Below are 65472 nucleotides of genomic sequence, written 5' to 3' on the forward strand. Positions count from 1 at the left end.
TTACGGTAGCTAAGACTACTGCTGGGCTTTTCTTGTGGTTGAAGAGATGAGTGAACAGTGACACCACACTTAAAAAAAAAAAAAAAAACACAGGAAACAGAGAAGCTTCCCAATATTGGAGCATTGGATTTGGTAAAGTCTTAAGCCAATGTGTTGACTCACCACACAGCCCTGCACTCAGCATGTGTCTCGTATGACTGTCTATATGATCACTCACCACACAGCCCTGCACCCGGCATGTGTCTCGTATGACTGTCTATAAGTAAGCTTTAGTTTAGCAGGAATGGTTGCATGGCCACATAGCTTTTCATCCTTCCCACCCTTGCCCTGGAATCTTCCAGACTTCAAAGTGCTGTCCTTTGCTCTGTGTGTGGTTTTAGGTATAGGTGTGAGCATAGCTGCCCTCCAAGCAGTGGACCTGGGTTCGACTCCTGGCCAAGGTATGGGAGCTTGCTTTTCACATACTACAAATCCCTGCAAGACGAGTGAGAGTGTCCTTTTTGCTATTGAACTTGTAATCCGGATTCGGATATCTGGAAGAAATCCGCAGATATCCGGGTCGGTGGGGAAACTATCCGCAGATAGCTATCCGGATATCTGCCCAACTATCCGGAATCCGGCCCGATATGGTAAAAATGGTCAGATATCCGAGATACCCGAAATCCGGAGGAGCATCCCCGATTAGAAGCCGAATGCAATCCTCACCCTTGGCAAGTGGAAAGTAGACAATTTTCAATGCTAACAATATCTCTTCCAATAAAGTTTGAGATTGATTGCGAAGGCTGGGTCTTATTAGAAGATCTGGAACATCTTTATCAATATGTGAAACATAGTCCTCTAGATATTAATTGAGAGCACATAGATGGACCCATTCCCCTCTCCCCACTACTTCCGCCCTTTTACTTTCTCTCATTTTTTTCCCCTACCTATCCACTGTTGGGTTTAAGCTTCTTGCTGTCACCTCTTCCATCTAGTTCCTTCTTTTTTTACATTTTTTTTTGTATGATTGTGGCTGTCCAGTAAAAAGAAGATGGGAGTAATCAAATGTCTCGCTGATAGCCCTGTATATTGTACAGGAATCTGAACATACTTCTGAGCAGTTAGGGCGTTATCAGTTTTGACCATATCACCGACTCAATTTGCCAGAAACCTGCAGTGAATCTTCACCATGCTTCACTGTTGTCTTCATATAATCATCCAGATAGGATTCTCCAGTCCTTTGCAAACAAATTGCCTCCTGTTAGAGTTAAATATCTCCAATGTCAATGCATAGATTCAGAACACCAGCTACCCTTTTTCTTCACCCTCAGCCTTGAGTTTTCATGGACAGGCAAGACTTTTTTTTTCTTTACCCTGTAATAATGGATTTTAGCTCTCAAATCTTCCATAAAGGTTGTCTCTGATAAGATTTCTGATCGTAGGTCGATGGAATCAGGATCTGAATGTATTTGGTCGGTTCACAGCTAGTAGGGGTGCAGAAGGTACAAACTATCAATGGGATTTTACCTTTCGAACTTGCATGCAAATTAATGCAGCTTGGAACTGGCCCAATCAAAATTAGCTGGACAAGCATTTGATTGGCTAAATTCCAAACAGCACACTTTTCTCATTTTGTGTATACAGGCTGGAAAAAAGAATAGCATCTCATTGACCATCTCTGACAAATAACTTGTGTGTGTCAAGGAGAAACAAGCTTGATGTGTCACTTGTATAATGTAATCAGTTTCCATGCCTGACCAGCGCAGGATCCAGATATTGCTACTCTGCTTGTGTTTCTGCAGAGCAGCTTTAGTAGAACATCTAGATGCCTCCTGTATGACCAGTTACATCTGTTCCAGGATAATTCCATTTCCACTAAGGTGTGCCGCTCAGGCTTTGTCAATTTATTTCTCCTAAATATATTACAATTAAATGTGTTTATCTTTTAATACTTTCTCCATCTTTTACTGTAGGCTTGTAGCTGTAAAAAAAATGTCATGTGTATATACTCACAATCAATATTGCCTTTATTTGTCCAAACTTGAAGAACTTGTAAATAATAACTTATGACTTTTAGGCTGCTTCCACAGTGGGACGTTAAAGTCCCACATTAGAGCAGCCTGTAACGCAGAGTAACGCACAGTAATGAAAAATCAATGGGCTGTTCACAGTGCCCACATTTCGTTACATTGTAACTCTGCTCGTTATTGGAAAGTGCAGCAAGCAGTGCATTATACGCAGCTTTAGCCACGGTAGACTGTGTGGACATGCTTAGTAATGGGCTTCTTTTTAATCTTTTGCTGCTGGAGGGGAGGTGGGGAGAGTTCACTAATGTAGACAGCCACATGGCTACTTAATATTCACTGCACTTGCAGTGTTGACTTCCTGGAGCGGCATGAGATTGGCTAGCAGGACCACGTGATGCAGAGTGGAACACTCCGCATCACATAGTCCCCACCAGCCAATCTGTGTGCACTGTGGAGACCACGTGATTGTTCTGATCACGTGGTCTCCGTGGCACTAAGAGCTGCATAACGCAACTCACTCTGGCATCCTCCGCCAACACCAGGCGTTGCGTTAGAAGCACGTTATGCAACCCTATAACGTCCCCTAAAACACAACATCCTGGTGGGAAAGAGGCCTTAATCCTCTAAAGCAGAAAACTCCAGTTCTCCAAAGCTAAGCTTTTTAACTCAGCTCAATTTAAATTGACTGAATTAGGAAAGGTGTGGTTAATCAAGTAGACAACGTTTGTCCACTTTTCAATACACCCCAAACACCAGCATGGATATAGCCCTCTAAGACTGGAGCTCCGACACTTATGCTCTAAAGTGTGTATCAGGCGTTAACCACATAACGACGCCAATAGGTGGTGGCAGGTGGTATGTGGATTTACATGGAACCGGCCGCTCAAATCTGTCAGTTCACGGAGGGTGTCTCCGTGAACAGCCTGCGAGCCTCCGATCGCGGCTCGCTGGCGAAATGTAAACACGGGGAAGAAATCCCTGGTGCTTACGACACACTGCGCTACTGCGCCAATCCCCGGCTTCTGATTGCCCGGCTGAAGCCTATCACAGGTGGCGCAGGACGGATAACCGTCCTGTGCCACCCATAGGAAGGAGGGGAGGGAAGGACAGGGAGGCTGGGAATCGCTGCAGAGGGGGGCTTTGAAGAGCCCCCCCCAGGTCATCCCCCTAGTGTGGGGTGGAAAAAAAAAAGGGGGGGTGTCAGATCAACCTGCCTTATTCCTGATTTGTGCTGTGGGCTGGAGAGCCCACGCAGCACAAATCCTGCAAAACAACCCCATGGTGGTTGGTGCATACACACCCACAATGCTCATCACCAAAAGGTATCAAGATTCAAATCTTTGGGCAACAGATCACGAGCCGAGTGCTGTGAAGATACCTCAGCGACACACAACTCGTGTTGCTTTGGGGAGGGAAGGAGGGCCAACTCCTGGTGGAACATGGAGTGGCTGCCAACAGTAAGCACAAGGAGGGGACCAATGGTCTTGGCCAATTGTCACATAAAGATTGAGCATGACTGTTTAAGTGAGCCAGAAAGACCTTTGGGTAAACTTGTAAATATACACACACACACTTCTTCGCCTGAGGGCGCTAATTGGTCACCACAGCAGAGTACAGTAACATGTGTACAAGGTTTAAATCAATTACTTAATTAAGCACCTGGCTATATACCTAAAGAGTTCCATAAAGGGTTCCTAATTTGTTACTGCAAAATTGCCATGTGCTGTTAGCTTTCTTCTCTAAGACCAGACAAATTGCTTATTCCATTACGTCATTTTTGTTTTTGCAATTGGAATGTTTGGCATACACCCTTCTACATTAAATGGATGTGGAAGACTTTAAATAATCATCTGTACCAAATCTCTGCCACTCACTTTTACAGTCTTTTATATAAAGATATTAAAAAAATTTCGAGCAACAAAGACCTTAGTTTTCTACAGTTTTAGGTATGAGATTTACTTTTTACTGCTTTAGAGACTTGCCAATGAAGATTGGCAATTGATTGGTTGGAGTATACATATCTCCCTGTTTATGAGAGAGGTATGGAATAGATTATGCTGTGTCCACAAAACACACCTTTCACCCTTCTGGCCCACCCTTGTACCCCATTTACCTCCTTCTCTGCGCCTCAGCTCTTGCACATATGTACCTGCACCTCTTCGCTACAGCCCTCAGCAGCGAGATCTGAGAGGTGGTAATGGGATAGGGCAGTGATGGCTAACTTTGACAGCTCTAAGCCTAACTCAGGGAGACAGAGCCATGATGGGATTTGTAGTTGTCACAGCTGTGCCAGATTATTGTAATGCATCATGGAACTTGTAGTTCCACCACAGCTGGAGTGTCAAGATTAGCCATCACCAGGATGGCACACATCACACGGCATCAATGACACCTGGCCTATAAGAACACTTTACTTTTTAACCCTTGAAAATCTTCTGAAAAGTCATCTTATACAATATGTTTCTCATAAACATGATCATGCTGTGGTGTATATTTTTAGAGCACAGAGAAAGTTTTGCGTTTACTTCCACTTCAAGGCTACATGTCCACTAGAGTGGTGCAATTCCATTGTGGAAAATGCATAAACTCATGCATTTTTGCAAGTATGATTTTAGTTTACACAAACCATATGCAAATTTGCATCGCAAAAATGCATGCAATTTTCCTATTACATGCAAATCACACACTATGCTTGTAGTGTGCGAATTCTGATGACTGCTGTGTAGACTTTTCTGCACAGCCCAGCAAGCAGATTTTTTGCTAGTGAAAAAAGACCCATTGACTTGCATTTTCAGCATGCAGTTTCGCATAACCAATACATGCGACTTCGAGCTAGTGGAAACGGGCCCTTAGGGCCCATTCACACTTGCGTTTGCAAAATGCCAGCGATTTTTGCAGGAGTAATTTATCCATGATTTCACACGGAAAAAAAATCACTGTACACTGCAGCAATTTTTCCACGATCGCATTTATCGCTTCTGTAGCACTGAAACGCAATCGCCAGGAAATCGCCTGAAAGTGGTGCAGGCGACGCATTTGCGTTTCACTTTTGGGGCAATTTGTGCAAATCGCCCATGTAAGACAAGGCCCATACACTTTTATTACACTAGCGCTTTAAGTGCTAGCATTTTGCTGAAATCGCAGCATAACGCTCTAGTCTGAATGGGCCCTAACTGTTTCTGTTGAGCACAAAGTGTACCCAAGTGACTTTAACCACTTCCCCAGCACAGGTCATTTCCCCTTAAAAAAAACAAGCAATTTTCACACATCGTGCTCCTCCCATTAATTCACCAATAACTTTATAGCTATCACATTAAAATTATCACTATATATTTTGTTATACTACAAATTAGGCTCTTTGGGCGGTACTTTGCTAAAAATGGTTTTATAAGATATTTAACCAGTTAATACAATCCCTATAGTAAATCTACACCCCCAGAGACTTCATCTTAGCTCCAGGGGCATAGATGCACGCATTTCCACTGCAACTGCCCCGCATGCTCCTACATGCGTTGTCACCACCCATTGGCCCAGAGATCATTGATCTGACTGCCCGTGATCAATGAAACCGGCATCAATGAGATGTCATGTTCATTGTCCAAACAGAAAGTGACAGCCATACATTCGTTACTTCCTGTAATACATGTATGCAATAGGGTCTCAACTGTTTTTGTGCAAAACAGTAATATTCCCTCATGACAAATATTAAAAAGCTCATTAGTGGTGAGCATACAACTGGAAAAAAAAAGCTACACTTATTTCCAAATAAAATGTTGTCACCATACATTATGATAGGAACATTTAAATGGTGTAAAGAGTGTAATAACCGGTTACAAGTAGGCAAATAAAATACGTGGTTTTAAATTATGGTAGCACGCATTTTAAAACTATAATGGCCGAAAATTGAGACATAGGAGTGTGTTCCCAGCTGTCGGCTTTCGGAGGGAGGTGGAAACTACCCTATGTAGTGTGAATCTTTTTCAGCAATTGGTTTAGGTACACTTTAAAGGATACTGAAGGTGAAAGGTCTATGGAAGCTGCTATATTTCCTTTTTATGCCAGAAAATTAACTGGCATTGTTTAAGTGTGAATCAAAACCATGGAACAAGCATATGGCTAAACCAGTGAAACCTTAGTCAGCTGAGTCAGAGACCCTGAACAAGCATGCAGCAGATCAGGTACTATGGCTAAAAAGTATTAGAGACACAGGGTCAGGAGGACTGCCAGGCATTGGTATTGTTTAAAAGGAAATAAATATGGCATATATATATATATATATATATATATATATATATATATATATATATATATATATATATATATATATATATATATATATATATATATATATATATATATATATATATATATATATATATATATATATATATATATATATATATATATATATATATATATATATATATATATATATATATATATATATATATATATATATATATATATATATATATATATATATATATATATATATATATATATATATATATATATATATATATATATATATCTTTCACCTTGGGTATCCTTTAAAAAGTAAACATGATTCATGAGACCAGGCCACCCTCCTCCAAGGTACAGTGCCTACACAAACTAGTTGTGCTATCAGCAACAGTGACTGACTGCTTTGTAGCTACAAGGGAGGATTACAGATATGCAAATTGCTCTGAGTGGATGCAAATATATGGTCCATTTTCAAGCTGCAGTTTAAACCTGGGTTTAAATTGATTGTCCATTTTTCTAACTGCATGAAAATGCATAAATTTCAGAAGAATTTGCATCTCATTGATCATCCATAGTAGCTACACACAGTGAGGCCTTGTTCACATTACGTTCCGTCCGCATTTTTTTTTTTTGAGGACTCTTTTCCCCGATTCCCAGGGGCTTGGGCAAGTGATTTTTTTTGTGCTTAGCGGTTTTCTAAACTTTTTTTCCCAAGCGGTTTTGTAATTTACTCCCAGACGCAAGTTAGGAAGTAAACTCTGACCCAGAAAATAATAAACGCAATCGCCTTAATGCGCATTTTTGTACGCAGTCACCAATTTTCCTAAACCTTCCATTGAGTTGGAATCTCCCCAAAAATGGAACACGCACCACTTTCCTCGCAACCTCACGCTGATATGAACTTTCTCATAGACATTCATTGGCCACAGTCGTAGGGGGGGGGGGGGGGGGCACCATAGATAGTGGGGGAATGATATAGTTCAGCTTCCAGCGATTGCCGGAGGCTGAATTATTGTGTTTTTAAGCAACTGTTTCTGAGGGCACCATGTGATAAATGTCAGAATGTAAATCAGAGATTTAAAATATTTTACAATGGGCAAACACGGACTAAATAGTTTATACATAATGCAAAAATTAAGCACTTTTTATTAATTATTTTCACTGGAGATCCTCTTTAAGTACAGTATGGTCAAAAACTCTCAACATTGGTGCTTACTCTTTCCCTCTGCCCCTTGGAAGTGGAGGGTCTTTTACAAATCAATTAGAGAGGAATAGTGTTTCTTGCAATCTTCTGCACCAATAATACAAACTGACTTATGAGAAATCTGGGAAGTCTGTACATCAATATACAAAGGGCTGATCAGCCAGATTTTCTGCAGATAAAAATCTGTGCTTTACCTGGTTGACTCAGCAGTAGGCAGTTTTTCCCTGGACCTCCGCAGGTTGTAATTCTATTGAAGCCTTGTACATCAAGCCATACACTGTTCTGGTGGTTTCTAGCAAGTTTATACAACTGCAGCAGACTGAAGATAAAGGATATTTATTTTAGCTACAAAAGGACAGGTGTGCGTGTAGCATACAAATATTGAAGACTTTACTGGTATAAATGTGTAACTATAGGGCTGCAGCCCTTGTGACTGCATGGGAGCCCCAGCTACTAATTAATCGTCCCTCAAAGGATATATCCTCTAAAACAGGAATGGTTGTGGATCCACCTTATGGGTGTGAAGATCATGGTCGCACTTGCTTTATGTCCCTTGCAGGCCTGGCCTTATGCTATGTACACACTTGAGATAAAAGTGGAGAGAGGGGGTCGCCTCTCTCCACTTTGCTTCCACTACAGCACTTGCTATGCAGTAACTTACAGTCACTCACAGATCCATTGGGAAATAGCAGCATCCTCACATCTCCCTCCACTCATGCTGGTCAGTGTGGATTTGGACAGTTATAGCTCCCAATGTCATGACTTCATATGCAATCAGAAAAAAGAGCTGTGCTAATGCACACAGACCAGCATGATTGGAGGGAGACAAGAGGATGCTGCTCTCACCAATGGACCTGTAAGTGACTACTGCATAGTGAGCCATAGCGGAAGCAGATTACAAAGAGGGGAGATAGCGCACCCCCCCCCCCCCCCGCATGGTGATGGGGAGGGGGTGGTGTGGAGTTTATAGAACACTAGCTGCTTGAGCACTGCAAAGAGGGTGTGAGAGACACCCCCTACTTTGGCCATTATTGGGGACATTTAGGACTGACTCAAGTGCAACACGACCCCTACACTTTTATACTTTATGCCTAATAACTCTCAAAATGTAGGACTGTCTTAGAGTATTTGAGTTAAATATTTACCCCTTTAGTTGGAAGCCCTTGGAAGAGCCCACCATTCCAGCTCATAGGACATCTTCATTCTCTGGCTGCGCAGCGCCATAGGCAAATGCATCTGGACTTGGGCATGGTCCACACATGTAGCATGAACCTGCTGCTCATACATGGCTTTTTTCCTCTGCACGAGTATTCTGCTCTACTGGGCATGTGTACGCTTTACTTGCACATACCCAGTACAGGTGTGCTTATACACAGCCAGAAGAAACCTATTGTCACATAGGTATTATAGAGAAACCCAGCGCTGCAACGGTGGGCTGTATGGGGAAGGGGTTTTCTGGGAAGCCCGTGGATCATACCACATCTGATTACAGTAAGTTAAAACAAATAAAAATGAAAGAAAAAACCAGGAGCCCTGTTCACTCTTGAAATACAGAAGTTTTATTTAGAAATGGCTTAAAGTATAAAAAAACTTGAGAAAGTGAAGAAAAAAAAAAAAGAAGTCAGATTAAACTGGAGATAGAAAAAAAAAAGAAAAAAAAAGTTTAAAAAAAGGCCACAAGAGATTTAGAAAGTGTAGCACTGCAGTGTATGTGACGGCTGGCTACATGAAGGGCGCCACCCTTCTTGCGGTACATGCATTACAGGTCGCCATTTTAGTTTTTTTCCTGTTACTGAGTAGATTGTAAACAAAAAAACTACCCAAACCATCCATTCCAGGAGTGAATAACCCAGTGATCTGGAGAATACAGCAGATACATAGAGAAAAACACATTGAGAAGGAGATATTAAATAATATATGTTGGCAAAATAAAGTTTTACAAATTTAATTAAAAAAAAAATGAATATATAATAAACTAGTGGGGGACGGGGAGTAAGAAACTGCTGAACATCTCATTTTTATCAACAAACCTCCGTGAAATATTTTTATTTCAAGTCAGCTGAAATTAGAGGACACCCGACGTGAGACGATATGGAGGCTGCATAATTTTCTTTTAAACAATACAGTTGTCCTGCTGATCCACTGCCTCCAATACCCTTTTGCCTTAGACCCTGAACAAGAATGCAGCACATCAGGGGTTTGACATTTTTGTAAAATCTCAAAAGATTAGTTGAAGGTTGTTTCTGGTGTGATGAACACACTACTGCAGATAAATACATTAGCAGGGCTGCCAGGAAGCTGGTAATTGTTTAAAAATAAAATATGGCAGCCTCTATCCCTCTTGCTTCAGGTTCCCTTTAAAAACATTTTAGTCTGCCAGGGGGGCCAGAGCCATCTTTGTAGAACACAAAGAAAATAAAGATGGCGGAGGTAGAGGCGGCAGTCACGCTAACCCGATTCCCCCTGCGGCATCTTACACCATGAGCAGCATATCAGACCCTCCCTGCATGCAGACGGAATAGAGAGGGCCCACCAGCTCCTTTCACTTCAAGCACCTACCTATTGAGACGTACACTTACTAAGCCATATTACACTGAGAGCTGAGATATGAAAGCACATAACTCCTTAAGGCATTTCCATTTGTCCACCAGATAAGCAAGTCTTCTGTTTTTTTTTTTTTTTAATTCTTTTTTCTTTGCAACATCAAGTTTAAAACATTCCTGCCCACCAGCGACATAACCTTCAAAAAAGTCCTTACTGAAAGCTCCCCTAAGAGTGCTAACAAATGGGGGGCGGGGGAGCCAGTGATTCATCCTGGCTGCAAAAACTGGGACAATTCCAAGGTTTAACCACTGAAAAACAAAAAAACAGAGTAAAACTTTGGCAAAAAGTACATTTTGAAGGAGCCCTCCAAGAATAAAAATGGGGATCTTTTACATTTTTATCTCTTTACAGTTAAGCACACGATTTGGACCAAAAAAAAAAAAAATATATAGAAAAAAAAAAAAATGACTGCACGGGGTAGGAGTTGTGTTAATATTCTTCCTGGTCCTGAGGGGGCGCACCTTCATCTGGAATAACGAAACCCTCCTGCAGGAAAGAAGACAGGTCATCAGATATCTGCATAGCAAGCGACGTCTACCAAAAGGACCACTATAGTGAAGAGCGGGACATCCTACTACCCATCTAGTCATTCCTGGAACAGGATCTTAAGAATATCCTTAAACTTCTTGCCACCCAAACTCACCCTTCCAAACAGCACCTAATGGCCAAGAAAGTTTACCCTTTTTTGCAGAGGTCAAGAAAACACACTAAAGACTTAGCATTCAAATACCAGGATCAAAAATACCAAAATCATCCCACAAAACGAAATATTTTCTGAAAAATCAAAGAACCGTTACTAAATAAAGGAAACCAGAGCGGTTTACTTTAAGCAAATCCGAAGTGAAAAATTAATTTCAGGTTCCATACATCCTACCTATGTAGAGGGAATGCTTTTGCTACCACAGAGCCTTCACTGTTTCGGTCCAGCCAGTCATTCGTGCACTGTCCCCGTTCAAAGTTACTCATCTTCCTAGGTCTTCAGAACTCCTTGGGCAGCCTTTGGAACGACATGCATATCTGAGCAGTCCCAAAGGCTGCACAAGGAGTGCCAAAGAGCCATTTAACTTTAAGGTCCAAATGTAGTAGCACAGTGGAGCAGTATACTACTTACCTGCTCCAGCAATGCATAGTGTGTTCTTACTGGCAGTTGCATGCGCTGTGTTTCCATAGCTCTACCTGATCACGTGTCATGCCACAGGTGCATGAGGTATGCAACAGGGCATGTGGCTGTCAGGAAGATCAGAGGAAACCCAAAGCAGCACTGGAGCAAGAAATTATTAAAATGTGCCACTTTGAAACACTGCAAACAAAGCACTCCAGAGCATTAGGTTACAACGCATCTGGGAGCTTCATAAAGTCCAGCCGCAGCAGTTTCCTGTTGGGCAAATCAGAACTACCGCCGCACTGCAACTTCTTGATGTCACGCCGCAGGCCATTAATGCTTGCAGGAAAATCGGCTTGTAGTAAAAAGTGTAAAAGAACCCAGAACAAAAGATTTGGCCTGCTAGTTAGACTAGGCTTTAGATTTTGGCCCCTTACCAGAGCTTGACACCCCTGCTCTATAGCATCCAGGGCATTCCCTCTACATATGTATGAAACCTTAAGCTAACGAGTAAGGGCCCGTTTCCACTACACGCAGATTGGATGCAGAAAAACTGACTCCAATGGGCCTGTTTCCACTAAACGCGATTTTTCTGATGCAGATTTTCCCATAGGCATTCATTGGAGTCAGTTTTTCTGCATCCAATCTGCGTGTAGTGGAAACCGGCACTAAGAAAAATCTTTTAGTTAAAAACCCATCGGGGAATACTTCCCTCGGAAGTGGGAAGCCTCTTAAAGGGACTCCGAGCTCACGAAAAAAAGAAAAGTTGTACTCACCAGGGGCTTTCTCCAGCCCAGTGCTGGTCGGGAGGTCCCACGGCGGCGTCCTGGCTCCTCTCCTTCTCCCCGCTCCGGTATAGCTGACAGGCCGCAGCCCGGGCGACACTCGGTGGAGTGTCGGGCTGCAGCTTCCGCGTATGACGCGGATTACGTCACACGCCGGCCGCCTCGCGTCACCACGGCGGCCGGCGTGAAAGTACTGCGCATGCGCGATTAAAGCGCGCATGCGCAGTACTTTCACGCCGGCCGCCGTGATGACGCGAGGCGGCCGGCGTGTGACGTAATCCGCGTCATACGCGGAAGCTGCAGCCCGACACTCCACCGAGTGTCGCCCGGGCTGCGGCCTGTCAGCTATACCGGAGCGGGGAGAAGGAGAGGAGCCAGGACGCCGGCGTGGGACCTCCCGACCAGCACTGGGCTGGAGAAAGCCCCTGGTGAGTACAACTTTTCTTTTTTTCGTGAGCTCGGAGTCCCTTTAATCCTAACGAGACCTCCCCCATCCCTCAGTTGCAGTGGTTGAAGCCTCCAAACACTGGGAAGGTAGACATTCGCCTACCACAATCCAGCGCAGGAGAGGCTTTCCATCCAGGCACAATTAACAGCCCAACTCGCACCTGTGCAGTAGAGCAGACCCAATCAGGCTTAGCCATTTCCACTTGGGACGGAACAGAAAGCCTCTACTATGCCTACACTGGAGACAGGGAAGGTAAATATTGCAGGTGCTACTGTGTCCGCACCACAGCCGACAGGCTTGTCTGCTGTAGGTTCAGCGCTGGGAGGGAGAGATTATGACAGGGAAGCCTCATGATCTAGAGGCTTTCCCCCTCCTGGAGGCGAGTACTCCCCAGGAGCGGTTTTTTGTTAGTCTCTTTAAAACACATGAGCAAACAAGAAGTGATCCAGACTCAAATGCACTAGGAATTGCTTTTCTCCTATACAATGGACAGCAAAACTATGACAGGTTTGAAATTGTAAATTTCATGTGGGATTCTTAGCATCACCTTTATTCTTTACAAATGCACTACAGGGAAAAGATGCCAGCCAGCCTCCCTACGCATTTTACATAGGATGAATATCTAGTGCCTTACAGTCTGGGAGAAATGTATGTGCACACATGGATTTTAGGATTTACACATTTTCTTTAGTTACCAATGAGTAGGCTGCTGGATTATCTTAATACATTTGGGAGCTACTTACATCTGTGGCATAGAGAATCTCAATGATCTTTTGCAAGACTGGGTCACTCTCCCCTTCATTTTCTTGGCAAATCAGCTCAATGTTCCTTAGCTTGCCGAAGTAAAAGTCTCTTTCCTTTTCTAGATCTTCCACTGTAATTTTAAGGACATTTATCTGAAAATAAAAACAAATGTGTGAGCAAAGTCACAATCTGAGAGGGTAGAGCAATTCCTAATCCCCCCCCCCCCCAATCTAAAGCAATGCTGCCCAACTTCATGGGCAGAGTGTGTCTAGCTGGAGGCAGCAAAGCAATGTCCTGGCTTCAAGGGGCGGAGCGAAGTACAAACAAGAGGTGGGCCTGCCAGAGGAAGGGGACATGAATGTGTAAAAGAATGCTAAACAATAAGACCTGCCTGCTCCTGTGTCTAGCCTAGGCTTAAGGAGGAAGACACAGTGGTTCGTAGAGTCTGGTAGTATTTTAGTGTCCACTGCAGCCCCCCCCCCCCTTGATCTCAGTCAGTAATCAGCCTGGTGGATCTACTCAACCGATGGCACCATTGGTGCTCACCCTAACTGCTCTGTGATACTATTTGTGTGACATTTAGTCATCCCTCAACCCACCTAGCAAAAGAACGTGTCGCCAAACTGGAGGCTAGCGGCATGTCTGTACAGCCCCAGGCCTGCACTGTCACCTAAGGAACCAAGTCCCGATCCTTCTCTAGCGATAGTCCAGGCTCTCCCCTCTCCCACGTGTTCCCAGCTGTAAGAGACACTTGACTGAGGCCTAGTTCACACTACAAGTCACATAGCTGGCTGCTTCTGCGAGCAATTTTGTTCAGACATTCCTGGCATTTTTTTTATTACTTTTTTTTTTTACAAGTTTTCAGTTTGCGATTGTGTGCAAACAAGCACATTCTGACCCAGACCGGAATGTCTTTTCAAACGACTATGGAACAACGGCAGAGGGGAGGCTTACTGGCGAGAGCAACAGCCCCACCACAGCTTCAGCCCAGAAACCTCAATTTGGACCCAAAATACTGCCCTGACAACCCCCTGCCTATTGTGCGATCGGAAAGCAGGAGGCCAGAAGTATACATGGTATCCTCTGTCCAGTCTTGCCTGTTGAGGCTCCATGATATTACGAATACCTGTTGAACGAGTTCTGCTGAATCCTCTTCACCGTTGCCCATTCCGCCCGGTTTTCTGCCAACTCCCTGGGCGGGTTTGTTTGTCACGGCTGTCCTCTGGGCTGGTACGACCCTCTGTGGAGCTGCAAAGGAAACAAAGCCATCATGGAGTGTTCTAGGCAGGGAAAGCTAAGAGACCATTAACTGTGCCGACGCTACCACCCCAAACCAGAACCACTGGTGAAACACCTCAATGTGCACCCCTCTCCCAACACACGCAAATACCAAAGCGGTTCAACTTTTTCCCGTCTTCCTTGATTGAGGCATCAGCAACGTCATCTGTAGGAAGTACAGCATTAACCAGAGTGTTAGACATACTATGTACAGACCTTTGTGAGAGATTATTGCCAATTTAACAGCAAATACTGTAGGCATTTAAGGTGTAAAGACACTTTTTCCAAGTGACAGGTTCTCAAGCAAGAGCTGCTCAGCTACAGAGCTGTGGAGTCAGTACAAAAATCTTTGACTCCAACTCGGACTCAAACCACCGACTCCCAACTCTGGCACCTGGTACCCAAGATGGCTCAGAATCCAACTTCCTAGTCTAATACTTGGATTTTGTACAAAATCATCCAACTCAGACTCAGTTTATGAAATCACTGACTTGGACTCCGGGTACTCAAAATTTCGAGGACTCTAACCTCCACAGCCCTGCTCAGCTACAACAGTGGTGCAGCCTAATCTATATAGAGCATGTGTCGAACTCCAGGCCTGGAGCACCAGATCCATGCCAGTGTTTAGGATGGACTGAGAAAGAAAGGAATGTTCTACCTGATGGACCACACCTTTCCTGATTCAGACATCAATTCATTTGAGCTGTATCAAAAATGTGTGAGGATCTCAGCCCTCGTAGGACCGGTTTGACATACCAGATAGAGGACAAAATGCAGTGGATCCCTGGCACAGTACTAGATTGACAAATTAGTGCTATTTGCATTTTAGCTCAGTGTTGACCTTAAACATTTCAAGGGAGGCCACATTTTCACCCGAGAAGTTATGAACAACTGTCTCCAAGGTGACAGTTGTGTTTCTTCTGAACACAAAAGGGGAAACAGAACTCCACAAGATTCTCCTGGACCATGGACGCAGCTGGTTGATTTTTTCCCCAGGTTTTTGTCCTCTAAACCTAGGTGAGTCTTATGGTCCGGAGCGTCTTATGGTCCAAAAAATACGGTACTCTCCGGCACTGTATACTAGACCCTTGCTTGACATTTTGTGAAGTTACAGGAAAAAGAATTAAAATTAAATTGGATCACTTTTGGCACAGAAATCCTGGGGAAATTGAATGTCAGGGAGGTAAAAAAAAAAAAAAAAAAAAAAAAAAAAAAAAAAAAAGTACTGAGCATCTCATACAAAAATATTTAAAACACAGGTTTCCTGTTTTTTTTTTTGGGGGGGGGGGGGGGGCGCGTTAAGCTGGCCTACTGAGGCAGCTCCCTTGCCCCCCACACCAGGGCATCGACCTTGCATCTGTCACTGCCGCTGTACAAAGCCTGCGGGTCCTGGTCCACTATTGCATGCTGGCAGATGTGGCTTTCCCAGTCACTGGTGCATGCTGGGTGATGTAAAGGCATTAAAGACTACATCTCCCAGCAGGCACCAACAGCCAGGAATGTTACATGTGGCATGGAGCAGCGTCCGGAAACACACTGGACTCACGGGCACTTTAAGCCACGGTAGTGATCGGTGTGAGATGAATTTAACGCTGCTGCGCTAAACAAGTTAAACAAAAGCTTTCACCTGGGAACTGCAGCCAGGCATCTCATCCTTCACTACGTTTAAGTGGACCTATAAGTGCTTGAGTTACTAATCATGGGGCAGAAAGGATGCATAGATGCAGTATATCTGGTTTTAGAGCTGACTAGGCCACTTTAATGGAACTGCACTCCAGAACTTGTATGCAAACTACTAACAAATGCTGAGACATTGTGGGAATTCCCTTTAGTCAGACGGGTGTAAAGCCTAATCTACACGTAGCGATCCGGCGGCTCGATTAGCCGCCGGATTGCCTCTTCTGCATTTCCACGCGTACCCGCCGCGTCCCCGCTCGTACGTGCGTCGGATTCGATATCCGCTCATCCCCGCTTATCTTCCGCTCGATTGTCCGCTCGCGGGGGTCGAGCGGGGAATCGGCCGCGGCGAGATCGGACCTGTCGGATCTTATCGATTCAGAAGCCAAATCGTAGCGTGTAGACCCAGCTTAAGGGAGAGAGGCGGTTGGGATACAGTTGGCATTACATACGTTTATATAGAGAGCAGCATCTCCCCAGGGTTAGGCTACTGACGGACCACTTAGACGTTAAGACACTAGACTTATTCACAATAGTAGCAATGCCAAAAAGTCTACGTGGCTGGGCACAGTCCACAGACAGCCTCAGGTCATTTTGGTGCAGCCCTGGTGAATGCACCTAAATAGGAGCATAAAACATCTGACGTCTGGCAATGTGGGGGAGACTATGTACCGCACAGGGACTGGGAATGAACCTTCAGCTTAGGACTCATTCAGCTCACTCAGTTTCTCCATCTTGACAGCCTGTAGGCTACCCTGTGACAGTCATGCATGCTGGGCTCTGCAAAGTGGACTATACTTACCCTAAGCAGGAGGCTCCTCATGTAACATGAAAGGGGGGGGGGGGGGCAGGAGGGCATGGTTGCTCTCACAAGTAATTGCCCGTGATTCAAATAATGCTTCCTTGACGCAGGTGTGCGGCAGGGATACAAGGGGTTATTTACCCATAATTCCGCCGTCCGCCCTGCGTTCCAAACAGCTTGCTTGCGTCCCATTAGTCGCATTGCAAGCCTCGTACCAGCGCACTTCCTCCTTTCGGCTTGAAGGAAGTGCGCCGTGGTTAGGCTTGCAACTCAACAAATAGGACGCGTGCAAGTCGTTTGGAATGCAGGGCGGACGGTAGAATTATGGGTAAATAACCCCTTGTATCCCCGCCGCACACCTGCGTCAATTAAGCCTCATTTTGAATCACGGGTAATTACTCATGAGCAACCCTGCAGCCAAATAGTGGTTATTTTTTGTAACATTTACATGTCAGCTACTGACTGGATGACCGCAACAACCGTGATTGAATTTTATGGTCAAATAATGCTGTAGCTATGGGAATGGCTTTTCACTGTGTGCACAGCATCAATGTCTCCATGTGGGTGGGGTTTGTCTGGTCTGAGGAGCATCTCCGATTACTTGAATGATGCCCATTACACACAGCTTAGAGTTGGAGGGATAGGAAGGGGCAGGCAGATATGGCAGGCGGCTAAATGAAGGGACAATAGATTTCTGTGAAAAACTGATCCTTGCAATTATTCCTACTGACGTCATAGCTCATTTATTGCTACAGAAACTGCAACCAAACCAGCTTCCCCAGACGTGGACAAAATCCTAGATTAGGTTTGAGGACATGCTTAGCCACACCCCAAAGCAGCTTCTGCATTCACTGTAATGTCCAGAATAAAAAAAACTGAAGCCAATAAGTGACATTCATGGGAACAGAGACCCCGCCCACAGAAAGACCAACTCCAAGATGGTCATTGTCTAAGCAGGAAGTTCATGTGGTTGGGCCGGTGCAATGCTGCATCATTTTATATTACCATTAGGCAGTATTTACATTCGGCACTAGTGGGGCCTTTTAATGCATGCCCAGTAGAACCAAGTTGCTCACACATGGCTTTTTCCTCAGTGTACAAGCAGCTTGATTCTACTGGGCTTATGCGGATCTTATTCTGATACACCCAGTCCGGAGGCACTTGACCAAGGCCATGAGTCCAGCCAGAAGAAAGCCATCTGGCTGTTGCAATCCGAATAAGTGAAAGATGGACCCTGCACTGACCAGCCAGAAGCTTCCCACTATCGAGGTGATTTTACTGACTTCAGGTTTGCTGTAATTAAACCTGCACCCAACTGTAAATGAGGTAAAGACTCAGGCCGTGTTGTAAATTGTGCCATCTCCTTTTAGCCTAAGCTGTTCCCATTGGCCTACTTTGTGAGTGAGGAAGAGTCCGGCCTAATTCACAACTCAGGCCTGATAAACAGAGTGCCTTTGGTTTACTTTAAAGGCATCTGAGCACCAGAGATGAGCTCACATCCAGGGACTACATCTCCCAGCATGCACTGCGGCTGGTGTACACCAGGAAGTTTGGCATCTCTGAAGATAGTGGATCACATACAAACTGGGGGCCAGAGAAGTATCCTATAGGACTACCCCTCCCCAATGGTATACTGCATTACAATAAATGCTTACGGAAAAAAAAAACCTTCATGTGCTCAGTTCATTTTAAAAGGGAAGAGATGGAATATGGGTGTAGTGAATGCTGGGTATGTGTTAAAGAAAATCTGTAAGGGGCGGAAGACAAAAGAAAAAATAGCCGAACCCGATTGATCCGCTCTTCTGTGCAGGCACAAGTCCTTTTGCACCTGCGCAGTAGAGCAGATATGTTCGGGCTCTGCCATTTCCACCTTACCCAAACAAAGAGCCGCTACTGCACCTGCGCAGGATCCCAGCGAGGTAAATATATCAAGCCTCGTCAAGCTTGTCGGGGGGAGGATTGGTGGAGTATTCGGGGAGCCAGTGCTGGATTCCCTGAACCTACAGGGGAGTGGGGACCCTGAGGCTTCCCCCTCCCAGGGTAAGTATGCACCAGAGGCGTTTTTATGTTAAAGAGACTCTTTAAAGGAAACCTGAAGCGAAAATAAACTAATGAAATAAACCATTGTATCCATATTCCTTCTAAAAATTACTTAAAGATATTCCAGTTTTATATTTAAATCTACTTTAAGTTTTAAATGTTTTTTGCTCAATGGACACATTTATTGAAGTATGCCAGAGCTAAAATCTATGAACTATTGACCATTTTTATTTCTTTCCTGCTCTCAGAAGCAATTTTCTGCTAGGAAAGTGTTTTAGTTGGAATTTCTTATCAGTGAGGGTCACACTGTAGTCACTTCCTGTCTGAGTCAGCCACTTACACGAGAAGAAACAGGAGCGCCTCTCTGGTGCATTAATGTTTAATTAGAGATATAAGCGCATTAAAATTACACTCAGTGTGTAAGGACAGATACAGAGTGTCTCAGAGCCTGCCGTCAGCTCCTCTAGCTCTCTCGCTTGGCCACAGCCAGAAGCGCGATGTGGAGCGAAGGACTGGTGGGCGGGGCTTCCTTCCTAGAAGCCCTCAATGCTGCAATCCAATCCAAGGTTGCATCAGGGAGTCAACCGGCCGACACCCGTATCCACCAAGGGTGCAATTACAGCCAGCAACAAAAAAAGACTGGGTCTCTACCTGGATTTTCAGGCCGATTGGCCAATATTTATTGCTGATATCACAGTGCAAAAAACACAACGTTTCGACTTGAGTGGTCAGCACCTGGGAGCATCTCCACTGCCATTAAGTGTTACAGCAGCACAGGAACACACTTTTGCCTCAGCCACTTACATACCTGATATTTAACTTTCAGGCAGATAGAGACATGGGTATGTACAGTGCCAAGCACAATTATAACTATACTGTGTCCCTTATCCTCTCCCTCTCTGGTCACTTCAGCTATCCTTTAGGCTCCCTGCACACTGCAAATCCGTATTCAGGTTTTCAATTCCAATTTTCCCTGAATACATTTAACAGAAAAACAGATCAAAAACGCAGCATGCAGTAAAGATTAAAAATCGGAAGTAAAAACAGATTAAGACGCGGAATCGGAATCGCATGCAGTGTGCAGGGAGCCTTAAAGAGTTAGGAACAGTTAGGGCCGTTACACTGCACGGATCAAAAACTAACCAGTGTAAAAACTCGCCCTCCGATCTGTTAAAGCACAGTGAATGACACAAATCTGTCAATACAAATACATTGCAGCTGCCCCAAACTTGCGGTTATGTTCCAACAGAGCAATGTGAATGGATCCTATTAACATAGGATCTGTACCCGTTCATTAGAATCTGGCCCGCTAACCAGATTTTTTTTTTTTTTATTGCCAGTGTGAACTGGGCCTTGGGCATCAGGTTAGTGCTATCAGTGTCCGAACCTTTGCTGGGCACCAGGGTAGTGTTGACAAAAGCTAACAGTCAACTATCTTAAAAGCATGGAAGGCTCAGAACTACCGTATATACTCGCAAGCAAACCGACCCGCATATAAGCCGCCCCCCCAACTTTTTCCTGAAAAAAAAAACAGGAAAAAATGATTGACTCCCATATAAGCCGGGGGTAGGAAATGCTGGCCGTGTGATCCCCCCCCCCCCCCCCCCCAGTGTGTCCCAGTATAGTTAGTATAGTGGCCAGTATGGGTAGGTAGTGCCCAGTATAGCTAGTGAAGTGCCCAGTACACCTAGTATAGTGGCCAGGATAGCTAGTATATAGTGATCAGGATAGCTAGTATCGTGCCCAAGTATAGCTAGTATAGTGCCCAAGTATAGGTAGTATAGTGCCCAAGTATAGGTAGTATAGTGCCCAAGTATAGCTAGTATAGTGCTCAGTATAGCTAGTATAGTGCCCAAGTATAGCTAGTATAGTGCCCAAGTATAGCTAGTATAGTGCTCAGTATAGCTAGTATAGTGCTCAGTATAGCTAGTATAGTGCTCAGTATAGCTAGTATAGTGCTCAGTATAGTGCTCAGTATAGCTAGTATAGTGCTCAGTATAGCTAGTATAGTGCTCAGTATAGCTAGTATAGTGCTCAGTATAGCTAGTTTAGTGCCCAAGTGTAGCTACTATAGTGCCCCCCACCTCACCCAACCCCCTCACCCCCCCCCCCCCCCCGCTATTAACTTACTGTGTGGCTTTCTCTATTCCCCTCTCCCATTTCCCGGGCATGTAAATAGTTCACGGCAGCTCGCTCCACGGCGGCTGCTGTGTGATGACAGGAAGCTGGAGGCAGAGCGGTTTCCTGTAACGGCGATGTGTATCGCCGTTACTATGAAAACCGCTCTGCCCTCCAGCTTTCTGTCACACAGCAGCCGCCGTGGAGCGAGCTGCTGTGAACTATTTACATGCCCGGGAGATGGAGAGGGGAATAGAGAAAGCCACACAGTAAGCTAATAGCAGCGGCAGACGCGGGGCGAGGGAGGCGGCCTTCCACCAACGAGACTCGCAAGCAAGCCGACCCCCCAACTTTTGGCGGGTCAAAAATTCGGCTTGCTTGCGAGTATATACGGTAGTCAAGTTTTTATTGCCATCTAGGTCTCCACAAAGTTTCTTTGCAGCTCTTGGTGTCACTGAAATAACATAACTGGCACTGGAGCTTTTCAGCCCTAATCCATGAAATTGAAGTGGAATTGACAGTAACCCATTAACTGTCACTCATTTCTGGCTCATAGAAGAGCAGGAGGAGATCGAGGACCACATGGCTTTATATGAGGTCGAGCAGTACACAGCTATTGGGCCAGGCAAGGTGCCTATTAATACATTCTTAATTTTACAATCTTACCACATCTATGTAACATGAGGCACCACTACCTCAAGTATCTATTCAAAGTATAGCCACTGAGTATCGTACTACATAAATTTGTTAAAGAGACTCCGTAACAAAAATTGCATCCTGTTTTTTATCATCCTACAAGTTCAAAAAGCTATTCTAATGTGTTCTAGCTTACTGCAGCACTTTATACTATCACTTTCTCTGTAATAAATCAACTTATCTCTTGTCAGACTTGTCAGCCTGTGTCTGGAAGGCTGCAAAGTTCTTCAGTGTTGTGGTTCTGCTATGAACTCCCCCTTCCAGGCCCCTGTATGCACACTGCCTGTGTGTTATTTAGGATTAGAGCAGCTTCTCTCTTCTCTCTTATCTTTTACAAGCTGGATAAATCGTCCTCTGAGCTGGCTGGGCTTTCACATACTTAGGAATTACAGATAAGGGCAAAGCTGTTTGCAGGAAGAAACAAGCAGCCTGAAACTTCAGTGCATGAGAGATACAGGGGGAAAGAAAAACACAAATAATTGTGTATGAATGCAATTGTGTATGAATGTATTTTCTATGTGTGGACATACTGTACATCAACCTACTTCCTGTTTTGGTGGCCATTTTGTTTGTTTATAAACAAACTTTTTAAAACTGTTTTTAACCACTTTTAATGCGGCGGGGAGCGGCGAAATTGTGTCAGAAGGTAATAGGAGATGTCCAAAGCACTGGTATGTTTACTTTTGTGCGATTTTAACAATACAGATTCTCTTTAAGGCCTAGTGCACACCAAAAACCGCTAGCAGATCCGCAAAATGCTAGCAAATTTTGAAACGCTTTTTCTTATTTTTCTGCAGCGTTTCAGCTAGCGTTTTGCGGTTTTGTGTAGCGGTTTTGGTATAGTAGATTTCATGTATTGTTACAGTAAAGCTGTTACTGAACAGCTACTGTAACAAAAAACGCCTGGCAAACCGCTCTGAAGTGCCGTTTTTCAGAGCGGTTTGCGGTTTTCCTATACTTAACATTGAGGCAGAAACGCATCCGCAATCCAAAATCTGCAGCAGCCTGGGAGTATGCGTTTCTGCAAAACGCCTCCCGCTCTGGTGTGCACCAGCCCATTGAAATACATTACCCTAGCGGATCCGCACCCGCAAGCAGATCGCAAACCGCAGCGGAAACGCTCCGGTGTGCACTAGGCCTAAGAGTGTACAATTGAGAATTTATCACTGAAAGGGCACCTTAAAGAGGAACTCCATAGAAAATAATGTAGTAAAAAAAAAAAAGGCGCTTCATTTACCATAATTATGTATAAAGGATTTAGTCAGTGTTTGCTCATTGTAAAATCTTTCCTCTCCCCGATTTACATTCTGACATTACATGGTGACATTTTTACTGTGGGCAGGTTATGTAGCTGCTCCTAGCTGTTTTGGCTGTTAGAGACAGCTGTAAACAGCTATTTCCTGTCTGTGAACATTATCAAATTGTGGCAGTTTGCCCAGAGTACCGCGGTACTCAGAGCTTCTTGTGGGAGGGGTTTCAGCACAAAATCAGTCATAAAGCGCCCCCTGATGGTCTGTTTGTGAAAAGCATTATATTTCTCATGTAAAAGGGGGTATCAGCTACTGATTGGGATAAAGTTCAATTCTAGGTTGGAGTTTCTCTTTAAGTCAATTGATACCATTACGATCTAGTCAGTTACCAGTTAGGAAGTCGTAGTTAAACCTAACCAGCCACTGTTGCTTAATGGCTTGCCTGCTTAAAGGGGTTCTTTCGCGAAAAAAGTAGGCAGTTAAAAAAAAATGTGACAGATGACAGGTTTTGGGCCAGTCCATCTTTTTAAGGGGGATTCTCAGGGCTTTCTTTGTTTTCAACAGCATTTCCTGAACAGCAGTTTAACTGCCAAAATAGCAAGATACCAGCCGGCCTCCCTAATCACTTGCACACTATTATGTCAGTTAAATTTTGCAACTGTTCAGGACATGCAGTTGAAAACAAAGAAAGCCCTGAGAATCCCCTTTAACCACTTGAGGACCGCCCCCAGCCGATGGGCGGCGGCAAAGTCCGGGCCCAAACGACCGCAATACGCCCATCGGCGGGGGCGGCTGCGGGAGTGGCTATGCATTCATGACGCGATCAGCCGCCGGGGACTGGCTCCGCCCACCGCTCGTAGTAACCCGCCGGCCGTTCGGAAGCGCCGGCGGGTTACTAGCACCCGGATCGCCGCTGCACATATGTATAATAGGCTTTGTAATGTATACAAAGCCTATTATACTGGCTGCCTCCTGCCCTGGTTGTCCCAGTGTCCGAGGGACCACCAGGGCAGGCTGCAGCCACCCTAGTCTGCACCCAAGCACACTGATTCCCCCCCCCCTGCCCCCTGATCGCCCACAGCACCCCTCAGACCCCCCTGCCCACCCCCCAGACCACTGTTTGCACCCAGTCACCCCCCTAATCACCCATCAATCACTCCCTGTCACTATCTGTCAACGCTATTTTTTTTTTATCCCCCCCCCTGCCCACTGCCCCCTCCTGATCACCCCCCACCCCTCAGATTCTCCCCAGACCCCCCCCCCCCCGTGTACTATATGCATCTATCCCCCCTGATCACCCGTCAATCACCCCCTGTCACTGCCACCCATCAATCAGCCCCTAACCTGCCCCTTGCGGGCAATCTGATCACCCCCCCACACCAATAGATCGCCCGCAGATCCGACATCAGATCACCTCCCAAATCCATTGTTTACATCTATTCTCTCCTCTAAACACCCACTAATTACCCATCAATCACCCCTTATCACCACCTGTCACTGTTACCCATCAGATTAGACCCTAATCTACCCCTTGCGGGCACCCAATCACCCGCCCACACGCTCAGATTGCCCTCAGACCCCCCCTTATCAATTCGCCAGTGCAATATTTACATCTGTTATTCCCTGTAATAACCCACTGATCACCTGTCAATCACCTATCACCCCCTGTCACTGCCACCCATCAATCACCCCCTGTCACTGCCACCCATCAATCACCCCCTGTCACTGCCACCCATCACCCCCTGTCACTGCCACCCATCACCCCCTGTCACTGCCACCCATCACCCCCTGTCACTGCCACCCATCACCCCCTGTCACTGCCACCCATCAATCACCCCCTGTCACTGCCACCCATCAATCACCCCCTGTCACTGCCACCCATCACCCCCTGTCACTGCCACCCATCAATCACCCCCTGTCACTGCCACCCATCAATCACCCCCTGTCACTGCCACCCATCAATCAGCCCCTAACCTGCCCCTTGCGGGCAATCTGATCACCCACCCACACCAATAGATCGCCTGCAGATCAGACATCAGATCACCTCCCAAGTGCAGTGTTTACATCTCTTCTCTCCTCCAAACACCCACTAATTACCCATCAATCACCCCCTATCACCACCTGTCACGGTTACCCATCAGATTAGACCCTAATCTGCCCCTTGCGGGCACCCAATCACCCGCCCACACCTCAGAACGTCCTCAGACCCCAGCCCTGATCACCTCGCTAGTGCATTGCTTGCATCTATTTCCCCCCTCTAATCACATCTTGAGACACCCATCAATCACCTCCTGTCACCCCCTAGCACACCTACCCATCAGATCAGGCCCTAATTTGCCCTGTGTGGGCTCCTGATCACTCGGCCAAACCCTCAGATCCCCCTCAGACCCCCTTCCGATCATCTCCCCAGTGCATTGATTGCATCTATTTTCCCCTCTAACCGCCCCCTGAGACACCCATCAATCACCTCCTGTCACCCCCCTAGCACTCCTATCCATCAGATCAGGCCCAAAACATCCTGTCATCTAAGAGGCCACCCTGCTTATGACCGGTTCCCCAAATTTGCCCCCTCATAGACCACCTGTCATCAAAATTTGCAGATGCTTATACCCCTGAACAGTCATTTTGAGAAATTTGGTTTCCAGACTACTCACAGTTTTGAGCCCGTAAAATGCCAGGGCAGTATAGGAACCCCACAAGTGACCCCATTTTAGAAAGAAGACACCCCAAGGTATTCTGTTAGGTGTATGATGAGTTCATAGAAGATTTTATTTTTTGTCAAAAGTTAGCGGAAATTGGATTTTTATTGTTTTTTTCACAAAGTGTCATTTTTCACTAACTTGTGACAAAAAATAAAATCTTCTATGAACTCACCATACCCCTAACGGAATACCTTGGGGTGTCTTCTTTCTAAAATGGGGTCACTTGTGGGGTTCCTATACTGCCCTGGCATTTTAGGGGCCCTAAACCGTGAGGAGTAGTCTAGAAAACAAATGCCTCAAAATGACCTGTGAATAGGACGTTGGGCCCCTTAGCGCACCTAGGCTGCAAAAAAGTGTCACACATGTGGTATCGCCGTACTCAGAAGAAGTAGTATATTGTGTTTTGGGGTGTATTTTTACACATACCCATGCTGGGTGGGAGAAATCTCTCTGTAAATGGACAATTGTGTGTAAAAAAAAAAAATCAAACAATTGTCATTTACAGAGATATTTCTCCCACCCAGCATGGGTATGTGTAAAAATACACCCCAAAACACATTATACTATTTCTCCTGAGTACGGCGGTACCACATGTGTGGCACTTTTTTGCACCCTAAGTGCGCTAAGAGGCCCAAAGTCCAATGAGTACCTTTAGGATTTCACAGGTCATTTTGCGACATTTGGTTTCAAGACTACTCCTCACGGTTTAGGGCCCCTAAAATGCCAGGGCAGTATAGGAACCCCACAAATGACCCCATTTTAGAAAGAAGACACCCCAAGGTATTCCGTTAGGAGTATGGTGAGTTCATAGAAGATTTTATTTTTTGTCACAACTTAGCGGAAAATGACACTTTGTGAAAAAAAATTAAAATCAATTTCCGCTAACTTGTGACAAAAAAAAAAATTCTATGAACTCCCCATCCTCCTAACGGAATACCTTGGGGTGTCTTCTTTCTAAAATGGGGTAATTTGTGGGGTTCCTATACTGTCCTGGCATTTTAGGGGCCCTAAACCGTGAGGAGTAGTCTTGAACCCAAATGTCTCAAAATGACCTGTGAAATCCTAAAGGTACTCATTGAACTTTGGGCCCCTTAGCGCAGTTAGGGTGCAAAAAAGTGCCACACATGTGGTATCGCCGTACTCAGGAGAAGTAGTATAATGTGTTTTGGGGTGTATTTTTTACACATACCCATGCTGAGTGGGAGAAATATCTCTATAAATAGACAATTGTGTGTAAAAAAAATTAAACAATTGTCATTTACGGAGATATTTCTCCCACCCAGCATGGGTATGTGTAAAAATACACCCCAAAACACATTATACTACTTCTCCTGAGTACGGCAATACCACATGTGTGGCACTTTTTTGCAGCCTAACTGCGCTAAGGGGCCAAAAGTCCAATGAGCATCTTTAGGCTTTACAGGGGTGCTTACAATTAGGCACCCCCCAAAATGCCAGGACAGTGAACACACCCCACAAATGACCCCATTTTGGAAAGTAGACACTTCAAGGTATTCAGAGAGGAGCATAGTGAGTCTGTGGCAGATTTCATTTTTTTTGTCGCAAGTTAGAAGAAATGGAAACTTTTTTTCTTTTTTTTGTCAGAAAGTGTCATTTTCCGCTAACTTGTGACAAAAAATAAAATCTTCTATGAACTCACCATGCCTCTCACTGAATACTTTGGGATGTCTTCTTTCCAAAATGGGGTCATTTGGGGGGTATTTGTACTATCCTGGAATTTTAGCCCCTCATGAAACCTGACAGGTGCGCAGAAAAGTCAGAGATGCTTGAAAATGGGAAAATTCACTTTTGGCACCATAGTTTGTAAACGCTATAACTTTTACCCAATCCAATAAATATACACTGAATGGTTTTTTTTTTTATCAAAGACATGTAGCAGAATAACTTTCGCGCTCAAATGTATAGGAAATTTTACTTTATTTGAAAAATGTCAGCACAGCAAGTTAAAAAAGTCATTTTTTTGCCAAAATTCATGTCTTTTTTGATGAATATAATAAAAACTAAAACTCGCAGCAGCAATCAAATAGCAGCAAAAGAAAGCTGTATTAGTGACAAGAAAAGGAGGTAAAATTCATTTAGGTGGTAGGTTGTATGACCGAGCAATAAACCGTGAAAGCTGCAGTGGTCTGAATGGAGAAAAAGGCTCTGGTCCTTAAGGGGCGAAAAGACTGTGGTCCTGAAGTGGTTAAAAAGATGGACTGGCCCAAAACCTGTCATCTGTCACATTTTTTAACTGCCTACTTTTTTCGCGAAAGAACCCCTTTAAAGGATCACCATCACAAATTTTAAAACCCATGTCTAGATATGAGGTGTACCATCTGTCCCAGAGCAAAATGCACCAGATTTTTTTTCCTATGCCGCTGTCACTTACAGTAGGTAGCAGAAATCCGATATGTTTGCATTAATCCATCTCCTCATGGGGGATTCTCAAGTTTCCCAAATTTTCTAAAAGCATTCCCTGGAAGAGTCAATACACAGTTATGGTCCAGCCTGTCGGTGCTGTACCACTATTTTGTCAGCTGAATTCAGCCAGCAGTCCTGAGAATGCTCCCAGAGTAGCTGGACCAGTCAAAAACCTGTCAGATAAATAGTACCTACTGTATAGGACAGCAACTTAGGAAAAAAAATTGTAGCATATACTACTCTGGGGCAAAAGTTATATGTATGCGCCATACATTTTAGTTTTTCATGACCATGGTCCCTTAAAGCGGATCAGAGATAAAAAACAAGTAACTTGTCTATCTTATCTAAAGTTTAGATACCTTACACAGCAAATCTGGCTGCATACAGCTTCAACAGTTTAAGATTATTTATTCCTGTGATACAATGAGAACGGCCATGTTCCGTTTGTCATCATTACACAGGTAATCTGCAACTGCATCTCCACCCCTTAGCCTGTGAAAAATGTACTCCCCCTCCCCTCTGCCTCTGAAATCTCTTGCTAGAAACCTCCTCCTCCTGCCCAGACTGCGCTCCCATAAGCCCTGGGAATGTAAAGAGGTTACAGTGCGTCTCGAGTACCTGAGTTTGTGGTTGCGATGGGCTTCTTGGGTTTATTGATCACTGGAGTGGGGAGAGCTGGAGCAGGAGCAGATTCTTGTCCTTGCCTGGCAGCGACTGGGTCATAGTCTTTTCCATCGTAGTTTGCGTCAAAAAACTTTTTAAACCACTGTACAAATTCAAAGTTGTCCTGAAATTTTCCTTTCACCAGTCTGTCAACTGGAATTATCTACAAAACAGAACACAAAACGTCAAGTCCAAGGGAAGAAGAAAAATGAAACCGTTTGACATTTTGGTGGGGACACCTGGCGACTGAAGCTTCAGGGGAGAAATGTGCGGTAAGGAGAGGGAGTGACGCACCAAAAGACAAGCCTGCATAATCTAGAATTCATGTTTATAAATTCAGCCAGTGTTTGCATACTATACAATTTTTCCCTCACTCAAATTTACATTCTAAAATTTCACAAGGAAACCTCTTTAGTCATGTCAGGTGATTCTGCACAGCTTATCAGCCACGGCTAAACATCACTGGGTGAGCAGGGCTACAAATATACAGCAATCGCTATAGGATGTGTTTGATTCTAAAACCAGGAAAATGACTAATGACGGATTCGGGGGAAACGTGGTATGTGGTACACAGACTCTGCCGTCAGGAACGTACTACACATGCGCAGCACTACTGTGCAGGTGCAGAATGCTCCTGGCTGTGAAAGCGGCATGTGGCTGGACTGCGCTGACTGGCTGAATTACCGGAACTCATAGCAGAAGATCCAGGTGGTGGAGGAGGACAGCGAGTGACTGATTAGCCTGAAGGGAGCTGGAGGAAGCCCCAGGAATGTATTAAAAAAAAAAAAAAAAAAAAAAAAAAAAAAACACTTCATCCATCTCAGGTACCCTTTAATTCGCAGTCACCAAACCAAATTTTAGCATATCAGAATATTTGATTTCATGAGCAAAGGGAGTGCATAAACCAGCATCAGCGCAGAATTCATTCTCTCATTGACAATCTCTATTAGTGAAACAGCTACAAGTCATTCTTACAGCAGATGTTATTTAGTATATACAGTGGGATGCAAAAAGTTTGGGCAACCTTGTCAATAGTCATGATTTTTGTGTATAAGTCGTTGGTTATGATAAAAATGTTAGTTAAATATATCATATAGGAGACAGTGATATTTTAGAAGTGAAATGAAGTTTATTGGATTTACAGAAAGTGTGCAATAATTGTTTAAACAAAAATAATATTTAGTAGATCCTTCTTTTGCAGAAATTACAGCCTCTAAACGCTTCCTGTAGGTTCCAATGAGAGTCTGGATTCTGGTTGAAGGTATTTTGAACCATTCCTCTTTACAAAACATCTCTAGTTCATTCAAGTTTGATGGCTTCTAAGCATGGACAGCTCTCTAACACACCACAGATTTTCAATTATATTCAGGTCTGGGGACTAAGATGGTCATTCCCAAACGTTGTACTTGTTCCTCTGCATTAATGCCTTGGGGGATTTTGAGCAGTGTTTAGGGTCGTCTTGTTAAAAGATCCAGTCTTGGCGCAGCTTCAGCTTTGTCAATGGTTCCTGGACATTGGTCTCCAAAATCTGCTGATACTGCGTGGAATCCATGCATCCCTCAACTTTGATAAGATTCCCAGTCCCTGCACTGGCCACAGCCCCACAGCATGATGGAACCACCACCACATTTTACAGTAAGTAGCAAGTGTTTTTCTTGGCATGCTGTGTTTTTCCTCCATGCATAATGCCTCTTGTTATGCCCAGATAACTTCAGTCCACAGCACCTTATTCCAAAATGAAGCTGGCTTGTCCAAATGTGCTTTAGCATACATCCAGCAGCTCTTTGTGCTGTGGGCTTCCTCTGCATCACCTTGTGTAAAGTGCGCCGAATGGCTGAATGATGCATAGTCACTATCTGCAGCAACATGATGTTGTAGGTCTTTGGTGCTGGTCTGTGGGTTGACTGACCGTTCTCACCAATCGTCGCTTCTGTCTATCCGAGATTTTTCTTGGTCTGCCACTTCGAGCCTTAAAGGAAACCTAAACTGAGAAGGATATGGATTTTTCCTTTTAACATAATACCAGTTGCCTGACTCTCCTGCTAAATCCGGTGTTGCCAATACTTTCAGCCACAGCCCCTGAACAAGCATGCAGATCAGGTGCTCTGACTGAAGTCAGACTGGATTAGCTGCATGCTTGTTTCAGTTGTGTGATTCAGCCCTACTTCAGCCAAAGGGATCAGGACTGCCAGGCAACTGGTATTGATTAAAAGGAAACATCAATATCCCTCTCAGTTTAGGTTCCCTTTAACTTGAACGGAGCCTGTGGTCTTCCATTTCCTCAATTTGTACCTAACAGTGGAAACAGACAGCTGTAATCTGAGACAGCTTTCTGTATCCTTCCCCTAAACCATGATGGTTTACAATCTTTGTCTTCAGGTCATTTGAGAGTCGTTTTGAGACCCCCATGTTGCCACTCTTCAGAGAAAATTTAAATAAAAAAAAATAAATAAAAAAAAGGGAAACTTACAACTGACCCCCTTAAATACTCACAATTGTATTCACCTGTGTATGTAGGTCAGGGTCACTGAGCTTACCAAGCCAATTTGAGTTCCAATTAGTTCTAAAGGTTTTGGAATCAAAATGACAACGGCGCCCAAATTTATGCACCTGCCTAATTTTATTTAAAAAATTTCGCACTCTAAATCCAATAAACTTCATTTCACGTGTCTCCTATATGATATATTTAACTGAAATTTATCGTAACCACCAACGATTTATACAGGAATATGACGATCAACAAGGTTGCCCAAACATTCACATCCCACTGTATAAAAGATTCCTGTGTACACATATATACAGGCACAATCAGATATGTATATATGACTTTAAAAATACAGGGACTGCTTTATTAAAGCAGCACAAGTAACTAATTTTGATAAGTTTATCTCATTTTTGTGAACTAAGCACAGCTATTACTGTATATATAAATTTTTTATGACGACCATCATCTGAGAAATAGAACAGGTTATCTTTTCTATTTTGGTTAAAGTTTAAATTATTAGGAGTCAGAGTCTGCATTTTTCCCAGACTCCCCCCAAAATATTGAAAGGTATTTCTTCATGATTTTCTTCAAATCAAGCTTTAACACCAAATTCACAATATCTCAGTATAGTTTAGCCAGGTAGGTGCCTCCAGTATAGTTACCCCCAGTACAGGATAGCTAGGTAGGGGGTCTCCAGTATAGTTGCCCCAGTAAAGGTTAGCTAGGTAGGTGCCTTCAGTATAGTTAGCCAGGAAGCATAAGTGCAGCAGCGGGGAGAGTGAGCATAGCGCAACACCTTCAGCAATCCCGGCATCTTCCTCCCAGGCGTCCGTTGTGTTGGCCCCAAGCTCCCTGTGATGACGCAACTGCATGTCATCACAGGGGGCGCTGGTAGCGACACGAAGGACGCCTGGGAGAGGAAATGGTAAGAGGCTGCGGGAGATCCCAGAAAGTTCCCACAGCTTATATGCACAGGAAGCAGCAGGATGCATAAAATTATACACGTTAAAAAAATATAACTAAAAACATTTCTTATTGTATTCTGTGTGGCCACCTCAACACAGACTCATGTACAGGTGACTTGAGTTACACTTTAGATTTCTCTGTTCATTGTTACAGGCAGTAAACAATCAGTCCACTGTTCCCAAGATGCCAAGTAACTAAGGTGTTGCCAGAAAGCGAAAAGAAAATGCTTTTAATAACTGCTTTTAAACCAGCCTTCACTTGTCTCTGGCATATTTCTTGCAAAAGTGTACATAACCCGCACAGAGGCAGCCGGGCAGGAAATGGTGCAGCGAGCTAGAAACGCTGTCTGATCACACTCACTTTATCGACGCCCATCTTCTTGAAGCCGGCTTGAAGGACTTTGAAGTTCTGGATGTACTCGTGTTCCAGCTTGGCTCCAAATTTCACTTTCTTGAGCGTGACAGATCCAGGAAACAACATGTCCATGAACTGACAGTACATGCTACCTGTGATACACAACAAAGCATTAACTCATAACTCAGCAGGGAGATTTGATAAGCCAGCTGTATAAACATCAGAAGAGTTTCTTAAGAAGGGAACGTTAAGTGAAAATAAACTTATGATCTAATGATGTGTATGTGTAGCACAGCTAAGAAATAGAGCATTAGTAGCACAGATAGGAGTCTCATTATTTCCAGTACAGGAAGAGCTAAAGCATACCTGAGACAAGAAGCTGATTAGTTCTACGCCTGCGCAGAACGCTCCAGAGCACACGACAGCGGCGCAGTGGATGCCAACTTGGCGAGGTCAGCATTTGCAAGAGCGGATCCCGGGTCACTGAAGCTGCGCCGAGGGACATATCGGCTGCCGGGGCTGAAGGAAGCCCCAGTTAAGTAAATCTCATTTACCCTAGCTTTGTCTGCTGTTTCCTTTAGGGAACTTCAGCCTAAACAAACATACTGTCATTAAGTTACATTAGTTATGTTAATTAGAATAGATGGGTAATATAATGTTTTACCCACCCTGTTTTAAAAGAACAGGCAAATGTTTGAGATTCATGGGGGCTGCCATCTTTGTCATGGGGCAGCCATCTTTTTGGTTGAAAGGAGGTGACAAGGAGCAGGAGACAGTTCCAACTGTCCTGTGTCCTGATAACCCCTCCCAGCTGCACACGCTAGGCTTCAAATGTCAAATTCAAAATGTAAAAAAAAAATAAAAAATTGCACCAAAACAGCAGAACGAGAACAACAACATCAGGAATCCCATCATGCTTTGCAGAGCATCAGGGGAAAAAAGCCCGGGCAGTTTTCTTCTGCACAGTTAACAATGAGGCTTGGATAAGAGAAACAAAGTTTTGATGCTGTGAAACTTAAAGAAACACCAAGCCTTTTCAGTGCTGCCAAGTCGATTTTTAGTCTGGAGGTTCACTTTATTAAGCCCCCTTAGGCCTTATTCACATAAGCGATTTTGCTTATTTTAAGTGCTGGCGATAAACAAAAACAAGCCTTAAAGCACATGTGCAATGCTAGCCTACATGAGTATTCTCACATAAGCGATGAGCTTTCTACCCAATCGCAAATGCGGCTCCTGCACCATTTTCAGAGCGTTTGCAATTCAAGTATGGCAAAATCGCTAAGCACTTGGAAAAGCGATTTGCTGAGCGCTTTAATGAATACACAGCTTAGAAAAGCACTTACAAAATCATTAACAAAATCGCTCAGCACTTAGGATTGTGCTGGCGATGTGAACAAGGCCTCAAACGCCTCGCATTATCCCCCGTGTGGCTCCAGCCCCCCGCAATGCAGCCTGAAAGCCTGCCCGAGTCACACTTTCACATGCGCGGCCCATTGTGCTCCCGTCTCGCTTCCACAGTTGGAAGCATTCTGCGCAGTAGCACTGCGCAGACTCAGAAAGCTACCAGGGACGGGGAGCAAGCCTGGTCAGGCATGCACAAAGTAGTGAGACTCGGCCGGGCTTTTGGGCTGAACTGCAGGGGACCGGAGCCACCGGGGAAAAAAAAAAAAATATAACTGAAAATTCTCTTTGCTACTAATGTTCTATTCATCATTTGTACTACACAAAATTCATAGCAAGTTTATTCTTGCTTCAGTGTGACTTTAAAAAGGGGGCACTTTAATATTAGAGGGCATATATTAAATCAGAAATAAATTTACTGCAGACAATCTTCCAGTCAGAGTGATAAAGCAAATAAAGCACTTGAAAGGCCGACACAATGTTGCCCGACTGGCATTGAGACCCAATCCCTCAAACAAAATTGCAGGGCGGAGGCTGTGCAGTCAGCTGTGCAAGTGAGCTATGTGTTCTGCTCTATGTAGAGGAGGTGAAGTACAATGCAATCTCCCATCACTTGGCTAAAGTGATCCACCAGTGTGGACTGCTGGCAGAGTGGTCGGGGGCATTGGGGGCTGCCATACACACTAGATTCTCGCAAGAGGCAGTTTTCAGCCACCTCTGCAGAGTTGTATCTGGCTGTACAGACCTTTACTTGCAGGGAGAAAAAAAAAACCCTCTTTTTGGCAGTGCAACAGTTGGGTTTGCTTCTCATCTTATTTGCTGTCTTTGTCACTCTCTCACATTCATCATGAGCTTGCTGGGCAATCTGTAGTTCAGGGCTGCATAACACTAATAGCAGTACTAGGTGGAGGAGTGGCAATGCCTCCTCTCCCTGCACAGAATAAGCTAAACAAGTATTTATTGCAGTCATGCATCTAAAATTTGACAAAATAGCTAATGTCATGATTTAAAGCCCTGCTGAGTGCCCCCGGGTAAACACGGGCACGGACTAGCTCAGCACAATGTGAACATTTTTTCAATCACGTCTGGACCCCCTGGATTGTAAAGTACTCTCTGGGCCAATCCTCTAGTTCTAATACAGCTCCTACCCCTTCATGAGCATATACAAAGCTCCACCCGACACATTCGTTGAACTACTCTACCGTCTTATCTTTAGTTTGTTTTTGTTAATTTCACCATGGAATCCATTGCCAACAGTTCATTTAGAGCAGTGTTCTCCCCAGAATTTTTTTTTGCAGCCGGGCGGCATGGAAAGTAGCTGGTAGGGCGAGCTGAGAAAAATGCAGGGCCGGCATTTCTCTGCACAACTGCTTACAGCATAGGAGGAGGGGAGCCGATGAGAGCCGGGTGTTCACCAAAACTAGCCGGGTGCAGCACATGGCTAAAAGAGCCTGGGGAGAACACTGTAGAGTATACTTTGTATTTTTGGTGTTCTTGTATTTGCCTTATGGTGATTTAAAGTGGACCTGAAGACTTACTTACCTGGGGCTTCTGCTAGTCCCCAGCAGCCTCCCCCCCCCCCCCTTGTGCCCGCAACGTTACTAAAGGATCCTCCAGTCCCGCACCGCGGCTCAGTTTCTTTGCAACAGACTTTAGAGTCAATGGCCACTGCACCTGCATGGCTGTGGCCGCATGCATCCTTGCTCCCGTCACCAGAAGTGTCCTGCGCAGGAGCAATACAAGAAAACCTACTGCGCAGGATTCTCCCGGCGTCTCTAGCAGGAGCAGGGCTACGCAGGTGCAGTGGTCGACTCAAAGTGAAACTGAGTGGTAGCGAGGAACCAGAGGATAATTTTTTACCCGGGCACAGGCACAGGACATCTGCAGGTGGCTGGTAGAAGGTAAGGGTTTTTTTTCCCAGTGATTTTTTTAACATTACAGATTTCCTTTAACTGTTGTATATTCTGTATACTGCTGTGTGTAGTTCTAAATGTTTGCATTATACCTTCCATTTTGCTCGATCGACCAGAGCTGTGGAGTCGGAGTTATCATAAACTGAGGAGTCAGATCATTTTTGTACCAACTCCACAGCCTGATCAACGCAATTCACCCAGATATCGTCAAGCACCCATACTGGAACACAATTTATCAGACCACCGAATTGCTAGATGTATGGACACCTTTAGTTTACTGTCTAAAATCTGCCTGTATTTTCTCTGGTCCCAACTCTGGCAGTAGAGAAAGTCAGAAAATGAGGGCTGAAAAGGGACACCAGGTTTATAGACTTATGCAGGCTGCCATACTAAATTCCTTTTTAGAAATACCAGTTGCCTAGCAGTTCTGCTGATCTTTCTGGTCAAGTAGAGTCTAAATCTCACACCTGAAACAAGCAACTAACCTTGTCAGAAACATTTTATGCGCATGCATGTTCAAGGGCTATGGCTATATGTATTAGAGGCAGAGGATTAGCAGGACAGCCAGGCAATCTGCACTACTTAAAAGGAAAAAAGGTCAGCCGCCATATGTCTCACCTCAGGGTCCCTTGAAGAATCTAGTGGGCGGCAAGTGAATAACTCTTCTGGCTCCACCAATGAGCCTTCTCTAAACTACACCATCGTTCCCCAGCTTGCTCCATACTGATGCAGATGTGTAAAGAAGAGGACAGGGTGTAATTGCTAAAGAGGTAAGGAGATGCAGAGCTCAAGGATAATCTGATGCACTAGGGGGAGGGGAAAATAAAAAAAAATGCCCAAAGAGTAGGGATGATCAATGATCTAAAGTTTGAATGCAAGGAGAGACTATTTGCATAAGTATATGCAGCTATATTGGAATAACTTCCCGTCCGTTCTTACTGGTCAAGCTGAACAACATTTACATGACATTTAAATACAAGGGGAAATTAGCATCTCAGGGCTGTTACACACCGGAGCGATTTTTTTGACGTTTGCAGGGGGAAAACCGCTTGACTAATAAAAGTGAATAGGGCTAGTACACACCAGAGCGGCTCATTTTTTCCACAAACAAACTCGAGAGCTGCAGCATTTTTTTTTAGATTTGAGGCGTTACTGCCTTAAAGTATAGCTCTGAAAAACGCTGTATCAGTGCGGTTGTCCAGGCGTTTTTGTTGAAGATGTTCAGTAACAGCTTTACTGTAACAATATTTGAAATGTGCTGCACAAAAACGCTTCAAAAACAAACACTAGGCACGTTTAGAAAAAGTCTCTAAACATGCCTAGAATCGCTCTGAAATCTGCTTCAAAAACCTAGCGTTTTGCAGATCTGCTAGAGGTTTTTGGTGTGCACTGTCCACTCCCTTAAACACAATGGGCCTGATTCACAAAGTGGTGATAACCCAGTTATGCCTAAAAGACTTTAGGCGTTATAACCTTTGCACCATGAGTTAGCACCGCTTTGTGCTGGAGATCGTGCAAAGTTTTGCGCGCGCAGTGCACTCAGGGTTTAATGGGCGCATTCTGAGTTTAGGTGTGAAAAAGGGCTTTTCACTGGCGTGCAAACAGTTTGCACCGCTTTGTGAATCAGGCCCAATATTCCAAACCTGATTAGTGCATGGGAAAGAGCTCAGGTGGGTGGGCGTTTGACTTGTAACAGAGGTTAACTTGTTCACAAAGCACACAAAAAAAAACAAAAACAAAAAAAAAAACTGGAGGGTTAGTTTAATGAAAAAGCAGGTCATACCAGCTTTACCATTACTGCTCAGTGATGGGAAGGGGTTGAATGAGGGGAGCAGGGAACTGCAGTCACACGGTTGCCCTAGAGGGTCTCTGACCGGATTATGGCACAAAGTACTCTTCACAAATACCAACTTTAACAGCGATTACAAGGGTGGACTTTCCAGAGGCAATCTGCTATCAACTTTATGCCTGGTACACACAATGAGAATTTCTGGCAGATTTACTACCAGATCGATTTCCAACAGGTCCGATCTGAATTCCGATCGAATTTTTATTGGAGTAAAAAAGGAAAAAAAAATTTGATCGGACATCAGATCAGACTTGTTGGAAATAATTGATCTGACAGTAAATCTGTCAGAACGTTTTATGGTGTGTACCTAGCATTGCACTGGTAATAGAAACCTTCTCCTGCATGTACCTTGTACACAATGCTACAGGATTGATGGACAGATAAAAATTGGAGTTACGGGTAGAAGCTGGCTCTCTGCAATGCTGAGTAAGACGCCAGTTAGACTAGAGACTCACAGGAAATGGGGTTTGTGTGGCCCATGTAATTCTCCATAGTCACCTAAAAGGACTGTCCGGATTGTTAAACAAAACAAAAAAAAAACCGCATGTGGCAGTTGTAGGCAATGCTGCAGGACTGGACAAAATATGCAAGCCAGGAGCCAGCTACACTGATGGAGGAAACCAAACGCTTTCATTCTGAAGAATCTTGGAAGGGCAGGGATTTGCAGGGCTGTGGAGTCTGTACAAAAATCATCTGACTCAGTTTATTAAACCACTGACTCCAGGTACCCAAAATGGCTCAGACTCCTCGACTGACTCCTTAGTCTAATACTTACCAGGGTCAGGCCAGGTGTCGTCACCCCAGGGTGCCAGAAGAGTATTTGCTCAGTGGAATGCACCCCATTCTCCTATCCGGCTGGCACGATCCTTCTGTCATGTCCAGGTGTGAATATGTACAAGCCGCCGGGTGACAGTGTATGGGCCCTGACACCTGAAGGAGAGATGGTACTTTCGCTTTTTACTAGACTTCATGCTTAGATCTAGTAACCTCCTTAGCGGTATGCTCCGGTCTCTCTATGGGGAGGATCGGGTCTGGGCATGAGGAGGATCAGGTCTGGGCGTGACGTCATGTTCGATCCTCCCCATAGTGAAGAGCGGAGCGGTCCAGGGAGGCTGCGCCGATTGCTGGATCCAGGCTGGGTAATGTATAAACAGGAGCGGCGGGGATCAGGGGTTGCCAAACATGTGAACTAGCTAGCCTAGTGCAAGCTAGACTTTTGGAGCAAATAGATCAAATTTAGCTGGAGACAGAAACAAGCAAAACCTCCTGAGTGGTGTAATGCTCAGGAGGTAAAAAAAATAAAAAGTGTGCAGTGTGTGGTAGTAGTGAACAGATAAAAGCAATGAGAGGAATCTATCTTTTGGGCATGTCAGACAGTATATGGCAGGATTTACACTGCCAGCTCATCCCATGACACAGTATGTGGTGCAGTCACATGGCCGGCTCATCCCATGCTGGGGAAAGTGGTGCAGTCACACTGCCAGCTCATCCCATGCCAGGGTATGTGGTGCAGTCACACTGCCAGCTCATCCCATGCCAGGGTATGTGGTGCAGTCACACTGCCAGCTCATCCCATGCCAGGGTATGTGGTGCAGTCACACTGCCAGCTCATCCCATGCCAGGGTATGTGGTGCAGTCACACTGCCAGCTCATCCCATGCCAGGGTATGTGGTGCAGTCACACTGCCAGCTCATCCCATGCCAGGGTATGTGGTGCAGTCACACTGCCAGCTCATCCCATGCCAGGGTATGTGGTGCAGTCACACTGCCAGCTCATCCCATGCCAGGGTATGTGGTGCAGTCACACTGCCAGCTCATCCCATGCCAGGGTATGTGGTGCAGTCACACTGCCAGCTCATCCCATGACAGGGTATGTGGTGCAGTTACACTGTCGGCTCATCCCATGACAGGGTATGTGTCACACACACACACTTGGTTAATAGAACATGCATCCCCCCAGCCATTACTGTAATAGCTCAGAATGACAAGCAGTTTCCAAGCAACTAAACAGAAGCCAAACAGGACAGTAAATAACTGCAAGCCAACTGTCTGCAATTGTTATGAAGAACAAAGCCATTCCTTAGCTTACAGTGTACTGTGGAGCAAACTGAACTTTCTCTGAAGGACAGAACAAAGACTTAAAAAAAAAATCCAACGTAGGTACATAAAGCAACAGAAGAGTCCATCCTATAGTTTTAGTATCTTACGGTTATACCCGGAATAAGCACAGATGTGAATGTCCTGCACACCGGAAGCACAAGATATAAAGCAATGCCTTAATCTAAAGGGCCCATTTCCATAACAAACTTGTTATTGATGTCTGAGAATCCACATGCCAATTATCTCAGAGAATGAAAAAAAAAAAAAAAACAACTTCCTCATTTGCTCCCTTTGTCAGAGGTATGCGAACTGTTGCATTTCACATGCGAGGGCATTGAGAATCATTATGCGCAAAACAAGCCCTAAAGCTTAAATGGCAACTGAATTGAGGTATATGGAGGCTGCCATGTTTACTTCCTTTCAAGCAATACCAGTTGCCTGCCTGTCCTGCTGATGCTCTAATACTTTTAGCCATGGCCCCTGAACAAGCATGCAGCAGATCAGGTATTTGACATTGCCAGATCTGACAAGATTAGCTGCATGCTTATTTCTGGCGCTTCTCAAACCCTACAGCAGCCAAATCAATCAGCGGGACAACCAGGTAATGTGCATTGTTTAAAAGGAAATAAAGTGCAGCTGAAGGGGGTTGTGAAGGCTTCCATATTTAACAGCTGCGGTCTCAGATGTGTGCTGGGAGAAAAAAGGATGAGGATCTCTCAATACATACAGTATATATTTGTATTAAGTCATGCACATAAAGGCTGATTTACTAAACCTTAAAGTGAACCTCCGGACCAAAAATCTACTCAGCAGAACTGAAAAGGCTTTGTGTATAACAGTTTCAAAGCATCAGAACTTTGTTTTTCTTACCAAATCATGATTTTTAGCCAAGCTCCACCCATCAGAGAAAATGGCCCGGGCTTGTTTACCCTGATGCTGTGCAAAGCATGAAGGGAATTTCCCATGTTATTCACGTTGCCTAGCAACTGGGAGGGGTGATCAGTGCACAGGACAGTTGGAACTGTGTCTCATGCTCCCTGTCACCTCCTTTCAACCAAAAAGATGGCTGCCCCCATTAGATCAAACATTAGCCTGTTCTTTTAAAACATGGTGGGTAAGAGATATTACCCAATTAACATAACTAATGTAACTAAATGACAGTATGTTTAGGCTGAAGTTCCTCTAACAAGCTAAACAGTGTTGGTTAAAGGAATGATCCGTTCCACTTACCTGGGGCTTCCTAAAGCCTGGGGCAGCCGTCCTGTGCCCCCGCCGCAGCTTCTGCATCTCCCGGTCCTCTCCACCCTCCACGGCGCAGGTCACGTGGTCCGGCGTCATCTGGACGTTACTGCTCCGCCGGCAAAGAGAACCAGGAGACACCGGAGCTGCGGCGGGGGCACAGGATGGCTGCCCCGGGCTGGAGGAAGCCCCAGGTAAGTGGAACTTTTTAAAATTTCCGCTGATCATTCCTTTAATACAAGTGAGCGCACAATATGCGTGGTCCTGTCAGAGCAGCAGGTGCTCTCAACTTGAGTGTGATCCTTACTACTGCTGCATGATGTGCTGGTAGCGCAACTGCGATACTATACTTCACTAGCACGGCCACTACTACATTAACCTTTTCTGGACCACCTGCATTAGATTCTATGCCGCACTTGTGGCTGTTCTAGCCTATAGCCTATGTCATATGACAGCTGACATCTCCCCTTAGTGATCAGCAGCATATGGGGGGGGGGGGGGGGGGGGAACTGAGCGACCCGGAACTGAGTGGCATTAGGAGCAGAGATGCCGGCCGGAGAAGAGGGGGCTACTGCGGCTCATCGCTGGAGCCTGGAAGGTGAGTGACGGCTGCTGGCAAAGGGGGGGCGCGCAACACCTGCCACCGTGTGTGTGTGGGGGGGGGGGGGGAACGACACTGCCCAGCCAGAGGGGATCCGGCCACCTACCCCCCGGTCCTTAAGATGGGTTAGGCGGCCTGGTCAAATGATCAATTCACGGGAAGGAGACACCGATAGACCTCTTTCCATTTTTATAGCCAGGTTCCCTATGCATGGGCCCCGTATGCGAGTGTTTGTTTTATTCTATTTTACCTCATTTTAATCTAGTTTCACTGTGTTGACTAAAAGCAATCTGCACTCATCCTTTCCACAGGTGGTAACAAGCAATGTATAATTTCCTGGGAGTAACACCTTAATGTTCCTTTGATGACTACCAACGCCACTAAACGTGTCTTGAGCCTATATACACAACCTTATGTGGGTTTTTGGTATCTGGTAAGCCTCATTTCCCATATCGGTAATGAACACATTTTGAGACGGCTTTGGGCACTGTTTTGGCGATTTAATGCAATTCGTAATCCCTTCTAATTGTGGAGACCTGCGCGATTCTTTCCTTTGCTTTCATAGCAGCAGTCATTTTGAAATACCCGCTGGCGTTTTTTTTTTCTTTAATATTCGGTTTAGTCCAAACTTTTTGCAATACACATATGGAAAGCTTGTTTTGTAGCACCTTGCTGCCAGGAAAGAGCAAGTTGCTTCTCCAGCACAGAGCAGATCAGATCACCTGACCCACTCACCTTTTACTCTGGGAGATACAGGTACCCTTAGACCCGGGGCCCACCATGAGCTGTTCCCAGATTTACAAATTATAAGTACTGCAATTGTGTGCACCTCCCCCAATTCTGTGATCGCTCAAAAGATGCTGCATGCAGCACTTTTGAAATGACTGCAGTGAAATCACTTCAGCGGGTCAGGTGGTATAGGGGTTAGCACTCTCGCCTTGCAGCGCTGGTTCCCCAGTTTGAATCCCAGCACTATCTGCACAGTTTGTATGTTCTCCCAGTGTCTGCGCAGGTGTCCTCCAGGCACTCAAGTTTCCTCCCACATCCCAAAACATACAGACAAGTTAATTGGTTTCCCCTTAAGTTGTATGCATATATATGGTGACAAAAAAGGTTTACAGAGATGCAAATAATTCCAATTTCAGGCTGAATAAAATGTGCATTAGAAAGGTATGCAAATCATTGAGCATCTCCAATGTGTAGCAACATTTGGTACACAGGCCAACTGGATCTGTACATTTTGGAATACATTTAGGCCTTTTGCACAAACAGCTGAAGGCAGAGAATTCACTGCCTGTCAGCTGCTCCTGTCCACCGGGATGATGCTTGCAGGCACTCAGCAAGGCCAGTGAACGGACAGCCCTCCATGGAGTTACATCTGAGCATGGCATGAATGCTTTTTAACCACCAGGTAAAGCCGCCTCTTGTCAAATGTAACACTCACATGGTTTCATTATTTAATATGTATATAGCACCAACATCTGCAGCCCTGTACAGAGTATATTCGCTGAAATCACATGCGAAGTGCATGCAGCATTTAGCCATTTTATTGCCAAAAATTGCTTTCCCACATTGTGAAAAAGCAAAGTTTTGTAAAATGCTAGCAGTTTTGCAATTCCCAGTGAGAATGAGGCCTTAAAGTGACCCTAAAGTCAGGAATAAAAGAGTTTAACTCACCTGGGGCTTCCCTCAGCCCCCTGAAGCTGATCGGTGCCCACGCTGACTCCATGAGTTGTCCCTGGACCGTCCGGCGGCGACTTCTGGTTTCGCCGTCACCGGCCGACAGGTGCGTTAAACTCATTTTTTATTCCTGACTTTAGGTTCACTTTAAGGGAAAGGTGCTAAAAAGCAAAAATCTACTTACCTCTTGCTTTCCCCAGCCCCTGGCAGCCGTCCTGTGCCCTTGCTGCAGACCGACCGGTCAGATCTACTTGCGCTTCAGCATGCGGCTCACGGAGTTGTATCAACGTCATTCAGACTGTACTGTGCAGTACAGCCCGGATGACGTCAGCGCGACTCCATGATCTGCATTCTGAAGTGCAGTAGGCATCTTGTACCAGAGGGGACCCCAGGCCACCAGCGAGGAGCAGAGCTGCTGCAAGGGCAAAGGAAGGCTGTAAGGGGCTGGAGGAAGCAATAGGCAAGCAGATTTTTGCTGTTTAAATCACCTCGGACCTTCCCTTTAAAGGGGTTCTGCGGAGGGTAAATAAAAATAAATAACTTACCTGGGGTTTCTGTGGAACACCCCCTAGCTGCCATGTCCTGCGCTGTCCTACTATCATCCATTCCCCGCCGCTGATCCGGTCTAATTATTCCTCTATGTAGGTTGCGGCTGCTTGGCTGTTAAGAGTCTCCCGGAGGTTACTGCACAGGCGCAGTACGAGAAAACTTCATACTGCGCCGTAAGCTCCGGGAGACACAAGCGCACCACTATTAGTAAGTAAGCCGAATGATTGAACGGGACCGGCTGCGGGGAATGGATGATCGTAGAAGGAAGGCGCAGGACATGGCAGCTACGGGGGGGGGGGGTTCCGCGATAGAAGCCCCAGGTAAGTGTAAGTTTTGTTTTTTCACCCACCACAGGAACCTCTTTAAGGTAGCCATACATCTTGCAATGATGGGCAGATTCGATCAAGGGACATTTCTCTAATCAAACCTGATTGAGAGAGATCCGTTGGCTGCCCATAAACCGCATTTCAGCATGAAGTCTCTCTGAAATCAGCTGAGCCCGCCCCATCTTCTGCCTTGCCGCTTTGTATGGATGAGCAATTATACATTACCTAGCTTGTGTCTCTCCAATTATCTGCATACACTGCCGGCGCGGCGGAGGCGGAAGACGGACAGCCATTGCTACACAGGACAGAATGTATAAATGCACATTACAGTACATTTACATATTACACACACACACATTGCAGGAACAGTTCCGGGGGTGGGGGGGGCAGCAGGGGTTCCACGCTCGGCCGATATCGCTCGCCATTACCATTGCACACCTAACCGAGCAAGTCAGCCCTACATCTTGCAGCATGTAGAATCAACTAATGCAACCGACCCAAAATTGGTTGCAATATTGGTAGGGCATGCACTCGCATCAAATATATAATTAATAATGAAATGGGATGTCGATCAGCCGCCAAATGTATGGCCACCTTTAGCAGGATTAGGAGTCTTGCTATAGGAAATGGAGGAGAGAGTGGTACACACAAAGCAACTTCTGGCAGTTGGGGGTAAGGTGGAGAACAATGCAGTCGAGGGTCATCATTTCATGATCACATTGTTATATGCGTTCAGGAAGACACTCTACATAGGAAATGCAGACAAGTTGTGTGCAGTGTAATGTACCCACCTGCTGAAGACCCTACCCACAGCAAGAGCTTGGATGATCAGGGGATACAAGGCAACAAAAGATGCAACGCTCATTCCCTGATCAATCTTCCGTAATCGCACACCACGGGAACAAGAGACAGGTGCAAATGCCACTGAACAATCGCAATAATAAGCGCTGGGTTCAAACAAGATCGGAAAATCCAGCCACTATGGGATCCATCTCGATGGTCGTTCAAAGCAAACGATTTTTCGCTGGTAGTCTGCCGACGTAGAACATACTTTGCTGAACTTTAGTTAAACGATGTTACGAGATACTGCGCAAATCATCAAAGATTCATCACGAAAAAAATTCTGGCGGGTATGAGTCTTTAAACTAACAAGGCTTCCTGCTCTCTGTGCTTGAGTCACAAAGCCACGATAACTCATCACGGTCGTGCCAGCGTACATAATGGTTTTCGCACGCAATTGTGAATTTTTGCACGAACCGACCGTTTTTGCATGAAAATTCACGTTGTGCACGGAAACCGTTTAGTTCTAGCGCTCGCAAACAACTAGTGTGACCATGATAAGAGTTATCACGGCTTTGTGAATCAAGCCCTATATACGATCAATATTTTGACTGGGGTATCAATTGAAAGTGCCATTGGTTCGATAGATTTTCATTAGATTAGATATTACATTCAAAATAAACATCTAATCTATGAAAATAACTAAATACCACTATCCCACTAAACTATTAGGTCCCCTCCACCATCACCTCTTTGTCACCTTTCTTAGGTTTCCTTCTGTCAAAACAGGGTTTTTTTTCAAACCTACACACCAAAGGCTGAAGCTGGAGAACAGCAATCCTGCTACACAGTAACCTACCAGACACCTGAGGGAACTCCTGATTGGGGACTGAGCAGGAGCTCACAGCTCTCCACATACAGCCAACTGAGACGTCTATGGAGTGCGGATTCACTTGGAGAGATGAAGGGTGACATTGTTTTATAGGTTACCTTCTCTCTCTCCCCCATCACTACATATAATGTGTTGGTTATGAGACTGAGAAGGCCGGTCTGACTACAGAGCTCCTCCCATCCCTCTTATTTGGACAGCAGATTGGATCTGTGGAGGTCACTTTAGTGGTATATGGAGACTCATTTTGAATATCGCAGACTGTGGACATTTGCATATTCACAGCAGTGCACAGATCAGCATACCGCGTTAGGATTGGTTTTTCCCACAAGAGCATACGGTTTGTATATTTATGAGTCAGGTCTGAGTCTACTGCCATACACTTAAGGGCAATTCTAAAAGCAAATAAAAACATTGAAGCCTGGAGCAATCTAGAGATGGCATGTTTAACAGCAGGACCCCTTTAACTGGACTGCAAAATGCTGAACAGAGCTCAGGCTGTGATGTGCATAGGCTGCTAGCTTCCTGCCAGATAGGACACAATGAGCTACTTCATCACTTTAGTAACCTTAGGGCTATAGTAAAATGTATGACAGATTTCCACTTTAAAGGGAACCTAAACAGAGAAGGATATAGATTTGTCCATTTGAAAGACTACCAGTTGCCTGACTCTCCTGCTGATCATGTGTCTGATACTTTTAGCCACAGTTCCTCAACAAGCATGCAGATCAGGTGCTCTGACTGAAGTCAGACTGGATTAGCCACATGCTTGTTTAAAGGTGTGTGATTCAGCTACTACTGCAGACAAAGATCAGCAGGACTGCCAGGCAACTGGTATTGTTTAAAAGGAAACATCCATATCCCTCCCAGTGAAGGTTCCCTTAAAAGTGAACCAATGTCCAGCTATTTGTACCCGTCTCTTCCTTACTCAATGATCTGCTCCCATTAGTCAGCACCCAATAATTATGTCCCCAATGTCACATGACTAAAAATTGTGACAGCCTTATGGGGCAGCTTAGTGAGGAAAGCACAATCACCTCCTCAGCCCGACTCCCAATCTATCAAAGGATAGAGCCATGCTTGAAGGTAAAACCTGATGCTACATCATGCAGGGCTGTGGAGTCTGAGTCGAGGAGTTGGAGTAAATTTGGGTACCACTGCGACAAAACATGCAAAAATCTAGAGGAATGGATTGGTTTCCCACACTGGGTGGCAATCTATGGGCTTGATTCACTAAGATGGTTAGTTTGAGCAGCGCGCTACCCACACTTTGGCCTAATAGGCTGCCTGTCACTTGACAGGCAGCCTATAGGGTTAAGGCTAATTAAGTTAGCAGCGCACTTTAGCAGCTTAGTGAATCAAGCACTATGTATGCCCACCTTAAATCAGATTTACACCTGGCCATCAAGAAATTCCATTTGTGGCATATTACTACCACATTTCCAGCAGCTGTTACAGTACCCCTGAGTGTGTACGTCCCATGAGAAGGCCCCAGTAAGGGAGGTCTGTGCGGCTTACCTGAACAGAGCTGCTCTATCTTGGTCAGGTTCAGTTGCAGAGACTCGTTGATCCATGCCAGCATGTCATGACGGCTTAGATTGTCACTTGTCACTGATGTGGAATAAACATTAACAGCCATTTTATCTATAAAAAAGCCCACACAAAATGTGTAAGTATTTAAAAAGTAAAAAGAAACACCAAAAGTATCTTATTAAAACCATTTAAAATGATTAGTGGTAAACACACACACAGGACTACAGAGGCAGCAAGGTGTCAAATCTCTTAAAAGATCTTTATACTTCACTACAAAGGTTTTGTTTTTTCCCCCCATATTGTTTACCCCTTTTTCTTCAGCTCCACAACACAAAGTTTGAAAATATCAACGAACTGGGCCTTAGCAGCGGTTTAGGGTCGACTGCACCAAAAATCCAACGTGCATACAGATATCCTGCGAACGCAGAGATCCAGCATGCTCATTCTGGGAACAGCAGCCAACCCTCCCCCAGCTTACTTATTACTTAGCCCATCCACCAGAAGCCACTTAGTTGTGCATATGCAATCATCCCACCACCCTCTCCAAAGTATCGTATATACTTGTGTACAAGTCTACCCCCCCCCCAATTTGCCCCTGAAAACGCCATAATGTGTGACCAGTGCATAAGCAGACCCCTCCCCCCCCCCCACACACACACACACTGTATGTGGTGAATGTGATGCAGAGTGCATGTGTATGATTATGCATAATATGTATAGAGTCTATATGGTGCAGTGTGTTGTGAAGTGTACGTATAGCTACCTCTCCTGGTCGGCCATCTTCCCGGCCCCCTTACAGCTCTGCACTTGCTAGATCCAGGCTTGAGTGTCTTCTGGTCTGTGGTCAGCCATCTGTGGTCCAATCTCCCTGGGAATTTAGTACTCGCTGCAGTGTATGGAACTGCAAGGGAAACAGGAAGTGGCTCCCCAGGGCAAGAAGAAAATGAAACCTGTTCATCTAGCAAGCAGAGCTGCACAGGAGACACTGCCAGGAACGAGGAGAACTATACCCACACACGACTCGCATGTAAGCCAACCCCACAAACCGTCCCCCCCCCCCCTTTTGGTACACTTTGTTCCCAAAAATTCAGCTTATATGCTAGTGTATACGGTACGTTGTTGCTTGGCTGTAATCAAAAGGGCACACCTGTATAAACTAGGGGGCCAGAACTGCCACCCTAGAGTTTTGATCACCAAGAACAGTAATAGTGTAGGTGTGCAAATTAATAAGGACCTAGCCGCTCACTCCGCTCTTCCAATGAACTTCGCCTAACCGCCCCCCGCATCACCCAGTCCCATGCACGCCTCCAGGACTTCTCAAGAGCTGCTCCAACACTATGGAACTCCCTACCTCCACCCATTAGGGCAGCCCCCTCCTTCAACATCTTCAAGAAAGCCCTCAAAACTCACCTTTTCACTCTGGCCTACTACCCCTCACAAGTGCTCTAAACCTACAGCTGAACTCTGGTCCCCTACCATTTGTGTCCTTACCTCTCCCTCTAGATTGTAAGCCTTTGGGCAGGGTCCTCCTTTTGTGTCCTACCTGATCTGGCACCTCCATTACTGTGAACCCATGCCATGCATTTGAGTGAACCTAACTTGCCTAATCTCCATGCTTCATCCAGTGACTGACTAAGCATTACCTTGTACTAATACTGTGCGGTGTGATCTGGTTTTCTTGTATTCCTGTATTGTCATATTGCTGTATGTCACCCCTAAATATTGTCTGTAACCTAAATTAATGTTCAGCGCTGCGTAATATGTTGGCGCTTTATAAATACAATAATAATAATAATAATAATAATAATAATAGAAGGTCCCCTGCATGCATTTAAAAAATGCATAGGAAAATCTGGGCACAGCATGAAGCAAAAAGGCAGATCACCCTGCTCTTGCACATTTCCTAGCTATTTTCAATACCATTACTCTATTGATAATCGGACATAAACCAAACTTTAATTCAAAATATTTAGTTGCACCACTCTGACACATACAAAGATAAATAAACACTCCTTCAAGCCTATGAGCGTTTCAGTGCATGATTTTCACCCTTCTCTTTCTATAACTAGGGTTATACAGGTGGCAGCCATTAGCAATTCCTCCTTTGCTGCACACTATCTACTCCACCAGTTTGCAAGATTTTTTCCCGGCAATTTGAAAGGAAGGGAGGGGTTTCTCCAGTAAATGTAAAATATTTGATATTTGTCATCATGCAGCTGAAAAAAGGCTGCTATTAATATAATTTTGAAAATAGATTTCTGAAATCTTGTATTTTTAATTTGGGTCCACTTTAAGGGGGCTCCAGCTATTACTGGCAGGTGAACTAGGCAGTTTATTGCAATTTGGGCTCTGGCTATTGCCGACAACCATATTACTCAAATGCCACCAGAGCCATAATTCCCTTTACAGCCTATGGCAGCACCCAAGTTACCTGCCCGCCCCTCTCAAGAGGACCTCCAAAGATACAGCAATGGTATTAAAATGGGGCTCCAGTCAATTCCTGAAGGTGGGCCACCAAGTCATTTCAGCATCTCAACCTCTGGCAGTCATTTCTGCAAGTGGAAGTAGCGGTTTTGTAATTCCCCGCTGAATAGCATTATGTTGCGGGGGAGAGTAGAAGGGATTTATTTAGAACGAGGCCTTATAACACGGAAAAGGCATAATGCTTGGCAGGACTCAATTCCTCAGATGACTGTTTGAGGCAGAGGCCGTACATATGCAATGCTAGCTTCCAGACTAGCAACATGTTCTGTTGCTATGAGGTAACCCCCTTCTGAGAGTGGCACACGAGGAGCTTCAGAGTACTGAAAATACCCTGAGCATTGCCCTCAGCTTGGCCGAGTCAACCTGTTGACTATTAGCGCGCCACAGAGGACACCACCCCCCCCCCCCCAAAAAAAAACCAATTACTCTGCCGTCGCTATGACAGCAGAACTCAGTAATCCGGTCAGGAGCAGTTTCATTGGCTTCTGACCCTGTGGGCCAATGAAATAGTCCCATGACTGGCTCACGGAGCTCTGCTGTCATAACGACAGAGCAAGAGGGCTTTAGAGATAGGTCCATGCGGCGCAACGTTGGTGAGCCCCTTTTTTCGCACCAACAGTCTCTGGTCCTTAAGGCGCCAAATGGTACTCAAGTGGTTAAAGTAGGCAAGGGCAAACTTGGCCCTCCAGCTGTTAAGAAACTACAAGTCCCACAATACATTGCATTAGTCTTACAGCCAGTCATGACTCAAAGGCAAATGCATTGTGGGACTTGTAGTTTCTTAAAGCGGACCCAAACCAAAATATTTTTTAATTCAAAATATGTAGTTGTACCACCCTGCCACATACAAAGATAAATAAACACTCATTCATGCACATTAACATGTCAGTGCATGCCTTTTTTATTTTTCTGTTCATAACTAGGGTTAAACAGGGGCAGCCATTACTTCCAAGCTCAGTAGGAGGTTCAAAATCATGGGTGTATTTTGTCATCAGCTGCCCTCCCACACATGGGTGTTGTCCATGTGAAATCTCACATCACCGACATCAGTCCTCTCCTTCTGCATCTGATGCGGCAGACTCTCCTCTCCGAGCACGGCTCACAGCGGCTCCCTCCTGTTGGCTCATGGCTCCCTCCTGTTGGCTCCCTTCTGCGGCTCATGGCTCCCTCCTGCAGCTCATGGCTCCTGGCAGCTCCCTCCTGCGGCTCCCAGCACGAGTCTCTGGCGTCCCCAGCAAGCGAGTCTTCTTCCTGGCCACCATTCAGTAGCTGGATGGTGTAATGGTTAAGGGCTCTGCCTCTGACACAGGAGACCAGGGTTCGAATCTCAGCTCTGCCTGTTTAGTAAGCCAGCACCTATTCAGTAGGAGACCTTAGGCAAGTCTCCCTAACACTGCTACTGCCTATAGAGCGCATCCTTGTGGCTGCAGCTCTGGCGCTTTGAGTCCGCCAGGAGAAAAGCGCGATATAAATGTTCTGTGTCTGTGTGTTTGTTCCTGGTGCTACCCTCTGCACAAACTTTTTGACAGGTGATGCCGCCGGATGACCTCACCAACAGTGGTCAAGACACCGCGAGACTTGGTCATCTCCGGCAACGCCTCCTGCGTGCATATTCCGGCGATCGGAATATGCACGCAGCTAGTAAAGTGCTAGCTGCGCGCATTAAAAAAAAAAAAAAAAAATGAAAATCGGTGCAGCGGGGCGGGAGAAATCCTTCTGCGCAGGTTACCCCGAGCTGAGCTCGGGATAACCGGCAAGAAGGTTAACAGGGCTGTGGATTTTGCACAAAAATCCTCCGACGCCAACTCAGTTCATGAAACTACCGACTCCGGGTACCAACTCCGAGTGCCCAAAATTGCCCTGACTCCCGACTCCAACTCCACAGCCCTGATAGGAATTACAGCTATAGCAGCGCATAGGGAGTAACTTCGTAATACAGGCTGTATCCTGCATCCAAGTCTCCTGCGCCAATACCTCACGTACGTGTCTGGAAGTCTAAACTAAAAACGCTAAAATAGCATGGCATTACTCAGGAACACCTGTTTAGCCTGGCATTTCCAGTATTAGTGAATGCTTCTTCTGTACCGCGATTTACCAATCAACCAATTATTTGGTCTGAACCAGGGCTCTGGAGTCAGTACAAAAATCATCCAACTCCAACGTTTATGAAACTACCGACTCCAGGTACCAACTCCGACTCCGGGTACCCAAACTGGCTCCAACTCCTTAGTCTAATTCTTTCCAGGGCTGGAGGAGTTGGATGATTTTTGTACCGACTCCACAGCCCTGGTTCAGACCAATTTATACACATTAGATGTTAGCTGCCCAAACGGATAGTTCATAATCAGCACTGGCACCAAACTTGTGTCAGTACACGTCCTAGTTTTACTTTATTCTGCTATCTGTGGAGTTAGATAAAACTTGTCTGAGTGCTATAGCCATTCTCAATGAACAGCTGACAGAGGGACTCCTACTCCAACTTCCCTAGAGGAAAGAATGCATTACTTCCATAAGAAAATCTAGTGTAAATTGTCACCAAAATCAATCACCAAAGTCCATATCTGGGCAATTTCCATAAACACTGAGCTTGGAACTTCTATACACTTCATGAAGTGGAAGCTACACAAAGGCCCTTAATTACCTTCTCCTTGGTGATTTTTTTTCCCCCTCTGATCTGCACCCTCCTGTACCTGGAATTTCCCTGTGGCCCCGTCTTCCAGTCAGCTTGGTTGGGAAGCATTGTGCAGAGTGCTCCTGGCCACAGGTTGCGTGCTGTGGTACACATGGTAGCAGCGGTTGCATGCTGTAGCATGCGTGGAGCCTGGCCAGAAAGACGCAATGCTTCCCAACCAAGCCAAGCGGAAGATAGGGCCAGGGGGCACTTCCAGGTAGAGGAGAGGGCAGAAAAGAGAACAGGGGGAGCGGTGGGCATCAGGAAAGCTCACCATACATGCCTGCTCCCCATGTTTCTAATTTTTTGGGGGGCTCTAGTACCCTTTAAGGGCTAGTGCACACCAAATCTACATGCAGTGTGTGTGATTTTAGAAAAAAATCACAAGGCTGCTGTGGTAGGACCCTCACAGGGTTTCAATAGCCAAATGTTTTTCAAAGCATTGGCAATCTAAAAAGCAATCAGAATCACACGGGGTGCACCAACCCCATGTAAGCTTTTCCAAACCGCTCCCTCTTCCCACAACTCCACCGCACTCAGCTGATATACTCTGCAGAGAACCTAGAGAAGTGTGATAACAATTTTAAATATAGGTACCTAAACTTGCTTTTGTGAGGCTCTGTAACCATAAAGGCCATCTTCAATGTTCTTTGACTCCCCCCTCTAAGTTTACAATGGTTTCCATGAGAACCACTTGAACTGTACACAAGACCCATCCCCCAAGCAAACAATACTCATGATGTCCTCAGGGATCCAAAGACCCATCTTCAACACTAGAACGGGGATGGACAATACAGGCCAAACAGCAAAAAAAGACTGTCAAATATATAATTCTTGCAAGCAATTAATGCTAAGCAATGGCCGCCAGAAACAGGCCTTCAGGGAACACCGCGTTAGTACATAGTGCTCCCTGTCTGGCCACCAGCCAAGCACCACCACCGCACGCTTGCTGTCACTTCCTGCTTCAGATATGTGGAAGTGTATGAAGCGTATTAAAATATGCTTCCTCGCCGCAACGCCAACATTTTTAAAAACCCTGCATCACCATACAGTAAAATGATTTCCAGGGTGACGAAAGTACGAGCGTTAACGTAGTTTGTCCTAGCGTCGTAGATGTGGCGAAAACCTCACTTCCGTCACATCGCCTTTCAATAGGGTGCAGTAGAAATACTGCACCACCCCGGTGAGAAAGGGTCCTCAATCGCTAAACTCTGGATCACTCAATTCCACCACCCATATATGCTACTCCAAACCATTCTGGCTTCAGTCTGTGCTGTCACACTGAACCCAGCTAGTGGATGTAATCTGTGATGCCAAGAACATGCCGATTGGCATTGCTACCAATTTAGGCCTGAAATTTGTTGCATGTATCGATCGGACATGCTGCAAGATGTCGGGCATGCTTGCCCGTGTGTGATAACTGGACGAGCGATGAAACAATGGAATCCCTAGCGCTGTAATCTCCAACTCAAAAACATCTCAGAACCAACCTTTTCTCACTCAAGACAACTCAAATGTTAATACATGCTCTCATAACTTGTCTGGACTATTGTAACATACTACTTTGTGGACTACCAACTAACAGACTGGCACCACTCCAATCTAATCTGTACTGAACTCAGCTGATTGTCTTAATCATTTTTCTTCTCCTTCTTCCTCTGCTGCTCCCCTGTCAAGCTCTACATTGGCTACCAATTACCCAGAGGATCCAGTTCAAACACTTAAAGTGGACCCAAATTAAAAATACAAGATTTCAGAAATAAAATCTATTTCCTAACTTATAATAATAGCAGCCTTTTTTCAACTGCATGACGACAAATCAAAATATTTTACATTTATTGGAGGAACCCCTCCCTTCTATGTTGCCAGGACAGAATCTGGCGAACTGGTGGAGGAGATGAACAAAACACAGGCTGCTACTGATAATGTCACGGGGAGGTGATCTCAGCTTGTGTGAGATTTCACATAGACGACGCCCCTGTGAGTGAGGGTAGCTGATGACAAACACACCAGTGTTCTCCCCAGGCTTTTACCCGGGTGCTTCACCCGGCTAGTTTTTCTGAGCACCCAGCTGTCATCGGCTCACCTCCTCCTATGCTATAAGCAGAGTTGATCACAGAAGCACCAGCCCTACATTCTCTCATCTTGCCCCACCTGGCTACTTTTTTATGCCACACGGCTGGAAAAAATTTCTGGGGAGAACACTGCGTGACATCCATGATCTAAAACCTCCTACTAAGCTCAGAAGTAATGGCTGCCACCTGTATAACCCTAGTTATGAAAATAGAAGGGTGAAAAGCATGCACTGAAATGCTCATAGGCTTGAAGGAGTGTTTGTTTATCTTTGTATGTGTCAGTGGTGTAACTAAATTTTTTTTTTTTTTGTTTTTTATTCAAAAAGCTTGGTTTAGGTCCGATTTAACACCAACCTACAAAGCTCTCCACAATCTCTCTCCCCTGTACCTCTGCTCATAGGTTTCCGGATAAACCCAATCATAATCTCAGACCTACACATGACCTGCTGTTGTCCTCTAGAATTGCCTCATCATTCACATATACAAGATTTTGCACATACTTCACCCCTTCACTGGAATGCACTCCCACAACACATCAGTCTCTCTCCAACCTTTGTTACCTTTAAAGTGGATCTGAGATAAACTTTTACTCATTGCATAAATGTGTTCCTTTCATATAGTTTATCGGGCATTCCTCAAGCCAAATACTTTGTTTAGTTTACAGGGAATTAGAGTATTAAAACGAAACAAGCCTCACCCGCAGCTTTTTCAGTGCCTTGGCACTGCAGCAAGGGCTTAGGGGAGCTCAATGTGGGCAGGAGGAGGTTACGAAACAGATTTCAGAGGCAGAGGGTAGGAGGAGAGGGGACTGAATTTACACAAAGGCAAGCTGATAGCATCTCCAGCCCTCAGCCTGTGACAATGACACAAACAGAACATGGCTGCCCTCATTGTATCACATGAATAAAACAACATTTTGAAGCTGCAGCTAGATTTGCTGTGTAAACTATCTAAACTTTAGATAAGATATATAGACAAGTTACTTGTTATAGTTAGTTTTTCATCTCGGACCCGCTTTAAAGGGAACCTTAACCGGCAGGGAAAAATAAATTCACTTACCTGGGGGCTTTCCCAAGCCTCCTGCAGCCGTCCTGTGCCCGCGCCGGTCCTTCGTCGTAAAGAGCCGCAAAGCGTGTCCGCATGACGCCAAACGCGTCATGCGGACGCGCTTTACGACAAGGAATACGGAAGAAGAGGACGCTTTGCCGGAGGACGACTGGCGGTCGGCCGAAAACGAAACTTAGCGGCGGAGGGAGACCGGAGGGCACCGAAGGACCGGCGCGGGCACAGGACGGCTGCAGGAGGCTTGGGAAAGCCCCCAGGTAAGTGAATTTATTTTTCCCCGCCGGTTAAGGTTCCCTTTAAATGCTCTCAAAACTCACATGCTCCGACAAGCATATATCCTACCTTAGGCCACATCCTCTTTGTCCTAAAGCCAAGTTGCACTTCTACTAGCTATCCTAAAACACACCTCTAGGTATGTTTATTGTATACTACTCATCCTCTTGTCCCCCCCCCCCCCCATTCCTTTAGATTGTAAGCTCGCAAGGGCAGGTCTCTCTCCCCCCCCCCCCCCTTCTATGTCTTGTAATTCATTATACATTTTATTCATCATGTTAGTATTGTCACTGTCATTGCCAATTATGCATTTTGTATCAATTCTGTATTTTATATATTGATAAATTTATCAATAATATACATGACACCCTGTACAATAATAAAGTAATAAACTCATCTACACACACTGACTAGGTACCCCAATAACTTCCACCTCAGGTGAAAATCATGCATCCAGTATGAGAGATGTCACCCGACATTCCCACCCTGCTGGATTTTAGCCCTCCAAAAAGCTCCAGGTCACATTGTACTTTCCAGACTATGAACATGTGTATCATGAGGCTTGCTGAATCACCGATGTTGCCAAACCATATTTAAATTCAGTAGTGGGTAAAGAATAGAAACAAATGCAGACCAGACCTCACCCCTGTGAGAGAAAGAAGGAACCCTGTCTGCCTCATCCCTGTGAAGGGAGGGAGGAAGGGACTTCCTTCACCCCTGTGGGGAGAAAAAGGAGGCCCCTGCCCGCATCAGCCCTGACGGGAAAGGGGGCCCTGTCTGCCTCACCCCCCTTCCCCTGAGGAGAAGGGGGCCCTGCCTGCCCCGAAGTACCCCCCTTCCACCAAGAAGGGGGCCCTGCCTGCCTCGTAGTACCCCCCTTTCCCCCCCTGAGGAGAAAGGGGTCGCTGCCTGCCTCATCCCCCCCCCCCCCCCGAGGAGAAAGGGGTGCGCTACCTGCCTCAACCCCCCCTGAGGAGAAAAGGGGCGCTGCCTGCCTCACTCCCCCCCCCCCTGAGAAGAAAGGGGGCACTGCCTGCCTCACTCCCCTTCCCCTGAGGAGAAGGTGGCCCTGCCTGCCCCGTAGTACCCCCCTCCACCAAGAAGGGGGCCCTGCCTGCCTCATACTACCCCCCTTCCCCCCCTGAGGAGAAAGGGGGCGCTGCCTGCCTCACTCTCCCCCCCCCCTGAGGAGAAAGTGGGGCACTGCCTGCCTCACCCCCCCCCCCTGAAAAGAAAGGGGGCACTGCCTGTCTCACTCCCCCCCCCTGAGGAGAAAGGGGGCACTGCCTGCCTCACTTCCCCCCCCTGAGGAGAAAGGGGGGCACTGCCTGCCTCACTTCCCCCCCCCTGAGGAGAAAGGGGGGCACTGCCTGCCTCACCTTCCCCCCTGAGGAGAAAGGGGGGCACTGCCTGCCTCACTCCCCCCCCCTGAGGAGAAAGGGGGGGCACTGCCTGCCTCACTCCCCCCCTGAGGAGAAAGTGGGGCACTGCCTGCCTCTCCCCCCCCCCCCCTGAAAAGAAAGGGGCACTGCCTGCCTCACCCCCCCCCCTGAGGAGAAACTGGGCACTGCCTGCCTCACTTCCCCCCCCCCCTGAGGAGAAAGGGGGGCACTGCCTGCCTCACTTCCCCCCCTGAGGAGAAAGGGGGGCACTGCCTGCCTCACTTCCCCCCCTGAGGAGAAAGGGGGGGCACTGCCTGCCTCACTCCCCCCCCCTGAGGAGAAAGGGGGGCACTGCCTGCCTCACTCCCCCCCCTGAGGAGAAAGGGGGGGCACTGCCTGCCTCACTCCCCCCCCTGAGGAGAAAGGGGGGGCACTGCCTGCCTCCCTTCCCCCCCTGAGGAGAAAGGGGGGGTACTGCCTGCCTCCCTTCCCCCCCTGAGGAGAAAGGGGGGCACTGCCTGCCTCACTTCCCCCCTGAGGAGAAAGGGGGGCACTGCCTGCCTCACTTCCCCCCTGAGGAGAAAGGGGGGCACTGCCTGCCTCACTCCCCCCCCTGAGGAGAAAGGGGGCACTGCCTGCCTCACTCCCCCCCCCCTCCCCCCCCCCCCTGAGGAGAAAGGGGGCACTGCCTGCCTCCCTTCCCCCCGAGGAGAAAGGGGGGGTACTGCCTGCCTCCCTTCCCCCCCCCTGAGAAGAAAGGGGGGCACTGCCTGCCTCACTTCCCCCCCCCCTGAGGAGAAAGGGGGGCACTGCCTGCCTCACTTCCCCCCCTGAGGAGAAGGGGGGCACTGCCTGCCTCACTCCCCCCCCCCCCTGAGGAGAAAGGGGGGGCACTGCCTGCCTCACTCCCCCCCCCCCTGAGGAGAAAGGGGGGGCACTGCCTGCCTCACTCCCCCCCCGAGGAGAAAGGGGGGCACTGCCTGCCTCACCCCCCCCCCTGAGGAGAAAGGGGGGCACTGCCTGCCTCACCCCCCCCCCCTGAGGAGAAAGGGGGGGCACTGCCTGCCTCACTCCCCCCCCCCTGAGGAGAAAGGGGGGCACTGCCTGCCTCACTTCCCCCCCCCTGAGGAGAAAGGGGGGCACTGCCTGCCTCCTCCCCCCCCCCCCTCTGAGGAGAAAGGGGGGCACTGCCTGCCTCACTCCCCCCCCCCCTGAGGAGAAAGGGGGGTACTGCCTGCCTCACTCCCCCCCCCTGAGGAGAAAGGGGGGCACTGCCTGCCTCACTTCCCCCCCCCTGAGGAGAAAGGGGGGCATTGCCTGCCTCACTTCCCCCCCTGAGGAGAAAGGGGGCACTGCCTGCCTCACTCCCCCCCCCCCTGAGGAGAAAGGGGGGGCACTGCCTGCCTAACTCCCCCCCCCCCCCCGAGGAGAAAGGGGGGGCACTGCCTGCCTAACTCCCCCCCCCCCGAGGAGAAAGGGGAGGCACTGCCTGCCTAACTCCCCCCCCCCCCCGAGGAGAAAGGGGGGGCACTGCCTGCCTCACTTCCCCCCCCTGAGGAGAAAGGGGGGGCACTGCCTGCCTCACTCCCCCCCCTGAGGAGAAAGGGGGGGCACTGCCTGCCTCACTCCCCCCCCTGAGGAGAAAGGGGGGGCACTGCCTCCCTTCCCCCCCCTGAGGAGAAAGGGGGGGCACTGCCTCCCTTCCCCCCCCTGAGGAGAAAGGGGGGGCACTGCCTGCCTCCCTTCCCCCCCTGAGGAGAAAGGGGGGGTACTGCCTGCCTCCCTTCCCCCCCTGAGGAGAAAGGGGGTGCACTGCCTGCCTCACTTCCCCCCCTGAGGAGAAAGGGGGTGCACTGCCTGCCTCACTTCCCCCCTGAGGAGAAAGGGGGTGCACTGCCTGCCTCACTTCCCCCCTGAGGAGAAAGGGGGTGCACTGCCTGCCTCACTCCCCCCCCTGAGGAGAAAGGGGGGGGCACTGCCTGCCTCACTCCCCCCCCCCCCTGAGGAGAAAGGGGGGGTACTGCCTGCCTCACTCCCCCCCCCTGAGGAGAAAGGGGGGCACTGCCTGCCTCACTCCCCCCCCTGAGGAGAAAGGGGGGGCACTGCCTGCCTCACTCCACCCCCCCCGCTGAGGAGAAAGGGGGGGCACTGCCTGCCTCACTCCCCCCCCCTGAGGAGAAAGGGGGGGCACTGCCTGCCTCACTCCCCCCCTGAGGAGAAAGGGGGGCACTGCCTGCCTCACTCCCCCCCTGAGGAGAAAGGGGGGGCACTGCCTGCCTCACTCCCCCCCTGAGGAGAAAGGGGGCACTGCCTGCCTCACTCCCCCCCCCCCCCTAAGGAGAAAGGGGGGGCACTGCCTGCCTCACTCCCCCCCCCTGAGGAGAAAGGGGGGGCACTGCCTGCCTCACTCCCCCCCTGAGGAGAAAGGGGGGGCACTGCCTGCCTCACTCCCCCCCTGAGGAGAAAGGGGGGGCACTGCCTGCCTCACTCCCCCCCTGAGGAGAAAGGGGGGGCACTGCCTGCCTCACTCCCCCCCTGAGGAGAAAGGGGGGGCACTGCCTGCCTCACTCCCCCCCTGAGGAGAAAGGGGGGGCACTGCCTGCCTCACTCCCCCCCTGAGGAGAAAGGGGGGGCACTGCCTGCCTCACTCCCCCCCTGAGGAGAAAGGGGGGGCACTGCCTGCCTCACCCCCCCCCCCCCTGAGGAGAAAGGGGGGCGCTACCTGCCTCACTCCCCCCCCCCCTCCTGAGGAGAAAGGGGACCCTGACGGCCTTACCCCCTGTGGAGTGTGGGGAGAGGTCCCCAGCTGCCTCTCCTGTTCCACTCATGTGAAGGAAAATATGGCCCTAAGGAAACCGCTCCCCGACAGTGGTGAATGGAACACCTGATGACATGGAGAGGCCCACGGCTAGCGTGTATGAAGTGTGTGGCCGCTGCTGCAGCCATGACATGCATACAATGACATAGGTGACGACACAACAAATGCCCCACCGGCAACCCCAGCACCCGGCCCGCTCCCGCCTCCTCACCCGCTCTGGCCGTTACCTTCTCAGCCTCGCTCAAGCCGGTGCGGCCTCACCCGTGCTGATGTCACGCGCCAGAAGACGAACGTACCGTACGCCGTGACGTCACTTCATGAATCATTCACGCCTCGCGCTGTTGCCAGGTGACGCTTTATCTGCCCGAGCTGAAAAACCCCGCCCGGAGGTCACGTGACATATGCACGCAACACGCGCTAGGAACTGTCTGCTCTGCCGTCACCATGTTGCGTGAGGTAGAATTCGCCGTTCCCAACGCAAATCTTTGGTCTACGGGAATATGGACGGTGCCCTGGGGGCGGTGTTATGTGTCGGGGACAGCTCACGAAAGAACATCACAGAGCGGAGTTTGACCTCTGTAGCCCGCCGCAAGCTGGATATGCAAATTTTGTCTGACACACTAGCGTACTGAGCAGCGGCTGGGCGGGGAGCCGGGTACTGCAGAGCCACGCCCGCCCGCTCTCTGTCATACTGCGGAGCTGCCATAACCGGAGCAGCCACTTGGGGAGCCAGAGAGCCTCACAACCCTCATACGCTGCTACCTCTGTGCAATATCCATTCATCTACAACAGGGGTAGGGAACCTATGGCCAGATGTGGCTCTTTTCATGGCTACATCTGGCTGACAGACAAATCAGTAGGGGTTGATTTACTAAGCTACACTGCTCAAGCAGCGCAGCTTAGTGTGGCAGAGCAAGTACAATTTTCAGAGTAGGCACGCTACTGCTGTACTAGCATGCACTACTAACTTACTCGCACTACCCCAAAACTAACGGCTGCTCCAATTGTCCCACCCTGGACCCTGTCAGGTCCAGTGACTTTGTAGGATGAGATCCCCACACTTTAATTGGCCCAATAGGCTGCTCAACCCCCAAGTCAGCTAGCTAATTGTACAAGCTGTTAGTTGGTATTTCTCCTGTCTGGCTCTTGGGGAAATTGCTGATGTTGCTGAAACCCAAGAAAACCTAAAGACCTGTTTAAAGAATGTTATCTGCATACAGAGGCTGGATCTGCCTATACAGCCCGGCCTCTGTTGCTATCCCAAACCCCACTAAGGTCCTCCTGCACTCTGCAATCCCTCCTAAATCACAGCCGTGCTGTGAGGCTGTGTTTACATCTGTAGTGTCAGTCTCAGCTGCTCCCCCGCCTCCTGCATAGCTCCGGTCCCTGCCCCCGTCCCTTCCCTCCAACCAGCAGGGAGGGAAGGGATACAGGCGGGGACTGGAGTTCTGCAGGAGGCGGGGAGAGCAGCAGACTGACACTATAGAGATAAACACAGCCAGCTCTGACAAGCTGTTTGTCAGCAGCTTGGCTGTGATTTATGAGGGATTGCAGAGTGCAGGGGGACCTTAGGGGGGTTTGGGACAGTGCTGGGCCGAAATTACGCATGAGCGTAATTACGCATCGTAATTCAATGTAAATTTACGAGTAAGCGTTACGTGTAACTTACGGTCTTACGCGTAATTATTTACGCGTAAGACCGTAAGTGGTATCGTAATTACACTGTCTACCGTAATTGCTAGGCATGCGTAATTTTACGAACACTTACGCGTAATTTTACGCGTAATTACTAACGTAAAATCTCCCATTTTCTAAGAGTAGCCAATCAGTCAACATCCTAAGCAACCAATAGTATCTTCTCCCGCCCTTCAGTATAAGCGTACGCATACGAATGATATGTACGCAATAACTGTCACATTGACGGCTATTGCGTACATATCGTCCGCATGCGTAAAAAAATACGCATTAATGGGTATTACGGCACTACGCGTAACATTGTAGTGTAAGCGCCTTCATTACGGTATCCTTACGCGTAATTGCGTAAGTTTACGCGTAATTACAGTGATGTACCGTAGATAATTTCCTACGCCGTAACCGTAATTGCGTAATGCGTAATAGCGTAAAATTACGCGTAATGATCCGTAAGCGTAGATTTTTCCATTACGACCAGCACTGGTTTGGGATAGCAACAGAGGCTAGGCTGTATAGGCAGATCCAGCCTCTGTATGCAGATAATATTCTTCAAACCCACCTCGGGTTCTCTTTAAGGTAAAAGTTTTTGAAAGAATTGGTCAATAGCTCAGGCTAAGTTTTTGACTGCACAATGATCTGTCTATGGCTGAGGACTCCTCTGCTGCCCAGTCTGAGCTCTGCACTAATTCGCCACTCTGACATCCCACAGTCATTGTCCCTAAACATCACTGACCCCTCCACTCTGCATTCCAACGCAGCACAAATCTACTGACATTCCTGACATTACTGCACAGCCCACCCTCAGCCATTAATGCACACTCAGTACTACTCATTAATTGATAGGAAAAAATACCACTTTGCTGGAATCATTATTTCAATGTCCTCTCTTTATTTTTACCTGCATTTAATAAACATAGACATTCCACTACATCCTTTGCACTGCAGAATAATTCTGCATGCCAACTCACTGCCCATACAGGTCAATGTGCTTGTTCTCAGTAATGTGTTGTATCTGATCGCGTTATTCTAACTCACTGCATGCAGGCTTTGTATGAGGTCAGTTTTACACCTGGGCCTTGTGTTTGCGTCGCAATGCTCCACACCGATTGCATCACAATGCAACACAAAAAACTACATTTATATGATTATATGGCAGAGTGCGCCAACAGGATCATATGCATAGCGCCCCTTGCCGCCCTTCGCCCAGTGACATACTCCCTGCTGGACACTGGGATTCCCAGGTTCCCCATGGGTCATGGTTTCTCTTTAAGAGAGTCTGAAGACTTCAAAAAATCATCTTTTTATTAGACATTTATCTTTAGCAATATCAGCAGTGCTAAAACGCTGCATTCCGCGACAGAACTAGGTCATCACCTCCCCAAATGCAGGGTGCGCGTCCTGTAAGAGGCAGAGCTTTGTGCTGTAGCTCTGCCTCTCCTCGCGTCAATCCCCGCTGATCGCCGCCTCTCCCTGCCCCTCTCAGTCTTTTTTCACTGAGAGGGGCGGGGAATAGGGCGGCGATAAGTGGGGATTGACGCTAATGGAGGCAGAACTACAGCGCTAAGCTCTGCCTCCCCGGGGAGCAAAATCCACGACTTGGTAAGTTGTGGAATTCTTCCCCGGTATTTGGGGGGTTTAATTACATCGTTCTGCCGCGGGAATGCAGCGGTTTAGCAGTGCTGATAGTGCTAAACAGGGGCGTAGCAATAAGGGGTGCAGAGGTAGCGACCGCATCGGGGCCCTTGGGCCAAAGGGGCCCCAAAGGGCCCTCCTTCAACTACAGTTTTAGCTCTCTATTGGTCCTGTGCTCATATTAATCACTTCTATAGATACTTTGAATAGTGGTAATCATTAACACAATGTTCCCCATCCCCTTCTGGCACCTCTGCCACTGTAGATGCCATTGGCAGGTTTTGGTGCGCCGTATCAATTGTTATGTATAGAGTGCTTGGGGGGCCCCGTTGTAAAACTTGCATCGGGGCCCACAGCTCCTTAGCTACGCCACTGCTAAAGATAAATGTCTAATAAAAATAAAATTTTTAGAAGGCTTCAGACTCCCTTTAAAGAGAACCCGAGGTGGGTTTGTGAAATCAATATTAGGACACAGAGGCACATTCTGCATACAATGCCCAGCCTCTGTCTCCTTACAGTGTGCCCCCAGTCTCCCCCTGTGCTCTGCAGTCCCCCATTATAAAAACCGCCAGGCTAGCTACACGCAGATTGTCACTAGTCAGATTTTTACCTTTTGGCTGCCACTCAGTGCTGCTCCCCCACCTCTGTCCATTCCCTCCCCGCCTCTGTAAGCCGATTGGAGGAAGCTTACGGAGGCGGGGAGGAAAGGGACACAGGCAGGGAGCTGCGCTATAGAGAAGGCGGAGGAGCGGCGCTGAGTGGCAGCCAAAAGGTAAACAGCCGACTAGCGACATTCTGCATGTCGCTAGCCTGGCGGGTTTTATAATGGCCGACAGCAGAGCATGGGGGAAAACTGGGGGCACACAGAGGATAGGTTGGGCATTGTATGCAGAATGTGCCTCTGTGTCCTAATATTTGATGTCACAAACCCACCTTGGGTTCTCTTTAAAGAGAACCCGAGGTGGTTCTTGGGTCGGCAAATGGAACACAGAGGCATGTTCTCTGCCTCATGACATGCCTCTGTGTCCCCACACAGCCGCTCTCTACCCCCCACCACCACACTATAGCCCCCAAAGCCTGGCAACATTATTTGTCGCCATCTCGAAGGTAAACACAGGGGAGAGGAATTCCCTGTTCAAAATGCCTGCTACAGGCGTTCCTACAGGGTCTTCAGAGCTGCCATTGGGCAGCTCTCCCTAGCCACGTCTTCTGATGCTCACCCGCTTCCCTGCGCGCTGGTGAGAGAATGAAGCTCTCCTTCCAGCATCGTGACCCAGACGTCATGAAAGTGAAAGTGGGCCATTGCGGCTCACAGGAGCAGCGGGAAATGGCGTTTTTTGAGACTACTTGATCTGCTTGCCCCAAACCACGACCCCCTTCCCCGGATCAAGTAGCCTACTTTAAGAAAAAAACATTTATGATGCCACCTCGGGCTCTCTTTAAAGTGTACCGGAGACGAGATTTAATAAAAGTTTTATACATATCTGGGGTTTCGCTCCCACGCCGCCATCCTCAGCCTTCTCCAGCTCCGGTACCGGAGCTCGTAAGTTCTGCCAGCGCTACGTATCTCTCAATGTGCGTTGTGCAATGCGCACAGTGTGCAAGAGCCCTTAATGAAACTTTAAGATAAAAGTATGAAAAATTTGCTGCCAGTCGATAGAGGATTGCCTCTGCTCCATGCAGCTAATTATTCTTGCAGCAATCTGTGAGTTTATGGGTGGTCTGTACTCTAAATAGAGTGCCAGGACCCTCTTCTCCTTCGTGGCCACGCAACCCTCCTTGTTCGCCGTTCTACGCAGGTGCTAGTAAGGCCTAAACCTGTGCAGTAGCTAGGAGCCACTCATGCACGGAGAAAATAGCTGTGCACAAGCAGCCTAACCCTAAGACCTCCCTTTACCAATGCCTAACCCTAAGACCTCCCTCTACTG

General features: G+C 46.9%; 1 protein-coding gene across 2 annotated transcripts; it reads right to left on the minus strand.

Annotated features, from left to right (window-relative positions):
- Positions 1 to 8991: 8991 nt before the first annotated feature.
- Positions 8992 to 60597, minus strand: MAPRE1 (microtubule associated protein RP/EB family member 1). 2 transcript variants are annotated; one of them, XM_068264559.1, is made up of 7 exons: positions 60448 to 60597; positions 47438 to 47563; positions 32600 to 32745; positions 28744 to 28951; positions 14265 to 14386; positions 13138 to 13290; positions 8992 to 10545 (listed from the first exon to the last, which is right to left on the minus strand). In XM_068264559.1, the coding sequence occupies exons 2-7, from the start codon at positions 47556 to 47558 to the stop codon at positions 10489 to 10491; spliced, it is 807 nt and encodes a 268-aa protein (XP_068120660.1). In that variant the 5' UTR covers positions 47559 to 47563; positions 60448 to 60597; the 3' UTR covers positions 8992 to 10488. The 2 variants fall into 2 exon arrangements, with proteins under 2 accessions (XP_068120660.1, XP_068120661.1); XM_068264560.1 differs by having other exon boundaries at positions 60432 to 60597.
- Positions 60598 to 65472: the final 4875 nt, after the last annotated feature.

Source organism: Hyperolius riggenbachi, chromosome 12 (genome assembly GCF_040937935.1).
Source record: "Hyperolius riggenbachi isolate aHypRig1 chromosome 12, aHypRig1.pri, whole genome shotgun sequence".
Taxonomy (NCBI): domain Eukaryota; kingdom Metazoa; phylum Chordata; class Amphibia; order Anura; family Hyperoliidae; genus Hyperolius; species Hyperolius riggenbachi.

Excerpts from the sequence above, each read along its gene's own strand:
- MAPRE1 (XM_068264559.1), bottom strand. The coding sequence starts at position 47,558 with ATGGCTGTTAATGTTTATTCCACATCAGTGACAAGTGACAATCTAAGC. Across the intron at positions 32,746-47,437 it reads GATAGAGCAGCTCTGTTCAG|GTAGCATGTACTGTCAGTTC; the intron begins GTAAGCCGCACA and ends TGTGTATCACAG. Across the intron at positions 28,952-32,599 it reads AGAAGATGGGCGTCGATAAA|ATAATTCCAGTTGACAGACT; the intron begins GTGAGTGTGATC and ends TCTGTTTTGTAG.